The sequence below is a fragment of the Zea mays genome, chromosome 8 (assembly GCF_902167145.1).
Source record: "Zea mays cultivar B73 chromosome 8, Zm-B73-REFERENCE-NAM-5.0, whole genome shotgun sequence".
In the NCBI taxonomy this organism is placed as follows: Eukaryota; Viridiplantae; Streptophyta; class Magnoliopsida; order Poales; family Poaceae; genus Zea; species Zea mays.
The window spans coordinates 82,451,730-82,523,818 of record NC_050103.1 but is presented as its reverse complement, the minus strand read 5'-3'; the positions used below and the strand labels follow the sequence as shown (position 1 = coordinate 82,523,818).

At 46.0% G+C, this 72,089-nt stretch overlaps 1 protein-coding gene and 1 long non-coding RNA gene across 2 annotated transcripts; both read right to left on the bottom strand.

Moving 5' to 3' along the window:
* Positions 1-36,843: 36,843 nt before the first annotated feature.
* LOC100276060 (Core-2/I-branching beta-16-N-acetylglucosaminyltransferase family protein) lies at positions 36,844-58,024 on the bottom strand. The gene is made up of 11 exons (NM_001365913.1): positions 57,495-58,024; positions 57,249-57,365; positions 57,054-57,154; positions 55,117-55,188; positions 39,761-39,842; positions 39,584-39,664; positions 38,908-38,952; positions 38,031-38,096; positions 37,808-37,957; positions 37,285-37,413; positions 36,844-37,187 (listed from the first exon to the last, which is right to left on the bottom strand). The coding sequence occupies exons 1-11, from the start codon at positions 57,795-57,797 to the stop codon at positions 37,167-37,169; spliced, it is 1,167 nt and encodes a 388-aa protein (NP_001352842.1). The 5' UTR covers positions 57,798-58,024; the 3' UTR covers positions 36,844-37,166.
* Positions 49,639-54,691, bottom strand: LOC103635465 (uncharacterized). The gene is made up of 5 exons (XR_002264135.2): positions 54,197-54,691; positions 54,015-54,125; positions 51,438-51,581; positions 51,098-51,333; positions 49,639-51,013 (listed from the first exon to the last, which is right to left on the bottom strand). It is a non-coding gene; the product is annotated as an uncharacterized lncRNA (long non-coding RNA).
* Positions 58,025-72,089: the final 14,065 nt, after the last annotated feature.

The following is a 72,089-nucleotide window of genomic DNA, read 5'->3' as shown; positions in this document are numbered from 1 at the left end:
TCGTTGTTTCCGATCACTTGCACCGGCGATGAAAGGGAAATGTGCCCTTGGGCCATTTCTAAGTGTTTTGGTGATTTAGTGTCCAACACAAGTGCCTAAGTGTCAAATGGTGGACAAAGTACAAATCGAGTATAAAGGTATGTTTCTCAGACTTAGTACATTGTTTTAGAGACTAATGTATTGTGTCTAAGTGCTGGAAACAGGAGAAAACAAATTAGAGAGAGATAGCTTTGTTTCAGCCAAAGCCAGCTCTGTCTGGGTGCACCGGACTGTCCGGTGGTGCACCGGACAGTGTCCGGTGCGCCAGGCTGGCTCAGGCGAACTTGCTGCTCTCGGGAAGGAATTAACGGCGTACGGCTATAATTCACCGGACTGTCCGGTGAGCCAACGGTCGGCTGCGCGATCTGCGCGAGACACGTGGCCAAGCCAACGGTCGGGAGGGGGCACCGGACTGTACGGTGTGCACCGGACAGTGTACGGTGTGCACCGGACAGTGTCCGGTGCGCCAACGGCTCCAAGGCTGCCAACGGTCGGCTTCACCAAATAAGGAAGGAAATCCGCACCGAACAGTGTCCGGTGGTGCACCGGACTGTCCGGTGCGCCAGGCGACAGAAGGCAAGAATTGCCTTCCCGGATTGCTCTCAACGGCTCCTAGCTGCCTTGGGGCTATAAAAGGGACCCCTAGGCGCATGGAGGAGAATACCAAGCATTCCTTGAGCACTCTTGATCACTCACACTCCATTCTTGCGCACTTGTTCGACATTCTAGTGATTTGAGCTCCGTTCTAGTGTGCTAGTCTTTTGAGCTTAAGTCTGGGTCTTGTGTGTGCGTATTTGCTGTGATCTTTGTGTCTTGTGTGAGTTGCTAATCCCTCCCTTACTTCGTGCTTCTTTGTGAACATCTTTGTAAGGGCGAGAGACTCCAAGTTGTGGAGATTCCTCGTGAACGGGATATAGAAAAGAAAAGCAAACACCGTGGTATTCAAGTGGGTCTTTGGACCGCTTGAGAGGGGTTGATTGCAACCCTCGTCCGTTGGGACGCCACAACGTGGAAGTAGGCAAGTGTTGTACTTGGCCAAACCACGGGATAAACCACTGTGTCTACCTGTGTTGATTCTCTTGTGGTTATTGTGTTTCGCTTAGACTCTTCTCTAGCCACTTGGCAATATTGTGCTAACGCTTAACCAAGTTTTTGTGGCATTAAGTTCAAGTTTTACAGGATCACCTATTCACCCCCCCTCTAGGTGCTCTCAATTGGTATCAGAACCGTTCTCTTCTAGAAAAGGACTAACCGCCCGAAGAGATGGATCCTAAGGGGAAGGGAATCGTAATCAATGATAAGGAGAAGGAGTCCTTCGTCAATGAGCCGAAGGATGACAAGCCTACTGACTCGGGCTCGGGCCACAAACGAAAGGATGGGAAGAAGAAGAAAACAAGGCGCATCAAGGAGATCGTCTACTACGACGACAGCGACGAGTCCACTTCTTCCCAAAAGGACAACGACGACAACGACTACGAGAGAAGGAAACCGGTTAATTCGAACTTTTCTTTTGACTACTTTCATATTCTGCAAAGTACAAATGCTCATTTGCTCTCTATTCCACTTGGAAAACCTCCTCACTTTGATGGAGAGGACTACGGATTTTGGAGCCACAAAATGCGTAGTCACCTGTTCTCTCTCCATCCGAGCATATGGGAGATTGTGGAGAGTGGAATGAAATTTGATAGCTCGGATAGTCCTATGTTTATCAATGAACAGATTCATAGAAATGCACAAGCTACTACTGTGTTGTTAGCCTCTTTGTGCAGGGACGAGTATCATAAGGTGAGCGGCTTGGACAATGCCAAGCAGATCTGGGACACCCTCAGGATCTCACACGAGGGGAACGACGTCACCTTGCTCACCAAAATGGAGTTGGTGGAGAGCGAGCTTGGAAGATTCGCAATGATCAGGGGAGAGGAGCCAACCCAAACATACAATCGGCTCAAGACCCTCATCAACAAGATAAGGAGCTACGGAAGCACACGATGGACGGACCACGATGTCGTTCGTCTAATGCTAAGGTCCTTCATTGTACTTGATCCACATTTGGTGAACAATATCCGTGAAAATCCTAGGTACACCAAGATGTCGCCCGAAGAAGTTCTTGGGAAATTCGTAAGCGGGCGAATGATGATCAAGGAGGCGAGATATGTCGATGACGCGTTGAACGGTCCAATCCATGAGCCTCAACCCATTGCTCTCAAAGCTACGAGGAGCAAGGAGGCGCTACCTAGCAAAGTGGCGCAAGTTGAGGCGGCCAGGCTCAATGATGAAGAGATGGCCCTCATCATCAAGCGCTTCAAGACAGCGCTAAAGGGTCGCAAGGGGCAGCCAAGCAAGACCAAGACAAAAGGGAAGCGCTCATGCTTCAAATGTGGTAAGGTTGGTCATTTTATTGCTAATTGTCCTGACAATGATAGTGACCAGGAACAAGGGAACAAGAGGGAGAAGAAGAAGAACTATAAGAAGGCAAAAGGCGAGGCACATCTTGGCAAGGAGTGGGACTCGGATTGTTCGTCGTCCGACTCCGACAACGAAGGACTCGCCGCCACTGCCTTCAACAAGTCATCCCTCTTCCCCAACGAGCATCACACTTTCCTCATGGCAAGGGAAAAGAAGGTAAGCACTCGTAACACTAGTACTTATGCTTCTTCAAGTGAGGATGAGTCTAGTGATGATGATGAAATAGATTATTCATGTTTATTCAAGGGTCTAGATAGAACCAAGGTGGATAAAATAAATGAATTGATTGATGCTTTGAATGATAAGAATAGATTGCTAGAAAAGCAAGAGGATCTCTTATATGATGAACATGATAAGTTTGTAGAAGCTCAAAAATCCCTTGCTTTAGAAATAAAGAGGAATGAAATGCTTTCTTGTGAATTGTCTACATGCCATGACTCTATTTCTAGTTTAAAAAGCATAAACGATGACTTGAATGCTAAGTTAGAAATAGTTAATAAATCAACATCTTGTGTAGAACATGTTGCGGTTTGCACTAGGTGTAAAGATTTTAATGTAGATGCTTGTAGTGAACACCTAGTTTCAATTTCTAAATTGAATGATGAAGTAGCTAGTCTTAATGGCCAACTTAAGACTAGCAAAAGCGAATTTGATAAGTTAAAATTTGCAAGGGATGCCTACACGATTGGTAGACACCCCTCAATTAAGGATGGACTTGGTTTCAAGAGGGAAGCCAAGAACTTAACAAGCCATAAGGCTCCCATCCCCGCCAAGGTGAAAGGGAAGGCCCCTATGGCTAGTAGTGCTAAAAAGAACCATGCTTTTATGTATCATGATAGAAGACAGTCTTATAAGAGTTGTAATGATGCTTTTGACTCTCATGCCATGTTTGCTTCTAGTTCTTCCTATATGCATGGTAAAGATATATCTAGGAGATATTTTGCTCATATGCCTAGGAGAAATGTTGTTAATGTCCCTAGGAAAGTTAATGAACCTTCTACAATATACCATGCTTTAAATGCTTCATTTGCTATTTATAGAAAGAATAGGAAGATAGTTGCTAGAAAATTAGGGGCAAAATGCAAGGGAGACAAAACTTGCATTTGGGTCCCTAAGACAATTGTGACTAACCTTGTAGGACCCAACAAGAGTTGGGTACCTAAGACCCAAGCCTAAATTTGCCTTGCAGGTTTATGCATCCGGGGGTTCAAGCTGGATTATCGACAGCGGATGCACAAACCATATGACGGGGGAGAAGAAGATGTTCACCTCCTACGTCAAAAACAAGGATTCCCAAGATTCAATAATATTCGGTGATGGGAATCAAGGCAAGGTAAAAGGGTTAGGTAAAATTGCTATTTCATCCGAGCACTCTATATCTAATGTGTTTTTAGTTGAGTCTCTTGGATATAATTTATTATCTGTTAGTCAATTATGCAATATGGGATATAATTGTCTATTCACAAATGTAGATGTGTCTGTCTTTAGAAGAAGTGATGGTTCACTAGCTTTTAAGGGTGTATTAGACGGCAAACTTTACTTAGTTGATTTTGCAAAAGAGGAGGCCGGTCTAGATGCATGCTTAATTGCTAAGACTAGCATGGGCTGGCTGTGGCATCGCCGCTTAGCACATGTGGGGATGAAGAACCTTCACAAGCTTCTAAAGGGAGAACACGTGATAGGTTTAACCAATGTGCAATTCGAAAAAGATAGACCTTGTGCAGCTTGTCAAGCAGGCAAATAGGTGGGAAGCTCTCATCACACCAAAAATGTGATGACCACATCAAGACCTTTGGAGATGCTTCACATGGACCTCTTCGGACCCGTCGCCTATCTAAGTATAGGAGGAAGTAAGTATGGTCTTGTTATAGTTGATGACTTTTCCCGCTTCCCTTGGGTATTCTTTTTGCAGGATAAATCTGAAACCCAAGGGACCCTTAAGCGCTTCCTAAGGAGAGCTCAAAACGAGTTTGAGCTCAAGGTGAAAAAGATAAGGAGCGACAATGGGTTCGAGTTCAAGAACCTTCAAGTGGAGGAGTACCTTGAGGAGGAAGGGATCAAGCACAAGTTCTCCGCTCCCTACACACCACAGCAAAATGGTGTGGTAGAGAGGAAGAACAGGACGCTTATAGACATGGCGAGGACGATGCTTGGAGAGTTCAAGACCCCCGAGCGCTTTTGGTCGGAAGCCGTGAACACGGCTTGCCACGCCACCAACAGGGTCTACCTTCATCGCCTCCTCAAGAAGACGTCGTATGAGCTACTAACCGGTAACAAACCCAATGTTTCGTATTTTCGAGTTTTTGGGAGTAAATGCTACATTCTAGTGAAGAAGGGTAGGAATTCCAAATTTGCTCCCAAAGCCGTAGAAGGGTTTTTGTTAGGTTATGACTCAAATACAAAGGCGTATAGAGTCTTCAACAAATCATCGGGTTTGGTTGAAGTCTCTAGCGACGTTGTATTTGATGAGACTAATGGCTCTCCAAGAGAGCAAGTTGTTGATTTTGATGATGTAGATGAAGAAGAAGTTCCAATGACCGCAGTACGCACCATGGCGATTGGAGATGTGCGGCCACAGGAACAAGATGAGCAAGATCAACCTTCTTCCTCAACAATGGTGCAACCCCCAACTCAAGATGATGAACAGGAGGCGTGTGATCAAGGGGGAGCACAAGATGATCATGTAATGGAGGAAGAAGCACAACCGGCACCTCCAACCCAAGTTCGAGCAATGATTCAAAGGGATCATCCCGTCGACCAAATTTTGGGTGATATTAGCAAGGGAGTAACTACTCGATCTCGATTAGTTAATTTTTGTGAGCATTACTCCTTTGTCTCTTCTATTGAGCCTTTCAGGGTAGAATAGGCCTTGCTAGATCCGGACTGGGTGTTGGCCATGCAGGAGGAGCTCAACAACATCAAAAGAAATGAAGTTTGGACACTGGTGCCTCGTCCCAAGCAAAATGTTGTGGGAACCAAGTGGGTGTTCCGCAACAAACAAGATGAGCACGGGGTGGTGACAAGGAACAAGGCACGACTTGTGGCAAAAGGTTATGCCCAAGTCGCAGGTTTGGACTTTGAGGAGACTTTTGCTCCTGTGGCTAGGCTAGAGTCCATTCGTATCTTGCTAGCATATGCCGCTCACCATTCCTTCAGGTTGTTCCAAATGGATGTGAAAAGCGCTTTCCTCAACGGGCCAATCAAGGAGGAGGTGTACGTGGAGCAACCCCCTGGCTTCGAGGATGAACGGTACCCCGACCACGTGTGTAAGCTCTCTAAGGCGCTCTATGGACTTAAGCAAGCCCCAAGAGCATGGTATGAATACCTTAGAGACTTTTTAATTGCTAATGCTTTCAAGGTTGGGAAAGCCGATCCAACTCTTTTTACTAAGACTTGTGATGGTGATCTTTTTGTGTGCCAAATTTATGTCGATGACATAATATTTGGTTCTACTAACCAAAAGTCTTGTGAAGAGTTTAGCAGGGTGATGACTCAGAAATTCGAGATGTCGATGATGGGCGAGTTAAGCTACTTCCTTGGGTTCCAAGTGAGGCAACTCAAGGATGGAACCTTCAAGAGGTTTGGGATGAAGGACGCCAAGCCCGCAAAGACTCCGATGGGAACCGACGGACACACCGACCTCAACAAAGGAGGTAAGTCCGTTGATCAAAAAGCATACCGGTCTATGATAGGGTCTTTACTTTATTTATGTGCTAGTAGACCGGACATTATGCTTAGCGTATGCATGTGTGCTAGGTTTCAATCCGATCCTAAGGAGTGTCACTTAGTGGCTGTGAAGCGAATTCTTAGATATTTAGTCGCTACGCCTTGTTTCGGGATCTGGTATCCAAAGGGGTCTACCTTTGACTTGATTGGATATTCAGACTCTGACTATGCTGGATGTAAGGTCGATAGGAAGAGTACATCGGGGATGTGCCAATTCTTAGGAAGGTCCCTGGTGTCATGGAGTTCTAAGAAACAAACTTCCGTTGCCCTATCCACCGCTGAGGCCGAGTACGTTGCCGCAGGACAGTGTTGCGCGCAACTACTTTGGATGAGGCAAACCCTCAGGGACTTTGGCTACAATTTGAGCAAAGTCCCACTCCTATGTGATAATGAGAGTGCTATCCGCATAGCAGATAATCCTATTGAACACAGCCACACAAAGCACATTGACATCAGGCATCACTTTTTGAGAGACCACCAGCAAAAGGGAGATATCAAAGTGTTTCATGTTAGCTCCGAGAACCAGCTAGCCGATATCTTTACCAAGCCTTTAGATGAGCAGACCTTTTGCAAGTTGCGTAGTGAGCTCAATGTCTTAGATTCGTGGAACTTGGATTGATTTATAGCATACATGTGTTTATGCCTTTGATCATGTTTCTTTTGCATTGTGTTGTTTATTTATGGTGCTCAAGTTGTACATGCACTCCCCGGACCTCACAAGTCCTTTGCAAGTGATGCACAAATTTAGGGGGAGATGTGCTACAACTTGACCCTTTGAGACTAACTGTGTGCTTGAGTTTGCCTGATTTAGTCTCGAAGGTGGATTGAAAGGGAAAAGGTGGACTTGGACCATGCAAGACTTCCACTGCACTCCGATGAACGAGTAACTTCTTCCAAGTTCACCTTAGTACTCTTATTGCCTTTTACTCTTAGTTGAAGATTTTTGGTGAGGCAATGGGGTTAAAGGGCCAAAATTGATCTCGTTTTGGTGCTTGATGCCAAAGGGGGAGAAAATAAGGCCAAAGCAATACATGGATCAGCTACCACTTGTGAATTTTTGAAAATAGTAGAGTTAGAGTTTTTGTTTGTCAAAATACTCTTATTTGCCTTTGTTTGTCAAAATACTCTTATTTGCCTCTGTTTGTCAAAATACTCTTGTTTGTCTCTTATGGGGAGAAGGCTTAATTATGGGAAAAAGGGGGAGTTTTTGAATCCTTGATCAATTTCTCGTGAAATATCTCTCTTTATGTTTCAACATGTGTGTTTGACTTAGAGATAGGAAATTGAGTTTGATTTGCAAAAACAAACCAAGTGGTGGCAAAGAATGATCCATATATGCCAAATTTGATTCAAAACAAATTTGAGTTCTTACTTGAATTGATTTTGTACTTGTTCTACTTGCTTTATGTTATGTTGGCATTAATCACCAAAAAGGGGGAGATTGAAAGGGAAATGTGCCCTTGGGCCATTTCTAAGTGTTTTGGTGATTTAGTGTCCAACACAAGTGCCTAAGTGTCAAATGGTGGACAAAGTACAAATCAAGTATAAAGGTATGTTTCTCAGACTTAGTACATTGTTTTAGAGACTAATGTATTGTGTCTAAGTGCTAGAAACAGGAGAAAACAAATTGGAGAGAGATAGCTTTGTTTCAGCCAAAGCCAGCTCTGTCTGGGTGCACCGGACTGTCTGGTGGTGCACCGGACAGTGTCCGGTGCGCCAGGCTGGCTCAGGCGAACTTGCTGCTCTCGGGAAGGAATTAACGGCGTACGGCTATAATTCACCGGACTGTCCGGTGTGCACCGGACTGTCCGGTGAGCCAACGGTCGGCCGGGCCAACGGTCGGCTGCGCGATCTGCGCGAGACACGTGGCCGAGCCAACGGTCGGGAGGGGGCACCGGACTGTCCGGTGTGCACCGGACAGTGTCCGGTGCGCCAACGGCTCCAAGGCTGCCAACAGTCGGCTTCGCCAAATAAGGAAGGAAATCCGCACCGGACAGTGTCTGGTGGTGCACCGGACTGTCCGGTGCGCCAGGCGACAGAAGGCAAGAATTGTCTTCCCGGATTGCTCTCAACGGCTCCTAGCTGCCTTGGGGCTATAAAAGGGACCCCTAGACGCATGGAGGAGAATATCAAGCATTCCTTGAGCACTCTTGATCACTCACACTCCATTCTTGCGCACTTGTTCGACATTCTAGTGATTTGAGCTCCGTTCTAGTGTGCTAGTCTTTTGAGCTTAAGTCCGGGTCTTGTGTGTGCGTATTTGCTGTGATCTTTGTGTCTTGTGTGAGTTGCTAATCCGTCCCTTACTTCGTGCTTCTTTGTGAACATCTTTGTAAGGGCGAGAGACTCCAAGTTGTGGAGATTCCTCGCGAACGGGATATAGAAAAGAAAAGCAAACACCGTGGTATTCAAGTGGGTCTTTGGACCGCTTGAGAGGGGTTGATTGCAACCCTCGTCCGTTGGGACGCCACAACGTGGAAGTAGGCAAGTGTTGTACTTGGCCGAACCACGGGATAAACCATTGTGTCTACCTGTGTTGATTCTCTTGTGGTTATTGTGTTTCGCTTAGACTCTTCTCTAGCCACTTGGCAATATTGTGCTAACGCTTAACCAAGTTTTTGTGGCATTAAGTTCAAGTTTTACAGGATCACCTATTCACCCCCCCCTCTAGGTGCTCTCAGGCGACGTGGCCTTACGGCCATCACCGGAGTCTGCGTCGTTCACCGCAACTGTGCCACATCTCATGCCTTTAACCACGTCGTTATGACTCAGGAAATCGATATCCGGTGATCGCCGGTGCATCTGCCACCGTGAAAGACATTAAGCGTTTGCACCAGTACTCCTCTTCTTCTCCGACCGCCACCACGCCAGCTTCAATTCACACCCAATCGCCCCCGGAGCCTATAAATTGAGTGTGCCATCGGCTTCGCTATGTATTAAGACATCTAGAGCACCCATCGTACCTCAGATCCTCGACCAGAGAGCTCCAATTTGGGATTTCCCCCAAATCAACCAAGAACACCGTGCCTTGTGACCTCGCTGTGGCCAGCTCAATTCAGGTCTGATCCTGCCCTCTGCTTTCTTGTTTCAGCAACCTTGCTTGCTCTTGGTACTCGCTGACCCATCCGATTAAGCTGGGAAGTCCGAGATCACCGAGAACGTGTTTGACCATCCGTCTTGCCCACTGTCACCGTGGACAGAGCATGTTAAAGCCCCATTAGTCAAATTAGTTGAGGGGAAACACTCGTTAAGGCTGGAATTAGGTTTAGACCGAAGAAGAGCACCGGTCATTGAGTAATTCGACCGGTATGCGCTCGCCGGAGCTCGGCTCCCTGCCGTTCACCGTCGTGGACTAGGAATTGTGAAGAGAGGAAAGCGCAGGGGTGTTTTTGTAAGGTGTCAGTGAGACAGAGGAATAGCGATGTGACCTTTTTCCTGTTATTCAAATCATCAGGGACTTATTCGCAAAGCCGACAGCGCGGGCGCGCTTCTGCATGTTGTTGGGCCGGCTTGGGCCAATTCCGGCCCAGCACTGTAGAGTATTTTTATTTTTCCTTTTCTACAAGAGCTAAAGAAATTCTAGAAAATTGCAAAAAAAATGCTAAAAATACCAAACCAATTTTGCTAGGCTTCTAATTTCCTATAATATTTAATAAAAACAGTTTCATGATTTTTAGTTCCAATAAGGAATTTGGGACATTTAAAACAGCCAAAAACCATGCTTATGGATTTTTAGGGAATAAATAATAAATCCAAAATTCACTAAAATTTTAGGGTAAACTCTAAATAATATTGAGAAGCCTTGGGTAAAGTTTGGTATGATTTGGACCATGTTTGATACTTAGAACCCAAAACCCTAGCCCCCTGCCCTATGAACTTCACTATAGATTCCGAAAACACTAAGTTCTCGGAGATCCGTGAAGGAAAATTATATTCAAGACATTAGATAATAAACTTTTATTATCTTTGCATCTTCATGAGAATTACATGAGCATTCATTATTATATATGGCTATATTTAGAAAACGAGGAGGAAGTAGAAGTCGAAGAAGCAAGGACTTCACAACCACCACCTGAAGAACATCAGGCAGGCAACTGCTTTTATTTTGATAACTGCGGAGCAGAGCCTGATTCACCTGTAACACAAGGCAAGCCCTGGTGCATTTGCCACCTCCTTGTTCCTTTTAAAATCTTTCTCACTTGCTTGAAGCATTAGGTGATAGGAGTTGTGTGCTAAACCAATTCCTGCATTTCCTTCCTTGGATTTGATTACTTCTCCTTAAATTCCTGTTTTATAAAAGGTTTTTCTTATGCTTAGCCCTGCTCTAGAAAAACAAAATGTTTTGTTTTCACAAAAGATGATGTTGCAAAGTGGGTGAGATGTTTTCAAAAACAAAACTTGATGGTGGATCCATCATTGCCATGATGGGTTCAACATCGGAATATATGTACCTCTGCTAGGTACCAAACTTTGGGTTTGAAATGATTAAGCTGAGACCGGGCGGGTGACTTGCACGAGAAGAGAATCTCGGTGTAGTGTCTCCTTCTAAGTCGATTAAGGACCTTCTAAATGTAGGCCTGCTAACCGAGGACCCTTTAACTGGTCACATGCCTCGTCATGGTTAAGCTTTGCCTCGGCCAGACTAATACCAGAATAAGATAACACGCAATGGGAGTGGAGAGATGGCGAGAGTAGCGTGTACCCTCCGTGGCAAGAGGCTGGATGGTGGTGTATCTGTGCTCTCGGTTGGCGTGAACCTGATCTGGTCTTAAGAACCCCGGTGGCGAGTTGACATATGCAAGGGTTAAGTGCTACATATTGAAAGGGAAATGTGCCCTTGGGCCATTTCTAGTATATTTTGGTGATTAAGTGCCCAACACATATTGAGTGAGTAATTATGTGCCAAATGATGAATGAAGTGCAAATCAACAAGAAGCTATGATTCTAGACTTAGTACATTGGTTTTTGTATAATAATATATTTGTCTAAGTGCTAGAATCAGAGAAAAGTGAAAAAGGAAAAGACTTGGCTGGAGCAGCCAAGACTCAGCGCAGTCTGGCACACCGGACTGTCCGGTGGTGCACCGGACAGTGTCCGGTGCGCCAGGCTGGCTTCTGGAGAACTGGCCACTCTCGGGAATTCGTCGGCGGCGTATGGCTATAATTCACTGGACTGTCCGGTGGTGCACCGGACTGTCCGGTGAGCCAACGGTCACCAGCGCAACGGTCGACCGCCAAATCCGCGGGCGACGCGTGGCTTGCTCCAACGGTCGGCAGGAGGCACCGGACTGTCCGGTGTGCACCGGATAGTGTTCTGTGCGCCAACGGCTACAACTCTGCAACGGTCGGCTGTGCCATTTTAGGAAGGCGATCAGCACCGGACAATGAACAGTGCCTGTCCGGTGGTGCACCGGACTGTCCGGTGCGCCACCCGATAGAAGGCAAGAATTGCCTTCCCAGATTGCCTTCAACGGCTCCTAGCTGCCTAGAGGCTATAAAAGGGACCCCTAGGCGCATGGAGGAGTACACCAAGCATTCTTTGATCATCTCTAAGCACCAAGACTCCATTCTCGCGCATTCGATTCTTTGAGATAGTGACTTGAGCACCATTTGAGTAGAGCACTCCTCGAGTTGTGTTGTGAGCTCAAGTTGTGGCTTTGTGTGCGTGATTGTGTTCTTGCTTTGAGTCTTGAGTGTGTTGCTATCCCCTCCCTTACTTCCGTGCTTCTTTGTGATCATCAATTGTAAGGGCGAGAGGCTCCAAGTTGTGGAGATTCCTCGCAAACAGGAGAAAGTATAAGAAAGGAAAACACCATGGTATTCAAGTTGATCATTGGATCACTTGAAAGGGGTTGAGTGCAACCCTCGTCCATTGGGACGCCACAACATGGAGTAGGTAAGTGTTATACTTGGCCGAACCATAGGATAAACCACCGTGTCTTTTGTGTTGTCTTACTTTGTAATCATTGTGTTTCACAAAAGCTTGGTCCTTAGCCACTTGGTCCTATTGCACTAACTCTTAACCAAGTGTTGTGGCTACAAGTATTTGATTTTTACAGGATCACCTATTCACCCCCCTCTAGTTGCTCTCAATTGGTATCAGAGCCGTTCTCTTCACAAAAGGGACTAATCGCCCGAAGAGATGGATCCTAAGGGAAAGGGGATGGTGGTCAATGATAAGGAGAAGGAGTCCATTTTCAACGAGCCAAGAGACGATAAACCCACTAACTCTGGCTCGAGTCACAAGAAGGACGCGAAGAAGAAGAGGCGCATCAAGAAGATTGTCTACTACGACAGCGATGAGTCTTCTTCTTCCCCAAGAGATGATGACTACGACGAGAAAAAGAAACCGGTTAACTCAAACTTTTCTTTTGATTATTCTCGTATTCCGTATAATTCTAATGCCCATTTGCTCTCTATTCCTCTTGGTAAACCTCCACACTTTGATGGAGAGGACTATGCTTTTTGGAGTCACAAAATGCGTAGTCATCTTTTCTCTCTTCATCCTAGTATTTGGGAGGTAGTTGAAAACGGAATGCATTTTGATAGCACTGACAACCCCGTTTTCATTAATGAGCAAGTCCATAAAAACACACAAGCTGCCACTGTTTTGCTAGCATCCTTGTGCAGGGACAAGTACAATAAGGTGAGCAGCTTGGACAATGCCAAGCAAATCTGGGACACCCTCAAGATTTCTCATGAGGGGAACGACGCCACCATGATCACCAAGATGGAGTTGGTGGAAGGCGAGCTGGGGAGGTTCGCAATGATCAGGGGAGAAGAGCCAACACAAATGTACAACAGGCTCAAGACCCTGGTCAACAAGATCAGGAGCTATGGAAGCACGAGATGGACGGACCACGACGTCGTCTGACTTATGCTCAAGTCCTTCACTATTATTGATCCTCATCTTGTAAACCTTATCCGTGAAAATCCCAGGTACACAAAGATGACTCCCGAGGAGATTCTTGGGAAATTTGTGAGTGGGCGGATGATGGTGAAAGAAGCGCGATACATTGATGATGCTCTCAACGGCCCTCTACCCGTCTACGAGCCTCAATCGGTTGCTCTCAAAGCAACAAGCAGCAGGGAGGCGCTACCTAGCAAAGTGGCACAAGTTGAGGCAGCCGAGCTAAACGAGGATGAGATGGCCTTAATCATAAAGCTCTTCAAGACCGCATTGAAAGCATGCAAGGAGTACCCTAACAAGAACAAGGCAAAGGGAAAGCGCTCCTACTTCAAGTGCGGTAAGACTGGTCATTTTATAGCAAACTGTCCCGATAACTCTAGTGACCAGGAACAAGGAAAAGGCGGGAAGAAAGAGAAGAAAAAGAGCTATAGGAAGGCGAAAGGCGAGGCGTATCTGGGCAAAGAATGGGATTCAGATTGCTCTTCTTCCGACTCCGACGACGAAGGACTCGCCGACATGGCCTTCAACAAGTCATCTCTCTTCCCCAACGAACGCCATACTTGCCTCATGGCAAAGGAGAAAAAGGTAAGCGCTCGAGATACCCCTAAGTATACTACTTCAAGTGATGATGACTCTATTGATGACGAAGTAGATTACACAAGTCTATTCAAAGGTTTAGATAGAACTAAAGTAGATAAAATCAATGAATTGATAGATGCTTTAAATGAGAAGAATAGAGTTTTAGAAAAGCAAGAAGATATCTTATATGAAGAGCATGATAAGTTTGTAAATGTGCAAAAGTCTCTTACCTTAGAAGTTAAGAGGAATGAGATGCTTTCTTCGGAATTATCTGCTTGTCATGAAATTGTGTCTACTTTAAAGAGTATTAATGATGATTTAAATGCTAAGCTAGAAGTAGTTAATAAATCTAGTTCTTGTGTAGAGCATGTTGTCATTTGTAATAGGTGTAAGGATTTTGATGTTGATGCATGTGTTGAGCACCTTACTTCTATTACAAAATTAAATTGTGAAGTGGCAAGTCTTAATGCCCAACTTAAGACTTGCAAAAGTGACTTTGATAAGTTAAAATTTGCTAGGGATGCCTACACGGTTGGTAGACATCCCTCAATTAAGGATGGGCTTGGTTTTCGCAAGGAAGCCAAGAACTTAATAAGCCAAAGGGCTCCCATTCCCGACAAGGAGAAAGGGAAGGCCTCTATGGCTAGTAGCATTCAAAGGAATCATGCGTTCATTTATGGTAGATAATGTTCTAGGAATGCTCATTATAATAGGAGTTATGATGCTTATGATTCACATGCTATGATTGCTTCAAGTTCTACTTTTGTGCATGGTAGAAGTAGGCCTAGGAAGGGAAATGTTATTCATCATGTGCCTAAGAAAATGCATAATGAATCTGCTACTGTTTTTCATGCCTGCAACACTGATTTTGTACTTTCATGTAAAAATAAGAAAGTGGTTGCTAGGAAGTTGGGGGTCAAATGCAAGGGAGACAAGACCTGCATTTGGGTCCTAAAGGAAATTGTGACTAACCTTGTAGGACCCAACAAGAGTTGGGTACCTAAGACCCAAGCCTAATTTGCCTTGCAGGTTTATGCATCCGGGGGCTCAAGCTGGATTATCGACAGCGGATGCACAAACCACATGACGGGGGAGAAGAAGATGTTCACCTCCTACGTCAAGAGCAAAGATTCCCAAGACTCGATCATCTTTGGAGATGGGAACCAAGGCAAGGTTAAAGGTCTAGGAAAGATAGCTATTTCATCCGAGCATTCCATATCTAATGTGTTCTTAGTTGAATCGCTCGGATACAACTTATTGTCAGTTAGTCAACTATGTAATATGAGATATAATTGTCTGTTTACCAATATAGGTGTGTCTGTCTTTAGAAGGAGTGATGGTTCACTAGCTTTTAAGGGTGTACTAGACGGCAAACTCTATTTAGTTGATTTTTTGAAGGAGGAGGCCGATCTAGATGCATGCTTAATTGCTAAGACTAACATGGGCTGGCTGTGGCATCACCGTTTAGCACATCTTGGGATGAAGAACCTTCACAAACTTCTAAAAGGAGAACACGTGTTAGGTCTAACCAATGTATCTTTCGAAAAAGATAGACCTTGTGCAGCTTGTCAAGCAGGTAAACAGGTGGGAAGTACTCATCACAGCAAGAACGTGTTGACCACGTCAAGACCTCTGGAGCTACTTCATATGGACCTCTTCGGACCCGTCGCCTATCTCAGCATCAGGGGAAGTAACTATGGTCTTGTTATTGTTGATGATTTTTCCCGGTTCACTTGGGTATTCTTTTTGCAGGATAAATCAAAAACCCAAGGGACCCTAAAGCGCTTTCTAAAGAGAGCTCAAAATGAATTTGAGCTCAAGGTGAAAAAGATAAGAAGCGACAACGGGTCCGAGTTCAAGAATCTTCAAGTGGAGGAGTACCTTGAGGAGGAAGGAATCAAGCACGAGTTCTCCGCTCCCTACACACCACAGTAAAACGGTGTGGTAGAGAGGAAGAACAGGACGCTTATAGACATGGCGAGGATGATGCTTGGAGAATTCAAGACGCCCGAGCAGTTTTGGTCGGAAGCTGTGAACACAGCTTGCCACGCCATAAACCGGGTCTACCTTCATCGCCTTCTCAAGAAGACCTCGTATGAACTTCTAACCGGTAACAAACCCAACGTTTCATACTTTCATGTATTTGGGAGTAAATGTTATATTCTAGTGAAGAAAGGTAGAAATTCTAAATTTGCTCCCAAAGTTGTAGAAGGGTTTTTGCTAGGTTACGACTCAAATACAAAGGCGTATAGAGTCTTCAACAAATCATCGGGTTTGGTTGAAGTCTCTAGCGACGTTGTATTTGATGAGACTAATGGCTCTCCAAGAGAGCAAGTTGATCTTGATAATGTAGATGAAGATGATGTTCCAACGGCCGCAATACGCACCATGGCGATTGGAGATGTGCGACCACAGGAACAAAAAGAGCAAGATCAACCTTCTTCATCAACAATGGTGCACCCCCAACTCAAGATGATGAACAGGCTCATCAAGAAGAGGCGTGTGATCAAGGGGGAGCACAAGATGATCAAGTTATGGAGGAAGAAGCACCACGGGCCCCTCCAACTGAAGTCCGAGCGGCGATTCAAAGGAATCATCCCGTCGACCAGATTCTGAGTGATAAGCAAGGGAGTAACCACTCGCTCTAGATTAGCTAATTTTTGTGAGCATTACTCGTTCGTCTCTTCTATTGAGCCTTTTAGGGTAGAAGAGGCCTTGCTAGATCCGGACTGGGTGTTGGCCATGCAGGAAGAGCTCAACAACTTCAAGCGAAATGAAGTTTGGACCCTGGTGCCACGTCCAAAGCAAAACGTTGTGGGAACCAAGTGGGTGTTCCGCAACAAGCAAGACGAGCACGGAGTGGTGACAAGAAATAAGGCTCGACTTATGGCAAAAGGTTATGCCCAAGTCACAGGTTTGGATTTCGAGGAGACTTTTGCTCCTGTGGCTAGGCTAGAGTCTATTCGCATTCTGCTAGCCTATGCTGCTCATCACTCTTTCAGGTTGTTTCAAATGGATGTGAAGAGCGCTTTCCTCAATGGGCCAATCAAGGAGGAGGTGTATGTGGAACAACCCCCTGGCTTTGAGGATGACAAGTACCCCGACCATGTGTGTAAGCTCTCTAAGGCGCTCTATGGACTTAAGCAAGCCCCAAGAGCATGGTATGAATGCGTTAGAGATTTTCTAATTGTTAATGCTTTCAAGGTTAGGAAAGCCGATCCAACTCTTTTCACTGAGACTTGTGATGGTGACCTATTTGTGTGCCAAATTTATGTCGATGACTTAATATTTGGTTCTACTAACCAAAAGTCTTATGAAGAGTTTAGCAGGGTGATGACACAGAAATTCGAGATGCCTATGATGGGCGAGTTGAACTACTTCCTTGGGTTCCAAGTGAAGCAACTCAAGGATGGCACCTTCATCTCTCAAACGAAGTACATGCAAGACTTGCTCAAGCGGTTCGGGATGAAGGACGCCAAGCCCACAAAGACTCCAATGGGAACCGACGGACATGTCGACCTCAACAAAGGAGGTAAGTCCGTTGATCAAAAGGCATACCGGTCTATGATAGGGTCTTTACTTTATTTATGTGCTAGTAGACCGGATATTATGCTAAGCATATGCATGTGTGCTAGATTTCAATCCGATCCAAGGGAGTTCCACCTTGTGGCCATTAATCTGATTCTTAGATATTTAGTTGCTACGCCTTGCTTCGGGATTTGGTATCCAAAGGGGTCTACCTTTGACTTAATTGGATACTCAGACTCCGATTATGCTGGATGCAAGGTTGATAGGAAGAGTACATCAGGGACGTGCCAATTCTTAGGAAGGTCCCTGGTGTCCTAGAGTTCAAAGAAACAAACCTCCGTTACCCTATCCACCGCTGAGGCTGAGTACGTTGCCGCAGGACAGTGTTGCGCGCAACTACTTTGGATGAGGCAAACCCTCCGGGACTTTGGCTACAATCTGAGCAAAGTCCCACTCCTATGTGACAATGAGAGTGCAATCCGCATGGCGGATAATCCTGTTGAACACAGCCGCACTAAGCACATAGACATCCGGCATCACTTTTTGAGAGACCACCAGCAAAAGGGAGATATCGAAGTGTTTTATGTTAGCACCGAGAACCTGCTAGCCGATATCTTTACCAAGCCTTTAGATGAGAAGACCTTTTGCAGGCTGCGTAGTGAGCTAAATGTCTTAGATTCGTGTAACTTGGATTGATCTATAGCATACATGTGTTTTATGCCTTGATCATGTTACTTTATGCATTTATGAGAGTTATTGTTTATTCATGGTGCTCAAGTTGTGCAAGGGATCCCCGGACCTCACAAGTCCATATGTGCATAGTGCACATATTTAGGGGGAGAAGTGCTACAACTTGACCCCTTGAGACTAACATTTGTGCTTGAGTTTACTTGATGTAGTCTCAAAGGTGGATTGAAAGGGAAAGGTGAACTTAGACCATGCAAAACTTCCACTGCACTCCGATGAAAGGGCAATTTACTCCAAGTTCATCTCCATGCTCTTATTGCATTTTTACTCTTCATTGACGTTTTTGGTGAGGCAATGGGGTTTAAGGGCCAATAATGATCCCGTTTGGTGCTTAATGCCAAAGGGGGAGAAATTAAGGCCAAATCAAATGGATCAGCTACCACTTGAGAATTTTGAAAATAGTAGAGTTAGCACTTTTGATTTGTCAAAATACTTGTATGTGCAAAATTTGGTCTCTTGTGGGGAGAATATTTGATTATGGGAAAAAGGGGGAGTTTTTGGCTCTTGATCAATTTTTCTCTTGGAATACCTCTCTTTATGCCTAAACAAGTGTGTTTAACTTAGAGATAGAAAAATGAGTTTGATTTCAAAAACAAAACAAGTGGTGGCAAAGAATGATCCAAATATGCCAAATTTGAATCAAAAACAGTTTTTGTTCTCAAGTATATTGATGTTGCACTTCCTTTGGTTGTTTTTTGATGTGTTGGCATAAATCACCAAAAAGGGGGAGATTGAAAGGGAAATGTGCCCTTGGGCCATTTCTAGTATATTTTGGTGATTAAGTGCCCAACACATATTAAGTGAGTAATTATGTGCCAAATGATGAATGAAGTGCAAATCAACAAGAAGGTATGATTATAGACTTAGTACATTGGTTTTTGTATACTAATATATTTGTCTAAGTGCTAGAATCAAAGAAAAAAGAAAAAGGAAAAGACTTGGCTGGAGCAGCCAAGACTTAGCGCAGTCTGGCACACCGGACTGTCCGGTGGTGCACCGGACAGTGTCCGGTGGTGCACCAGACAGTGTCCGGTGTGCAAGGCTGGCTTCTGGCGAACTGACCACTCTCGGGAATTCGTCGGCGGCGTACGGCTATAATTCACCGGACTGTTCGGTGGTGCACTGGACTGTTCGGTGAGCCAATGGCTGCCAGCGCAACGGTCGGTCGCCAAATCCGCGAGCGACGCGTGGCTCGCTCCAACGGTCGGCAGGAGGCTTCGGACTGTCCGGTGTGCACCGGATAGTGTTCTGTGCGCCAACGACTACAACTCTGCAACGGTCGGCTGTGCCATTTTAGGAAGGCGATCTGCACCGGACCATGAACAGTGCCTGTCTGGTGGTGCACCGGACTGTCCGGTGCGCCACCCGACAGAAGGCAAGAATTGCCTTCCCAGATTGCCTTAAACGGCTCCTAGCTGCCTAGAGGCTATAAAAGGGACCCCTAGGCGCATGGAGGAGTACACCAAGCATTCTTTGATCATCTCTAAGCACCAAGACTGCATTCTCGCGCATTCGATTCTTTGAGATAGTGACTTGAGCACCATTTGAGTAGAGCACTCCTCGAGTTGTGTTGTGAGCTCAAGTTGTGGCTTTGTGTGCGTGATTGTGTTCTTGCTTTGAGTCTTGAGTGTGTTGCTCTCCCCTCCCTTACTTCTGTGCTTCTTTGTGATCATCAATTGTAAGGGCGAGAGGCTCCAAGTTGTGGAGATTCCTCGCAAACGGGAGAAAGTATAAGAAAGGAAAACACCGTGGTATTCAAGTTGATCATTGGATCACTTGAAAGTGGTTGAGTGCAACCCTCGTCCATTGGGACGCCACAACGTGGAGTAGGCAAGTGTTATACTTGGCCGAACCACGGGATAAACCACCGTGTCTTTTGTGTTGTCTTACTTTGTAATCATTGTGTTTCACAAAAGCTCGGTCCTTAGCCACTTGGTCCTATTGCACTAACTCTTAACCAAGTGTTGTGGCTACAAGTATTTGATTTTTACAGGATCACCTATTCACCCCCCCCCCCCCTCTAGGTGCTCTCACATATGTCGTGTGATTGGAGATCCTCAGCTGAGTATAATCGATTCGGATCGTCGTAACTTCGCGGACATGAAGACTTGGTCACTGACTTACACGTAGCATTCCAGTAAATAAGAAGGGTTGTTAAGAAATTGGCTAGTATAGGTCAAGTGATTGAATTAGGGTAGAAAGAACCCTAGCTGCAGGTAATTTTACTTAACCTGACAAACAAAACTGGATTTTTAAGGATCCACAGTTAGTAAGCATTTCTGCAAACAGAGTCTTTGATAATTGATAAGCCATACCTTGACTCTTAAAGGCCAGCATATCCTTGAGAGTCTTTTATTTTGACGAGTAAGACTTGCGAAAGTACACTTCGTACTCAGGGCTTTGTCCCATGTTGTTTTAGGTGAGGAAGCAGCAAACTTTTGTTGCTTCTGTTCCAAGGTGGTACCAAAACAAGAAAATCAAGACTAAAGCTGCGGGAGGAAAGGTCCTCCGTTAAGAAAAACTTTTACTGTTTATTTGGGAGGGGTTTTTGCCTCCCATGTTATGTAATAATAATACTCAGCACTCATATATTTTCTTCTAGTCTGTAACTATATAACTCTGTCTTACTTTTCAATAAAGTAAGTTACTGTAACTACTTTGGCATTTTCGTACATCCGATGTATTGTAATGTCTTCGTGACGGGTGAAACGCTCTTGGGAAAGGTAAGGAATTCAGATACCAAACTTGTCAAGTGATCAGGTGCACCTGCAGGGTTGTCTGAGGTCCGTTGGACATGGACAGCTGTAGGTGGGCCTAATGACTTGGAAGGTTCCGTCACATCAGGCGCGGGCGCGAATGACTCACCGGATAGTCTGGTGCATCACCGAACAGTCCGGTGAATTATAGCCGCGTCACTCCACCATTTCCCGAGAGCAGCTGGTTCACCGTCGGCCAGCATGGGGCACCGGACACTGTCCGGTGCACCACCGAACAGTCCGGTGTGCCAGACCCGAGCTAGTGTTGATTGTACTTTGCCAACTCTTCTCCAATTTAAATCTTCTTTTCTTGGCACTGTTTCTAACACTTAGATAACCATGTTAGTATTCAAAAACAATTCACTAAGTCTAGAACCATACCTTGTTCTTGATTTCACACTTCTCACTCATTTGGCACATAAGAACTCACTCAATATGTGTTGGACATCTAATCACCAAAATACTTATAGAAATGGCCCAAGGGCACATTTCCCTTTCAATCTCCCCCTTTTTGGTGATATATGCCAATACATCAATAAGCAACAAAAGAAGTGCAACATCAATCCAAATGAAGACCAATTCACTTTTTACTTAATATTTGGCATATTTGGATCACTCTTTGCCACCACTTGGTTTGTTTTTGCAAATCAAATTCTTTTTCCTATCTCTAAGTCAAACACCCTTGTTTGGGCAAATCGAGAGATATTCCAAGAGTAAAATTGATCAAGTGCCAAAAACTCCCCCTTTTCCCATAATCAAAATTCTCCCCCATAAGAGACCAATATTTGCAATAAGAGTATTTTGACAAAAACCAAATTCTAACTCCTCTATTTTCAAAATTCACAAGTGGTTGGCTGATCCATTTTGCTTTGGCCTTAATTTTCCCCCCTTTGGCATTAAGCACCAAAACGAGATCATTCTTGGCCCTTTAACCCCATTGCCTCACCAAAATGTCAATTAAGAGCAGAAAGGCAATGAGAGCATTAATATGAACTTGGAATTAAATACACTAATAATGGAGTGCAGTGGAAGTCTTTTCATCGTCCAAGTTCATTTTCCCTTTCAATGGTCCTTCGAGGCTACTTCAAGCGTACTCAAGCAAATAAGTTAGTCTCAAAGGAGTCAAGTTGTAGCACATCTCCCCTAAACATGTGCATCATTTGTATATGGACTTGTGAGGTCCGGGGATGACTTGTACAACTCGAGCACCACAAACAAACAATAATTGATTTCGTCGGTGGGAAAATCCTCCGGCCGGGAGGCGGAATGCACCCGCCCTAATCCTAAGATGAGGAGGGGGCCTAAGCGCTTGCCCGTTTGGTGAATTTTGGATGAACACAAGAACACTCGAGGGTTTATAGTGGTTCAGGCCGCTGGAGCGTAATACCCTACCTCCACTGTGTGTAAGTTGTATTGACCGTGTCCCTTGTAACGCTGTGTCCCCTCCCTTTTATAGTTTAAGGGAGGCACATACAAGGATGCTGAACCCCAACATGCGGGCCCAGGAGCATAATGGAAGGAATACATTATGTGAATAATTAATGCTGACAGCACACATGAGTAGAGGCGTATAGGCGGAGCCGTTCAGATTCCCGTCGCCTTAGTAACGCATGAGTAATCAGCGGGAGTCATGATGACTACAGTCCATGCAGTATTGATAGGCAGTGACCCTTTTCTTGGTAACACGTGAGTAATGGTGAGTCATTGTCCTTGCTATGGTAACATGTGAGTAACAGCACGGCCCACACAACGTGGACTGGGCGCGCCGCCTGTCACTGGAATGGACAGACGCACGTCTTATCCGTAATAAATGCAAAGACGCGCGTAGCCCAGAGGCTTTATGCCAGGCTCCGCCCGTTGGCTTACGCCGCGCGAAGTAGGCCACGTGGCAGCATCGGGCCTCCGCCTAGGCGGGGAGCAGGAGTGTATGTGATAAGGTCCGAATCCCACCAGATCAGGTCTGGACACGTGTCGGCACCGGACCCCCGCCTGGGTTTTGATTAAGGCTCGGGTATGCTCTGTCCTGGAACCCTGGGACCCCACTGTGGGCGGCCCGGATCCCATTCCAGGGGTCCGGTTTGCTCACGTGGAGGTCCTGGACCAAACTTGGAGGCTCAGACCGTATATACAGGGGTCCGACACCTTCCCATGGGGGTCCGGACTCACTGGTGATGCCCCAGAGTATGTCACTTTCTCTGGACACGTGGCGGCACCGGACCCGCCCATGTGGTGGGGTCAGGCGCTGTTGCTGGCCCAAAGTAGTCGCCCGAGGCTGGGGCGAGTCATGGCTTGGTCCCACATACAACTCTTTTACCACGCGACTAAAAATAGTCGCGTGGGTACTGCGTCTTTATACAGCAGTAAGGGGTACCCTAGTTTCAGGGTACCGACAATGGCCCCCGGGCCCACCTCAGAGGAGGATGCGAGCCTGCAAGTGGGGCCAAAGCTTGTACCTTGCCTCAACGTGGCCTGATTGGTGATTGGCGCGCTGTTTTAGCACGTCTGCTGACGCGCCCACTGTCAATCCACCTTCAGTCATGTCAACTGCCATATATGTCCCCATGGCTGACTGACCCACGGTCCCCACGCCTGGTGGTTTCGTCGGGCCACGCGCGGGGTGCCTCGTTGCTGCTGCATTGGTTTAAAATAAACTTTTGTCTTCTGCAGCGGCCCCAAGGAGGAGCGCTATCGTGTGTGGCGGTTCACACCCCGCTCTTTCCGCACCCGAAATCCGGCACACAAACTGTATGACTTGTGGACCCGGGCCCCGTGTCACAGATTGGGCTGCTTGGGTCCTAGGTGCCCGTCGAACGGGATTTCTTGCGGCGTTTCAGGGGCGCACGGGAGAGTTTCCCTGAAAAAGGATTCAGGTTTCCCTGAAAAAGGATTCACCCCACGTGCAGCAGTTACCCTTTCGCATTCTGTCCCAATCGGTTGTGCCCATTTCCCTTCGTGCTCCTCTGTTCCACGCCCGCGCTGCCGCACACGCCATGGCTTTGCTCGGTCATCCTGATCGCTTTCAGGCTGAGGAAGAGCTCAATCTAGTGCGCGGCCTGCTTGGGTGGAGCGCGCGAGGGCTCGCCGGAAGAATCCATGTCGGCGTTGTCCCCCTTGGCGATCTTGCCGCTGGGGAGTTTGTGTTGTTCACCTCCTACATCTCTTGCGGGTTGGCGCTGCCGATTTTTTCCTTCTTACCGCTACTACTGGAGGAGTTCCGGCTTCAGCTTCAACACCTCACGCCTCACTCCATCCTCTAGGCAGTTATCTTCGTCCACCTCTGTGAGATGTTTGTAGGTGTGGCCCCCTGCACTTCCCTCTTCCGCTACTTTTTCGTGTTGGTCAGGTCCGGGAAGACTAGGGACCACATCAGAGCTTACTACTTTCAGACGAGGCCAGATCCTGCCATAGTCTACATGCGAGGTGGGAAAACTGGCGTGGCGATTGGGTGATTGCCAGCACCGAGGCTAATGACCGCCTCATCCTGCCGAGCAATGGGCCAGCACTCGACCGCAAGCAATGGAGGACCAAGCCATCCCTCTCGCCAGAGTTCCTGCCCGTATTGGACAGGATCAAGGTCTTGGCCACGGGCGGCCTGACATCAATGCACGTGGTTGGCAATCTCCTGAAGCGCCGGATCGCGCCGCTGCAGAGGAGGCCACGCCTGTCCTGCTGGTTTACCGGCCCGAACGACATCTGTAGGATCCAGCGGGGGTCGGGTACCGATCTGTCCTAGGACGAGCTGGAACTCCTGGTGGGGGGATTACTGGGGATACTTTTCTCCTTGAATCCTTGATACTCCCCAGGACATCACGGCGCTCTGTGATGACCCAGGCCTGAAAACGGCGATCTTGGCCACGTTGCTGACCCTCGATGATAGCGACGTGGCGGTTCGCCAGACCGGCGACCGGGACACCCTCCACGGGATCCGGATTTCTGGTGCACCGGCTGGGGGTCCCCAGCCCGTTGGTGCGGCTCCCAGCGCCAATCCCGCTGTGGCCCCCAGCCCCTTGGACAAGGGCAAAGGGGCTGCAAGCAGTGCCTCCGCCCCAGGTATCTCCGGGGGGGGTCGGAGGAGGAGAGGCGACGCAGGTTGCATCGCGCTGACGGGTCGCTCGTTTCAGAGCCCGCCCAGAAGCGCTAGAGGGCTGCAAATGGGACCGAGAAGGCCAGCTCCCAGGCTCACGACGCGCAGAGGCGTGTCAGTCTCCCCCGATCCCGCCGTCACCACCACCATCCGGGGGTGATCACCCTAGGAGCACCAGCAGCAGCAACAGCAGCAGGAGCGGCGATCGCCTCGCTTCCAGGGTCACTGGAAAGTCCAGGGCCCCAAGTAAGTGTAGTCCCTTTTTCCTCGAGCCTAATCATCATGCCGACAAGTCTTAACCCATCATCTGTTTGCCAGGGCTTCTTCCTCCGCTGCTCCCAAGGCCATGCCTCCTCCGCCAGATACCAGGCCCACCGACGGGTCTGGCTCACAGCAGCAGGAATCCATTGAGGGTGGTGCTGGCGGTCCGCTCCCGGCTGCTGCCAGGACAACGCCAGCGGCTTTCCATGCCCCAGCCGGGGATCCGGCGGCAGCGGCACCAGCGTCAGGCGGCGTCGCAGTGGCGAAGGAGGTCCCAACTGGGGGATTCGCGCCACTCCCGACACTGGGGGTGACATAGGAGGCGCGTCCAGCTCCAACCCCCCGCCTGCTCCAGAGGAGATGGAGGTGGTGTTTGGGCGGCGACTTCGGTCGGGTGCCGAGCAAGAAGCGGCGCCAGTCCCCCTCCCTCGCATGCTGTCCCGCGCCCACCAGGTTCTTAGTGAAACTGAGGCAGCAATCTTGCGGGAGTGGGAGGCGCTTGCAGCTGAGCACCAGCGCCTTAGTGACTGGCGCACCCAACTGGAGGAGCGCACCAAGACCGCAAGGAGTACAAGAAAGGCCTCCAAAGGGTGTGTGCCAGGGAGCTAGAGGCAACCTGGAGGGAGAAGAAGGTGGCCAGGAGGGAGGAAGTCGTGACCCAGAGGGAGGCCCTCACGACGGAGTACCACGCCAAGTTGAGTGCTCTGGACCAGACTCTGGAAGCCCAGCGGGCCCAACAGGTGAAGGCTGTGGAAAGGCTGCAGAAATGGCAGCAAGAGCTCGAGGGCAAGGCCAGCGACGCCACCCTCGCCGAGGAAAACCTTAAGGAGAAGGAGCTATCCTTGGACAAGCGGGAGACGGATCTCGCCAGGCGAGAGACAGATCTCACCTTTAGGGAAGAAATGCTCACCCGGCGAGGCGAGTTGCTGGCCGAGCACGAGCTCAAAGCAGAGGAAAATGAGAGGAAGCTAGAGGAGCAGATCCGCCAGTTCAATGCGGCACAGGCTACGTCGGGCCCCCAGGCAATGGAGGACACCAGAAAGGCCCTCGAAGATCTCCAAGCAGAACATCGCGCTGGGGTCTAGCGCATCGCTGAGTGGGCCGGTGAGGCAAGCACGGCACTGGTGCCACTAGGGATGAGCCACATCCTAGTGTCGGGGCCGCCAGTGTCGATCTCTGATGCCCTCCCAGTGCTGGACTCCGCCGCCGATCGCCTCCAGCGCCTGGATCAGATCCTCGGTGCCCGCCTGGAGGCAGAGGGCAGCAAGCTCTGTCGGGCGGTACAAAAGCCGTTTCTAAGGGAGCAGAGTATGTTCCGAAGCTACAAAAGTCGTTCCTAAGGGAGCGCAGAGTAAGTTCTGAAGCTACAAAAGTCGTTCCAAATGGAGCGCAGAGTAAATTCCTAAGCTCGAAAGTCGTTCCTAAGGGAATGCAAAGCCAATATGCCAACAAAATAAAAGGTGAAGAAGCTCAAAAGTCGTCCCTAAGGGGATGCAGAGCTTAAATGCCACCGAAATAAAAGGTGAAGAAGCTCAAAAGTCGTCCCTAAGGGGATGCAGAGCTTAAATGCCGCCGAAATAGAAGGTGAAGAGACTCAAAAGACGTTCCTAAGGGGATGCAGAGTCTGGGTGTGTTTTTGTATGGGTATGTGTCTTCGGCATAAACATCATGCTGCATCATATCATCGCATCATTTCGCATAGCATTACATCATACATCATGTCGCATCTGCAGCAAGATTGTGCAGAAAGAAAGTTGCTTCTTTCAAAATATGCGATGAATGAAACAGTGTGCGGGAGCACAAAGTTCACCTTCGGCACTTATAATCTTATATGACAAGAAAATTCGTCGACAACAATATTATGCAACGGCTGTGCTATAGAAGGGCTCTTTCTTTACGAAGCATGAAAAGAAGGGAAGGTGTTTTTTCGCCGAAGGCTAAAAAATGGTATGTATGCAAATTTCATGCATCGCAAAGAAATAAATTACATTAATATACACATAGAGATACAATGTTTAACTCATGTACGGATATTACATTTCCCCAACACTACATTTCTTAAGTACACAAAAATTCAGTCTTATTTCAAGATTTTCTCGGCAGCCTCGTTCAGAAGTTTGTTGACAGCTTCATCAACAGCTTCTTCGGCAATCTTTATTGTTTCTAGTGCCGCTTTCATAGCTGGATCAGCCTCGGGATCATATGGCTTGGGTGGCGGTGAAAGTTTAGCTACAGTAGAGTAGCGAGTTGTTAATCCGAAGTCAGAAAAAATACCAAAGCTAAGATTCAATAAAAATACATATACGCCTTGCGCGCTTAGCAGCCTCTTCGGCTCGCTTGGCTTCTTCTCGGGCATCATGGGATTCTTTTTCATTTTTCTTTATAGCTTCGTCGGCTAATTCCCGGTCGCCCTTCATCCAAACGTTGGAATAGAATTTCCCGCCCATCAAAGTAGCCTCAGCCGAAGGATCCTTCGTGTTGTCTATGGAGAAGACGGTTTCCGTCTGGGTTGCAGCTTTAACATGTTCACAACCAGTTTTTTCTAAAATTGCTGCAACCCCTCGGGCACCAGCGAAGGCGCAAAAATCCTCGCGATCGCTAAGAATTTCTTCAAAAGCTTCAGCTTCTTCGCTGATCCATTCAATGATTCCTTCAGGATCGCCTCTAATAATTTTTTGCTCGGATGAGTATGAAATCACCTTTGCAAAACTATCTTTCAATTTCTTAGCACAATCCAAGGATTTCTCATAATATCTCTCCTTCGATTCGCGAAGCTCATCCACATTCTTTTGTAATATTGAACTAGTCCATTCGCTTATTTCTTGTTTGGCTTTCGCCACTTCGAAATCCTCATTCTTTTTGGCAAACTTCTTCTTTAGGTCTTCAACTTCGGCATTATGAGCTTCGGACTGTGTAGTCAGTTTGGCTTCGCTGGCCTTTATTCTGTCTATCAAGGAAAGCAGAATTTTATCCTTTTCTAGGGCTTCATTCCTCAGTCTAATAACCTCTGTCCGAAGGTTCCCAAGGGCTATTTGGAAGCTTTCGTCTTCAGTATTCTTTTGTGCCCTTAAAGCATTGCTCAGAATTAAGCCCTACAAAGAAAAGCGGTGGGATCAGCACAATCATCAAGGATGTAAAAAGTAATCTATTTATAAGTTGAAAAATCTTTACCTTAAGGCTATTGTAAGTGAGGCTGTCTACAAGGTCATCCTTTGACATTGTAGAGAGGCCAACTTCGAGCTTCGGAATCCCTATGTTCCTTGCCATCTCCCGGCAAATAGATATTTCCTTGTTGTCCGAAAGGCAGTACAGAAAGTCATCTTCATCAGTGCCATTATACACCAAGGATCCTTTTGGGTACTTTAATTCCCTAGCATAGTGTTTAGCTTTGGCAATCTCCTCTTCCGACAACTGTTTACCCGAAGCATGTCGTATGATAAAGTCTAGCTCTTCAGTAGACGCTTCGGGAGTAGGAGACTTAACCTTCTTCGGTGTGCTTTCTTTTTCCAAGACCGAAGCGGCATCCAAAGGTCTTTCTTCAGTATCCTTCCTAACAGTTTCAACGGACCCTGTTTCGGCGGGAACTGAGGGCCCAGCTTTGGCTTCAAAACAAGTTATAATAGCTTTGTTGGCCTCCTTTATATTTTCCTCTTCTGCAGAGGCAGGAGTTGATACCCTCGTCGACTCCATGACAGCGTCCAGCACGCTGGCCATTCTCCTCCTTTTGGGAGTTATTGCAGGAATTTTGGATACCTTCAGCAACTCCGGTTCTGGTGGTGGGCTCAGGATTTTTGGCAATCCTGCCGACTCCTCTAGCTCTGGCTCTTCGACCGTTTTTTCTTTGGCTTCGGCAGGACGCTTCGGCCAACTCGACTTTCTCCTGTCTCATTACTTTTGGCGCTTCATCCGATTCTCCCTTGGCACTGGTAGGACTGGGGTATTCGGGCTCAGCGGCGGGAGAAGCCCCATCAGCAAGCTTCGGCACCCTGGCCGTTTAATTGTACCTAGGCCGGTGTGTCTAAACCTTGATCTTTTTCCCTTCGGCGTAGCAGAGATGGTCGAAGTAGCAGCTTTTCTTTTCTTTCCCTGCTTTCGCGAGGGATAGCAATAGTCGGGATATACAAAACCAATTACATCGAAAACTATGTTTAATCTTTTCTTGACTCATCCTCCAAAGGCTAAGGCCATGGCATCATCTTCGGCCCTTGTGTAGGCTCCAAGCAACTCGTCGCTAGTTGCCTCAACACAACTCAGCCAGTCATCATTCGGCTCATCAAATTGATCTCTGTATCTGAAGGTGTATTTCAGATAAACCAAGCCGCCTTGACTAGACCCGGCAGCAGCTTCCTTCGGCATCTCCCAGTCACTCACAAGAGGCCATACTCTATACGCAATGTGCTCTTGGACCTTTCTCTTGTGCCAATAAAAGTGCACACAGTGTTAAAAGTCCTCTGGCATGTTTCAATTTCATTTCCAAGAGCAGTGGTTGGCCTTCTAATACCGAAGCGAGACCAAATAGGGCGTTGGATGATCCCCTTTATATCTTCTCTTTCAATTAAGTTGTTCTTTACATAAAACCATTCTTCCATCCAGGCTCCTGGCCACCTCTTCCGAAACGTTGGAACTGGATAGCTCACATCAGAGCAAGGCACGAAGCCTTAACAACCAAAATTATTATGATACTGCTCCTTGCTAGTAGCCTTCATCTCATAGGACAGCTCATGCATATTGCAGAAGCATTTTGCATTCGGCTCCAGTCCCTGGCTCCTCACGGCCCAAATAAAAATCCCCATCCTAATGATAGCCTCGGGGGTAATCTGATGAAGGAAAATATCAAAAGTCTTCAGAACTTCAACTAAAAATTTACTCAATGGAAACCGAAGCCCTGCCTTCATGAAGCTCCTATAAACAACAACTTCGTCTACTTCAGGCGCAGGGGCGGCGCTATCTCCTCCAGCCCTCACAATGGAAATATCGCGGAAATATCTCCCTTTCATAGCATCAATCTAACTTTGCTTGATGGATGACTTTACGAAGATGGTATGACTCGGCCGCTAGGGCCGATCTTCGGCATCTTCGTTTCCACTTTCCAAATCAAAACTTTCGCTATCACCAGAATCTTCAGACAACCCAGCCAGCATTTCATTGGTGATTTTCTTTATGTTCGTCTTCTCCATAGCCTCGTAAAACCTAGCTAGTGCAGGGTCAACAACCTTCTTCTCTTCAGCCATTTAGTCAGCACTTATGCAAATGCCGAAGCTCACAAATCAATCAAAATCTGGCAGAGCAAGAAAATCCAAGCTGGAAAAAATAGCGCAAGGAGTTGAAATGGCACATCAAACGCTATCAATGTGAGTCCCTATTTATATGCCTAGCGCACCACAGCTTGGTGGGCCCTATATGTCAGTGTCTTTCGCTATTCTAGCGAAGGGAAGGTGTTTTTTCGGACCTTCGGCTAAAGGCCTTCGTTCACGTCACAGTCTGAATTTGTTAATATAGAAACAAATTAATACTGTGAGGGGCTACTGTTGGGGGCCTTCCTCTTCCGAAGGTCCTCAAAAACGTGACTAACATGTTTTTCAGTATAACATAGACTGTTACAGAAGGCTTCGGCTTTGAGACGAAGGTATGCGTGATATGAAGGTACGATCTGAAGGAAGGATGAACGAGCGTTGAAGTTGTGGCTGAAGGAGCTTTGGCTTGGTATGATGATGAAGGTGGAAGATGAAACCGACCTAAAAGGGAAAAGACTACTCAGCCCTTGATAGCTTGCCTTATGATTAGCGGTAAATGTCAGGGATATGAATGTAATTTTGTCTGGGCTGCATCATGTGCCTATAAATAGATGAACAGTAACACCGTACTGGTCACGCTGTATTGTAATCGCTCTCGCATCACTCTCACATTTTCACCTTCTGATAAGCCGAATGTATCAATGTAATGTAAATATTGTGAATATTTACTCACATTTATGAAATGAGAATGTAACTAATTTGTCGATATATCATCATTATTTACATTCTTTCGTATTTCATATACCTTCGTTTATATTTGTTTACTGAGATGATGAAGGTACGCCCTTCATGACCTTCGTCTGAAGATCATTATACCCGAAAGGAGATAATGCTTCAAAGGACGAAGGTCTTTTATCATTAACAATTGTGTTGCTTTGTTCTTGATGTATAGCATCTGAGAATAAGGACCAACATGAACACTGGCTAGGAACTGGGCTGCACTAAGCCCGACACTTTTTGGGCTTCTTCATGAATCTAGTTTTCAGGTAAGATCAGACTTATTGAATATATATCTGAAATAAAGCAAAGGAATGAATCATTTTTTCAATTACCTTCTCTCGAAAACCATAGATCTTCTGGTTACCATTGACTATCCGGCACTTTCAAATGTAGAGCGAAGAAGAAATTGCATGGAAGGGCTTGCCCTGCTAATATCAGCCTTGTTTGGAACAATAGATGCAATCCATTTCAGTGTATGTCACTGAGTTCACCATTGTAGTTGAGACGTCAGGCAATTGAGCGTTCCCTAGAGTTCGGTTCAAAGGCTAAGGACTCCTCGCCGCCTTTGTAAGGGCACTAAGGCGGAGCACAGAAAAGAAAATGGGGCACCCATGTTTTACCAGTCCCGGATCTCAGGGTCGTTTTGCCAACCGCTGACATGAACGAAATCGAATTTCATTGCGGAAAATTTGGATTTCATGAGGGAGGAAAAGGCAAGGCGGAGGGTGGAGAGTCGTACAATGCATTGGTGGGATGAAGGTGCTAGCTTGGCTGAGATAGGAAGTTTCGATGTGTATGTAGATTTGGTTCTAGTGCCCCCACCCTTTTCGAGATCTGTTAGGATTTTAAAGATGTTATAGTGTAAACTATAGAGAAATGGAATGAATGAAATGTATCTAAGAAGAAAGGAAGCCATGCTCCATCCTATTTATAAAAAGAACATCACCTCCCTTTTTGGTTAGATACCGCTCTGTTAGGTACTAATGCTTCTACCTATCACCCTCCGGGTGAGTTTGAGAGCTGTGTTTTTTCCAACGTTAATAGCATTCCGCGAGAAAAGAGAAAATTCATCTACTGATGTTGTCAGCGGAGTCCCTCATCCATCCATGTATGAATAGCGGTATCCCCCATTTTGGACAGCGATGAGGTAGTCGACGCAATTTGCATGTGTATTTGCGTTCGGCTTTGCTACTTTCCTTCTAGACTATAAAATAATGTTCGTGAAAGGGAATAGTCTACGTGGCCCGGGGTAGTCTTTCAATTCCTTTATCGGGTGGGAGAGTTTAGAGCCTGTTAAGCCAATAGCTGCAGCTTTAGTCACACTAGCTACATCAGTGGATCATGGATTTAGCATACCACCTTAGAATAGTCTACGTGGCCCCTACTTTTGTTTTACTACTTTTTTCCAGTAATGCAGATAGCCCTTTTTAAAGCGCTAGGCCAGGCAGTTGGTACGAAAACAGAACCATTAGTGGAGTAAGATCCCGATCAAAGCAGAGCGGTCTAATCGAAATAATCATATCTAAGAGCAGGCAGGCACACGACTGGATATCAAAGGTGGGGCTCCCCTCCTCTACTCTACTCTACTCTACTAAATGAAATGAAATAGTATTTGTATTTGGGTTGTCTTTGTGTTGGATTCGAATAGAAGCGCCATTGTCATCCGCTGCAGTTCTTCATAGTCTGTCCTAGTAAGATGGTAGGATAAACTCCTCATATTTCCTACTGTTGCTTCTTGTATAAAGGAAGAGTTGTCAGACAATGATACTCTTTCCAAATCTGCAATCTTCATCGTTGTAATGCCTCAATCATCAATAGTAGATAGTTGCTCAACTATGCAATAAGGATTTTCCTCTCCTCACAGATTGGAGGACTTTCACTTGACTCACTAGTGGGTTTTGCCTCGGGAAACAAGAATATGGATTTGAGCAAGTCTGTTTTCCCATGGGCCTACTACCAGCTATTTTCAAAGCGTAGAGGACCCGCCTTTCTGATCAAAGTATGCTTCCCTTATGGGCGAAACCACTGAATCGGACTGATCCTTCTTTCTTGGATTGACCAGGCCAGCTTCTCCACCCAATTCTTTTCTTATGAGACGAGATAGGCATAGTGTCAGGGTCATGTGATGGGAATGGTTTGTTTGATCTGTTTCTTGTCCCTATGGGTTCGATTGGCAATCAGGATATCGGTCGCTTGGCACTAGTCGAATAGGCGATTTAGTCGTGATAGTGCCATCCCTTGCCCCTTGGAGTGAGTTGAAAGCACTCTTCCAGCTCTTGATTCGCGGAATTCATTACGAAGCAAGATTTCATTTCATTTCCATTTACGTCATTAGCAAAACAAGCAAGATTCACCTCAGGATACGACGAATTCTGGAACACTTCCTTGATTGATATATGAATTTTCTAGAGCAGGCACCATTGACTGCTTCTTCAACGTCTAAACTATACGAGACGAGTTATTGTACGAGTCAAGCTTGCTCCAGACCAAGCTCACTTTACACGGGCTTAGAACTCAACCTGACCCAACAAGAAAACGGATAGACGCAGCGCAACGGCTTGATAGCCTGACTCAGCAAGAGGCGAGGATGCACATGACTAACTAAAACAACTTTCGCGCTATCAACTTCTTTGATTGAACCTGGCCAGGCGATTGAAGCATTCGAGATATAGAAGAAATTGCCCAAGTCAACCGGATATTCCAAAGCAAGGGTTATGAATCAAAAGAGAAGTGCCAGCTAGATCTCTGGTTCAAAGTTCAGGGCATGGAATTGATTCGTATGCTCGTTCTCTCCCTGAGTAGAACCATCTCTGTCATATAAGACCCAGTCTCCCAATGTTTCTACAAAAGGAAATCCCATTCGTCAACCTAAATGGAAGGGCAGGTAAGGGAAGGCCAGCAGGAAATTCAGTAAGTAAGGTATCTCAGTGCCAGTGCTCTCCGGTTTCAAGTTGATGCGGGCAGTCGTGGGGACAGACAAAGCTGGGATGGCGGGTTGAGATGGATCCATCCTGGCCTTTCTGAGACCGATCTTTTTCTATTTGTTTAACTGGCTAGGAGCTGGGTCTTGGTGCAGGGAAGCAGTCTATACTCCTCGTAGTTGCAGATAGACCATGATGCCTTTCTGGCTTAAAGGCGACTCCCACCCTTTGGGGTTGTCAAGAGGCGTAGATGTGATGACCAAGGGCCCTATTGTTCACAACCCAACTCTATTATCTGATTATTATGGCGAATCGACGAGCAGCCGAGGAAATGGAAGAGAGAGCAACCCCAAAATGACAGTTCCACCATCACAGCATGCAACAAAATTCTGTGGAGAGGCTGCACAGCAAAGCGCCTTGTGCCATCCGGCGCTAATCTTCTACATCACTAGGTTAGCAGGACCTAAAGAAAGACTAAGTCCATCTGTCAAAAGCTCAGTTGTTGGTTTGGTGATACTAGTGCTTTCTAGTGTTTGAGTTGTTTAGGAGTCGTTATAAGTCAGATTACCTTATTGTAACGCAGGTGTCCCCTGCTTTCCTTATTTCCTTTTTTATTGTATGAACTTTGGCTTTCTTAATAAAGTTGGGTGTCTATCCTGAGTGTGAGCATTCATAGTTGTGAACTTGTGATACTATTGTTTAACTTGCTGCAAAGACTACTTTTACTTGCAATTGGTTCATAAAATGGTCTGGTGCTTTAGGAGGTCTGCTCCCATAATTACTTATACTTAAGATCTAGTGTTGTTCTAAAGTCTAAACCAAGGAGCAAATGAAGAATTATATGTAGTTAGCAGTTCGTGCGACTCATTCACCTTGGATGGATCGGCTGGTCCTGGCATTCTTTTGACACTGGACACTCAAGGAGGTGCTTGCCTACTAAGAACTATTCCCATTGTCTATTACTTGGGTGCTGAGGCAACTAATAAGAAATAAGCTTTGGGAGGAATCCATTAGCTATCTTCACTAGACGAACACAGATGGCGTAGATTTAGGCAAGGATTTTTGAGATAGAATAGAAAGGATCAAAAGGGCTCTCTCATCTCCTATTTGTTTGAGCCATTCATTATAGTGGTGGTGCCGCGAAGGCAGCTTAGCACTCTAATCCTTTTGAGTAAGGAATTGTAGCACGGGCAGGCAAGAGACAACCTAGCGAACTAAAACATCTTATTATAGTATAGTATAGTATAGTAGAGTAGAGAATTTGGCGTTGCCACATAAACATATAAGGTTGTGGACCAACTATCTGGCATAGAGGGAGAAAAAAGCAGTGTGCCTTCTACTCATCGCCCAATGGGTACTCGACCGACTTCAATTGGTTCACGATGTGGTTGAACTCGCTTATCGACGAGGTACTTTAGGCCATTTTGAGGAGCCGGCGGAGGAGATGAAGTTTGTGTGAACTAACGGGCGAAAGCTATATATAAATATACTGAAATGCAAGAACTGTTGTTTTTAGCAATTGGAAGTTGGGGAAATCGCTCAGTTGGTTAGAGTGCTGGCTCTGGGAATCCACGGATCACACCACACTCGGACAGTTCACCCGTTGTCTTAGGGTCGACATGCCACTAAGATGCCTCTAAACGACGTTGAGACGAAGATAAGTGAAGAAATAGGTCGAGAGGGCTAAACCAAGGCTAGATTACTCCTACTCCTAATAAATGGAAAACAATACAATTAAGGTAAATATAATAAATAGGTTTGATTGGATCGATTGTAGGGGTTTTAATCAGTCATACCCCTTCGTTTATATAAGGGGGGTTACAAGTCGGTTCCCAAACAAATCATGTAGAGTTGGCTAACAAATCCCGCAAGAAATCAGAAACTCTAATTGATTCTGTTCACGCGCGAACTGTTCGCGCCATCACGGCGAACCATACAGACCGTGAACTGTCCGAGACCTAGGGTCAGACCGTTTGTCTGTCAATTTTGGTGCTCAACACTCAGTTTTTGTAAAATGAGGCCCTCGTTAGAGTGATTTTGTTTTGGCCATGGAGCCCTATATTTTAAGATGCATCTTTCAAGACTCACATTGGAGCTGCTCTTAAGAGAAAATAAATAGTTAAAGATTAAGAGGAAACGGGGATAATAGTTAGACCATGAATAATATTATTTAGAAAACAAATCATGTTAAGAGAAAATAAATAGTTAGAGATTAAGAGGAAATATGGATAGAGCTAGGACCCGAGAATACTATAATTGCTTGATAATTTTTTATAATATAAAGCTGTTATTGAAGGTTGTTTTATTTACAACCATATTGGAGTTCCTCTTGAACATGCACTAATGGTACAATCAGAACATATCTCCTGGACCCTGACTCCCTGAGTTCAATTGTACGTAGTCAATTAAACCGGTACCACAAGACCAACTTTTTTGCATTTTAGCCTCTTTTGAAGTTTTTTTTGCACAACTATGCCATTTGCAGTTTCATTTTAAAAAATGGACCCCAACCTCGGCGCCATCATCATTGGCGCCGAGGTAACGCACAACGATGCCAGTACCATTGGCGCCAACTTTTCCTACGTGCGTCATCGTCATTGGCACCGAGGTAACGCACAGCGACGCCAGTACCATTAGCGCTAACTTTTCCTACATGTCAGACGATGTGGCAAGTCCCAAAGGGTCAGCATCATAGATCTTGGCGCCGACCCCCCTTGAGGGCGAGGTCCGGCGCTATCCAGAAGACACTCGATTCGCAGCTGTGCCACCAGAAGACACTGCGATGCGTACAGTAAAATGAATATGGGCAGTATGAGAGAACATTTCTTCATAATTTTGCCGACAAGTTTTCTCAGGACTCCACGACCAACTGGTCGACTGATGTTATAATGCTGAGTCATGTGTTAATGGACGTGCTATCCTAGGAAATAAAAGGAACGAAGATAATTCTTTACAACATGTATCGTGCCTTTCTATGAAGCAACAAAATAATATATGATAATCACACACTGAATAAAAAGAAAGTCCTGTTATTTTGTGTCTTTTCCGTGGTCCCGTACCTTTACATTTGTGTGAACTGAAATATTCTCGAAAGGTGAAACAATCAAAAGGCACTTGCATCTGTCACTAATATTCATCACTTTGAAGCTATCAGTGACTGCACAAAACAAAATTAAAATTACTGTAAGCAAAGGACTTTGCTTTTTACTAGGCCAACGCACACAAGAAGTGAAAAAGAAATGACATGGACTTACTGAATCAAGAAGCTTCAGACCAGCTCCACGTGTAAACTTCCTGGCAAAAAGGAAGCAGGGGGCTGGCTTTCCATTACTTGTACACCACTCCCTTCTATTTTCGGTCTCGTAATATATATTATCAATATCCTAAAAGTGAGAAGAATAGATCCTCAGCAAACAGCAAGAATCGATGTTGATAACCCTGTTACAAAAGCATCAGCCTTCGAAAAAGACATGTTTGAGACATTTGTTTAAGACATTGGTTCTTCGATTGATGAAGTATTTACCACCACAGGTGTTACGGGTTTAAGACACCCCACCTCCTTTTCCTATAAAAGGTGCTTGTTGCTTTATTCATTATAGCAAGTGATGTGACTGCATTACTTGTCAAATTAAGGCAAAACAAACCTAAATACAAAGGGTGATGGACCCTTTAGTTTCCCCTTTAATTGAGCATAAAACAACCCTAGCCATTGTTTTAGCAAATATATATAAGTCCTAAACAAAAATAGTGTCCAGATTTGGAAAAAAAACTATATACCTTTATAGATTTTATAAGTCTTGTAGTAGCATCAGAGACTTTATATGTTACAGGATGCCACCCGCGTCTTTCACGATCTTTAGAAGCTGAAAGATCCCATGCACTATGTGTTACTGATCGCCGCGTAAGTTCTTCTTCTAGACCACTTTGCTGCATTGCAGAAGAGCTGAATGATCAGAGAACTATGCAAAGAATATTGTTATGATCAAGATCATTGACTTACTGCAAGCAACGTCTGAACATAGTGCTCATCTGGTATGCAGTTATGGGCTTTCCATGCCTCCGCAGGCTGCAAAAAAAGAGAAGATAAATGACATTTAAATAAAAATAATTATCAACTGATTTTCCCTTGTAAAATACTATAATGTAGACACAAATAAATGCAAATATAGAGTTTGGAAAGTATTTTGATGTACAAGCATAATACTGTCACTATTTTATTTTGGAACATCAAAAACTAAATTATATAATTCTTAGGAAGTTTGAATTTACTGTAGTCCAGAAATGTAACCATATTAAAAAAAACTAAAAAAAATAATGCAATTATTTTGGACTAGGTTGTTTCAACATAGCCAGTCCAAGTTGCTGGTAATTTAGTTTTTTAACATAATCATCGCACATGCCCCTCAAGCAGATGACAATGAGTCTATGAGCCAATTCTGGAGGAGGCCTAGATGACATGGTTAGAAGTGTACCTACCAGGGGCACCTCTTTTCATAGGAAATCTCAGTGGTAAGGTAAGCACATCTAATGTAGGGTTTGAGGTGGCACATGGGGGTTTGGGTAAAAGTACCTGAAACATAAACTAGAGTTAAGATTCCCTACTCCCTAGAATTACTATTACTGTCATTAATGCCCTTTTGTATTTTTATTATGTTTGATGGAGATGTTTTTTCCATGTTGGTGGCTCATGCTAGGTTCCATCCCAAGCTCACTAAAACTTGTTTGGGACTAACAGGCTGTCAGGCTCTGCTGTTGATGATTATGGGATTTGAGATATACATTTTTATAAGTAAAAACTGCTAAAATGGCAATCCATAAATCATGCCATGAATAAGAAAGGGGATTGTTCAGTAATGTACAGAAATGTTTTTACTTACAATAGGACGATCCCAATCCCGCCAGAACTCTGGCAAGGGTCTCCTCTGCAGTATACAGAAATATATAATTGGTCAATATTAGAAATTCAATAGATAAAAGAGGTTAATGTAAATAAGACGAGGACTCAAAATTTGAGAACTGATGCTCTAATAAAAGTGGATTGATTGTCACCATAAAAGGAGAGCTACGAATATTTTTTCTATAATAGACGTTTTTAAGTGCTGATGGTGCCAGATACAGCAGTTGCCACACTTAACTTTTCTAGTTCTTTTGAGATTGTTGGAAATATAATAGCAGCTCAAGCCCTGTGAATTATGCATGCTTAGTTGCTTACATAACATGCAAAAACCTATCAACACTAATAGAAAGTTTTCAATATCTAATATCTGCTCTCTTTTTTTTCTCGAATGACGCAAGAGATCTGCGTGCCATTTCATTAAGAAAAGTAGAAACAGGATTGTCCAGCAAGGCCGGACAGAGTATACAACACCCACAAACACCCTTACATACCAACCTGAAAAACTAGATAAAATAGGAAGAATAACCTGAAACAAGACCAACAGCAAGCTCTAAAGAAAAATATCTGCTCTCTTGATTGCAAATTAAGTATTAGTAAACAATGTAACCTTACTATTGTTCTCAAACTTATCGGCATACAAATATTGAGATATATACCCTGCAATGCTTCTGGAATTCTGGTAACACCACTTCATCATCAACCACAACCTCAGCATGCTTTTTAATTAGCACAGCCCACTGGAAACAGTGTATGAATAAAAGTTCAGTGGTAAAGGCATCAGAATTAATTATCAAGCAATGTTCAGTCTTTATTTATAATGGTGGAAGGACCACCTGTGAGCCTTTTCTCCAATTCTCCACTGGGATAACTGGGTCCATTCTTGGGTTGTATCTCCCTGCCTTTGTATCAGCAAAACTGCAACCAGCATAATACAGGGCGAAATAAATAGACAACAAAAATTACCCTTCAGTTCAGCTGTCACGTCCAGACATTACGGCCAGACTGCGACGCGCACAGCAGGCGCGCGTGAACAGGAAGGCAGGGAAAGTGGCTAACTAGGAAAGAGAGATAGCTTCCTATTATTAGCTCCTAAATTAGTGGGCTGATTCCTTCCATTATTAGCTCCTAAATTAGTGGACTGATTCCTTCCTATTATTAGCTCCTAGATTGGGGGGCTGTTCCTTCCTTTTTATTAGTTACCAAAGTAGTGGGTCTTTCCTATTATCAGCTCCTAAATCAGTGGGCTGAGGGCTATATATATCCTTGTAAACCACAGCGAGGAGCCAAGCAATAAACTATCTCCTACCCTACTACTATTCTCTCAAGCATGCGGTTGAGGTGCTGATCCTCACCGGAGAAAACGGATGGCGGCTACGAGCTACGTAGTCGTGGTCCGGCCAGTCAGGGGTTTGACGCCCTTGACAACCTGGTATCACGATCCCGGCGATCCTCGCCTGCGCCACCCATTTCGCCATCATCAGTCGTCGACCCTTCTTCACCAGGCTCTACCAATTCCTACGCCGCGCCGACCATGGGGGATGACCTCAAGACCACCGTCGAGAACCTCGCCAAGGCCGAACAAACCCTCCAAACCACCGCCGAGGCCAACGCCAGGGCAATCCTAGCCCTGACCGCCGAGCCGTCGGCGTCCACAGGCCATCGCTAACCGCCCGACGAGCACCAAAATGATCGCCCGCCCAGGTTCCAGAATCTGGATTTCCCGCGCTACGATGGCAAGTCTGACCCGTTGATCTTCATCAACCGTTGTGAGTCATATTTCCATCAACAGCGAACCATGTCGGAGGAGAAGGTATGGATGGCTTCCTACAACCTCGAGGACGTGGCCTAGCTGTGGTACATCCAGTTGCAGGAGGACGAAGGAACACCGCGCTGGGGCCGCTTCAAGGACCTCCTCAACTTGCGGATCAGGTCACCCCTCCGCTCGGCGCCGCTGTTTGAGCTAGCCGAGTGCCAGCTCCGGGACCATGGAGGAGTACTTGAACCGCTTCCAGGCCCTCCTTCCTCACGCGGGTCGGCTAGATGAGATCCAGCGCGTCTAGTTGTACACTGGCGGTCTGCTGCCGCCGCTGAGCCACACGGTCCGCATCCACAACCCGGAGTCACTCGCGGTGGCGATGAGCCTGGCGCGCTAGATTGAATTGATGGAGATCACCATGCAGGCGCCGGCTCCATCTCGCCCAGCCCCGCGCAGTCTTCTCCCGGACCCGGTGCCGCGCCTAGCACTCGTCGCGCCCCCTCAGCCGCTTGCACTCCCAGTGCCACCGATCGACGCCCCCCCCCCCCCCCCCCCCCGGCCCTCGGCGGGCAACCAGTGGCGACTGACCCCAGAGGAACAGACAGAGCGGTGGCGTCTTGGGCTTTGTTTTAACCGTTACGAGAAATACTCCCGTGGCCACAACAGATTTTGCAGGCGCATTTTCTGCGTTGACTGGGTGGAGATCGACGACGCTGAAGACGTCACAGCAGGGGCTGACAAAGAGGCACCTTGCTTCTCCCTACAGGCCCTAGCAGGGGTGCCCATGGCGGACACCATGTAGCTCGGAGCCACGTCCCTCGTCGCTCCTCGATTCCGGCAGCACGCACAACTTCATCTTCGAAGAAGCAGCGTTAAGCTCCGGCTTGCCGCTACGACAGCGGCCACGTCTCACGGCCATGGTCGCCAATGGTGAGCGGGTCACCTGCGAGGACGTCACCCGCGACGCACCCCTCCTCATCGTTGGTGCCTGTTCCCGACGAACCTCTTCGTCATGCCACTAGTCGGGTACAACGTCGTCCTCGGCACCAAGTGGCTCGACGCGCGGGGACCCATCATCTAGGACCTCGCTCGCCGGCGCATGTCGTTCCAACACGAGGGCCACACCGTTTGCTGGCAGGGCATGGCACCGCCGACTACGCCGCGCATCCAAGCAACTGTGGCCATGGCCACGAACCGCCTTCTCGACGGGTTGTTGGGCGCCTTCGCCGAGCCAACCGGTCTACCACCAGCCCGGGGTCACGACCACCGCATTATCCTCAAGCCCGATGCTTCACCGGTGGCGGTGCGCCCATACAGGTACCCGGTCGCCCACAAGAACAAACTCGAGCGACAGTGCGCTGCCATGACAAAACAGGGCATCGTCCGCCGCAGTGACTCACCGTTCTCCTCGTCGGTCCTCCTCGTCAAGAAACCGGACGGGTCATGGCGATTCTGCGTGGATTACCGCGCCTTGAATGTGCTCACCGTCAAGGACGATTTTCCCATTCCGGTGGTGGACGAGCTTCACGGCGCGTGCTTCTTCACCAAGCTCGACTTACGTTCGGGTTACCATCAAGTGAGGATGCGGCCCGAGAATGTGCACAAGACCGCGTTCCGTATTCATGATGGCCTGTACGAGTTCCTAGTGATGGCGTTCGGCCTCTGCAATGCGCCGGCCACATTCCAGGTGCTCATGAACGATGTTCTCCGACCGTTCCTCTGTCAGTTTGTCCATGTCTTCTTTGATGACATTTTAATCTACAGCAAGACATGGGCCGACCACCTGCGCCATCTTCGTGCCATCTTATCTAAGCTTCGGCAACAACAACTCTTCGTCAAGCGCACCAAGTGTGCTTTCGACGCCACCTCGGTCGCGTACCTTGGCCATGTCATCTCCGAGGCGGGCGTTGCCATGGATCCGGCCAAGGTGCAGGCCATCCATGAGTGGCTGGCTCCTCGGTCAGCTCGAGCGGTCCGCGGCTTCCTAGGCTTAGCGGGACACTATCGCAAATTCGTGCACAACTTCGGGACCATCGCCACGCCCTTGACTGCCCTCCTTACGAAGGAAGGTTTCGAGTGGTCCGACGCGGCAGCAGCGGCCTTCGATGCCCTCAAGGCGGCTGTCTCCTCCGCTCCGAACCTCGCCATTCCAGACTTCACCAAGTCGTTCATCGTCGAATGCGATGCTTCCTCGCACGGCTTCGTCGCGGTCCTCGTCCAGGAGGGCCACCTGGTGGCATTTTTCAGCAGGCCAGTAGCGCCACGACACCGCGCCCTCGACGCCTATGAGCGCGAGCTCATCGGCCTTGTCCAAGTCGTCCGCAACTGGCGGTCGTACCTCTGGGGTCGTCGCTTCCTCGTCAAGACCGATCACTATAGCTTGAAGTACCTGCTCGATCAGCGCCTCGCGACGATCCCTCAACATCATTGGGTGGGCAAGCTTCTGGCTTCTGGGCTTCGACTTCACTGTCGAATACAAGACCGGAGCGGTGAACATGGTGGCTGACGCCCTCTCCCGCCGCGACACACCTGAGGAAGGGACTGTATTAGTCCTGTTGGGGCCACATTTCGACTTCATCACGCGTCTTCGGCAAGCACAGCTCACCAAACCGGCCCTTACCGTCATCCACGATGAAGTGCGTGCGGGCTCCCGTGGAGCGCCATGGGCGGTGATCGACGGCATGGTGCAGTACGCAGGCCACCTCTACATCGCGCCTGCATCTCCCCTCCTGCAAGAGGTTTTGCGCGCGATGCATGAAGATGGACATGAATGGGTGCGGCGAACTCTCCACCGGCTCCGACGCAATTTTAATTTCCCTAACATGAAACAGGTGGTACAAGACTTTGTTCGCGAGTGTGTCACATGCCAACGCTACAAGTCGGAGCACCTGCATGGCTGCATCCTGCCGACCTACTCTGTAACAACCTGAATTTGGGGTATAAAAATTCTTTTCTAATATCCCTCAAATTCAGGTGTTACTTTCTTGTTACTCTTTCTTTTCGCTCCTTTATTCATCTCTTTCTAAGTAATAGGGAATTTTTTTATTCCGATTATAGCTGTTAATAAAACCCTAAGGGAATAATGATTGATACATCATGCTGGAAATATTTGTTTTTGTCTGATGTGTTGCTTTGATGTGTTTCCATATAATATGTTGCTCGTTATTGTAAATAAATTTGATAGCATGAAATAGAACAAGAAAAGGAAAAACATAAAAAAAGGGAAAGCCTCCCTCGGCCCCCCTACCCGGCCTTTTTTGTGGCCCAGCGCGCCCTTCCCGTGGCCTGCCTCGCGCCCGCGGCCCAGCAGGCCCAACTCACACCTTCCCCTCCCCCTCTGCGCGCCAGCCCAGCGACCAGACCCGGCCAGCCCACGCGCGTGCGCGGCCCGCCCGGCGCAGTGCGGCCCACCCCCCCCCCACCCCCAAACCCTAGCGCGCGGGCGCGCCCCAGCCGCCGCCGCCATCGCCCGTGGGGCCCGCTTGTCAGGGCGGTCTTCCCCAACCCTCTCATGCGGTCATGCCTGACGCCCACGTCGCCCCAAAGCCGCGCCCCCATTGCCCCTCTCCCTTGCGCTCTCTCTCCCTCCCCAAAAACCGTCACCACCACTGGATTCGTGCTCCCGCCGAGGTGTCGTTGTCGTTGTCGTGCTAAGGTTCATCGCCGTGGTGAGCCCTCCTTCTCCCTTCCCCTCCCTTCCTCTGCGTTAGTCGCGCGGCCTGGCGTGCTCACCGCGCGGTCTGGCGCGCAGTCCGGCGTGCTCGCGGTGCGGCCTGGCATGCTCGCCGCGCGGCCTGGCAGCCACGGCCTGGCATGCTTCCGGCGAGCCTGCAGCGCGGTGCGGCCAGCATGTGGCCGTCGTGGCCAGCCCCAGTGCGGCTCGCGGCCCGCGGCGCGCAGCCAGCGAGGCTCGCGGCTAGCCCGACGTGTCCCGCGCGTGCGGCCTGGAGTCCCCTGCTAGCACGGCTCGCTGCCGGCGCGACTACAGCGTGATCGGTTCCCGTCCCCGCCCGTGTTCAACTCGCCGAGCCCGTTGATATACCCTTTGACGTAGTAGCCTACCACCCCTGCGCGTGCACGTTCGTGTCGCTCACCTCATCGTTGCTCGCGCGTTGCACTTTCAAAGTCATCGCGTGCCGTTCGCGCATTTTGCGCATGCCGTTCGCACATGTTGACGCGCGTCATCGCATGCACTGCGCACCCCGCTTTAGTGTGTCGTGCGTAGAATCACTCACGTCAATTAAGTTACATAATTAAACGATGATTAACCGAGTATTAAACCAATCGGAACTAAGTGTTAGTTCTATCGATGCATGCGATAAATACCTATTATAGTGATTTTGCCATTTTAAGTGTTGCATTTAATATTTGTTTAGTATAAATACGACATAGTTTAGTAATATTCACACGTCGCACCGTTTTCGCATGTCGCGCGTTGTTTGCGTGTCACCGTTATTCGTTCGCGCGCGTGCTGTCCACGCGCGACATTAAACGGTTCACTTATAATGGCTCAGGTCAGTTAATTAGCTGTTTGGGTAATCGTTCGCTATTAAAATAGTAATTCAGTCGAAACTAAGTAGTAGTTTTAATCTACATTTAATAAAGGTAGATTAATATAATCATGTCGAACTAAATGTTATAGTTAATACCTGTTTGGCGTAAACGTTATAACTTCTAGACCGTAGCTTCGACCATCGCGTTCCTTATCCCCGCGTAACCGTAGAAGTGCTCTCTTATTTTTATAATGCTTGTTTTGGTAATATTTTATCTTGTATGGTGTAATGTTCTTATGCAAGTATATGTTTGCTTGTGTCTGTTTGTATTCGTTGCGCGTCGCGAATAGATCGTGAGTTGTTTCCAAGCTTCGAGGAATCGACAATCAAGCTTCAGCGACCAAGAGATTGAACTCTTCGAGTTCTACGAGGCTAAAGACCCTGAGCATATGTTTGGTGAAGGCAAGTGTCCCCTGACCTATTGTGTCATATTTACTTTATAATTCATCAACCCGCATACCATGATCAACCTAAGGATTGACTAGTATTCTGTTTTCCTGTCCTTGTTTACCCTTTGGGAATTGATTATTATGATTAGTTCTATGCTAGCACTTTACTTTAATCAATGAACATGATGAGATACAATGATGATACTATGGTTTTATTCTGGATATGATGATATACTTGTGGCATTTTAGGGGACTCGAGCGGTTTCTCAAGTGCCTCTCCGTAAGGACCTGTTCGTTGGATGACCGCCCGGGAAAAACAGTGCAACCATGAGGGTGGTATGGGACGCCCTTAGCTAATTAATTAGAGGAACTGAGGTGTAATTCGCTTTGTCGTCGTGCCGTCAATGGGGCTCGGTGTATGCGGCTCACTCTGTCGAGGGTGGTTTGCCCCATGGGGAGGAGTGCAGTACATTTAGGAAACCTAACGGGCGGCTACAGCCTCAGGGAATCTTTGTAAAGGCTTCGTAGTGAATCCCTGGCCATTCACCTCGGAAGTGAATAAGGGTCTTGCAAGCCCGGGCTACAGAGGGAATCATGGCTCGTGGGTAAAGTGCGCAACCTCTGCAGAGTGTTATGAAACTGATATATCAGTCGTGCTCGCGGTTATGAGCGGCCAAGGGAGCTCCATTGATTAGAGACACAATGATCAGAGATGCTTTGGTTATAGATGATGATGATGAGGATAATGATGGTTTTGATTAGGATTATGATTATGGTTTCTGGTATTCTTTCTGTTTGGAAAGAGTACTTTTGGGTTAACAACTTGGGTTAAATGCTAAAACCTGGCTCTCTACTAGTAATAATTACCTGACCAACTAAAAGCAACTGCTTTCAGCCTAGCTCCACATAAAGCTAGTCCACCTCAGCCAAACAGGACATTTGCTGAGTACGTTGATGTGTACTCACCCTTGCTTTCACAAAACACCAGATTGCCTTTGGTGCAATCTATGCTCAAGTAAAGAAGGTGTCGAGGTGGATCTCCAGGAGTTCCAGGACTTCGTCGAGTTCGAGGATTAGGCTAGCGACCTCCCCCAGTCAGCTGCTTGTGGTGGGTTGTTTACGTTGGCTACGTTTCGATTCTGTGTACTTTGATTTATATTATGTAAATGGCTCTAGTTTGTAATATTATTACTTACTCTTTATTGTTATTCGAAGCATTGTGCTAGTGAGTCATTTATGTAATCGCTGTGTTACGTGAATTTCTGATCCTGGCACGTACATGGTTCGCATTCGGTTTACCTTCTAAAATCGTGTAATGATCTCGACTTCTGAGGTTGTATGAGTGGGTAGTAGGGCGAGGCCTTGAGGATTGAGGGCGAGAGGGAGCCGTGCTGGCGCACGGCTGAGACAGAATGTGGCAAGGAGCAATACTCTTCTTAGATTGATCTTTGCTAATCCTCCTAGGTACAAACTAAGGACTTTATATAGTCCAGTACAGACGCACATAAACTGCTGCCGCCCCTATTTATTCTCTAACAAACTCCTACTATTTCTCCTTTGATATCTAATCTAAACAAACTTATCCTTATCCCTCTTATCTTGATCTCTTGGCGTGGCCTGGCCTATGGGCTGCTTGGGCCGCCTTTCATATGTTTTACCCACCATAACAAACCGGGTGTGACATCCTCCCTCTGCCAGTGTCACAGGGCGTGTGGTCGGACATCGCCATCGACTTCATCGAGGTGCTCCCTCGCGTGCGGGGCAAGTCGGTCATCCTCACCGTGGTCGACCGGTTCAGCAAGTATTCCCACTTCATCACGCTTGCTCACCCGTACTCCACCGAGTCCAAGCTATCTTCGTCGACATTGTCCGCCTTCATGGAGTGTCGCAATCCATTGTGTCAGACCGCGAGCCGATCTTCACGTCGACATTCTGGCGCGAGCTCATGCGTTTGGTGGCCACCAAGTTACACATGACGACTGCCTTCCACCCACAGTCGGATGGGCAGTCCGAGGCGGCTAACAGAGTCATCATCATGTACCTTCGCTGCCTCACGGGCGATCAACCACGTCATTGGCTGCAATGGCTCCCATGGGCGGAGTTCATCTTCAATATTGTGTACCAAAGCTCGCTTCGGGACACCCCGTTCCGGGTCGTCTATGGGCGCGACCCACCGACCATCCAGTCCTATGAGCCGGGAGACACACGGGTGGCGGCCGTTGCCAAGAACATGGAAGAACGCCAGGAATTTCTCGCCGATATCCGTGCTCGTCTCGAGCAAGCTCATGCGTTTTAGAAGCTTCACTTTGACAAGACCCATCGTGTTGTTGCGTACAAGGTCGATGATTGGGTGCTGCTACGACTTCATCAACGCCCGGTTGCGTCGCTGCCCCCGGCCACCTCCGACAAGCTCAAGCCACGCTACTTAGGGCCCTACCGCATCACTGAGATGATCAACGAGGTGGTCGTCCGCCTCGCTCTCCCGCCTCAGGCTCGCCTACACGACGTGTTCCATGTGGGCCTCCTGAAAAAGTTCCATGGCGCTCCGCCAGAGGCTCCCCCGCCACCTCCACCGGTCCACAACAGCGCCATTACTCCAGAGCCGGAACGCGTTGTCCGTCGGCACGTCGCTCGTGGCGTCGAGCAGGTCCTGGTCCATTGGAAGGGCCACTCCGCTGCATCAGCCACCTGGGAAGATGTTGAGTCGTTCCACGCCAAGTATCCAACAATTCAGCTCGGGGACGAGCTGCCTCTCGGGAGGGGAGAGATGTCACGTCCAGGTGTTACAGCCAGACGTACAGGAGGCGTCGGACACGGGATGTGCGACGCGCAGCGGAGCGCGCAGCGCACACAGCAGGCGCGCGTGAATAGGAAGGCAGGGAAAGTGGCTAACTAGGAAAGAGAGATAGCTTCCTATTACTAGCTCCTAAATTAGTGGGTTGATTCCTTCTTATTATTAGCTCCTAGATTGGGGGTTGTTCCTTCCTTTTTATTAGTTACCAAAGTAGTGGGTCTTTCCTATTATCAGCTCATAAACTAGTGGGCTGAGGGCTATATATATATATATATAGGGACGAACTAATGGAAGCCCAGGGCTTCCATTAGTATCGGGAAGCCCCAGCCAATTAGACGGAATCAGTCAGAGCGCAGGTTTGTTCGGCGGTTTATGGTCTGGTCGAACCACAGCGTAAATCATAAGACAAGAGATCGTAAACCCTTGTGTATTTTAGCGTAAAATGATATACGCGATAAAATCGCGAACGATAACTGAAGCCTCCCGAAAATATCGCCCAGCATGCACGTAAGCAGAAACGCGAGGCATAAATATGTACATACAATTGCGTAACTGGTTGCATATACTTCAGTAAATATAAATCTGTTTCAACAAACCGCGATAAATTCTCTCGAGTTGTTATCACCAATCCGACAATATCTCCTGGCATGCAGGAACAAACTTTATAGTACGTAAATCATAAGACAAGAGATCGTAAACCCTTGTGTATTTTAGCGTAAAATGATATACGCGATAAAATCGCGAACGATAACCGAAGCCTCCCGAAAATATCGCCCAGCATGCACGTAAGCAGAAACGTGAGGCATAAATATGTACATACAATTGCGTAACTGGTTGCATATATTTCAGTAAATATAAATCTGTTTCAACAAACCGCGATAAATTCTCTCGAGTTGTTATCACCAGTCCGACAATATCTCCTGGCATGCATGCTAAGATCGGTTTATGATTGTTGAGTGATTAGTTTGGTTTGCTAGAACCGCCTCTATGTTGAAAAAAATGCAGAACAGAGGATAAAGTATATGCAACCAGTTACGCAATTGTATGTACATATTTATGCCTCGCGTTTCTGCTTACGTGCATGCTGGGCGATATTTTCGGGAGGCTTCGGTTATCGTTCGCGATTTTATCGCGTATATCATTTTACGCTAAAATACACAAGGGTTTACGGTCTCTTGTCTTATGATTTACGCTGTGGTTCGACCAGACCATAAACCGCCGAACAAACCTGCGCTCTGACCGATTCCGTCTAATTGGCTGGGGCTTCCCGATACTAATGGAAGCCCTGGGCTTCCATTATTTCGTCCCGCTCTAGGGCTTATTTTATAGACGCCCGAACTGGCTTAACCAGATGGCACGTCTAGCAATGGCTTCCCGAGTTATTAGAAGGGCATATATATATATATATATATATATATATAGTTTATCTATTAAGAGCCCTGGGCTCTATATAACTGTAGAGAGCCCCAGCCCACGTCCGATCACTTTTTACGCAAGCGAACAGATTTATCGTAAACGGAAACCCATTTTAGCGTAAACAGAGTAACAACCACGAGCCCTACATGTTTACGCTATTCCATTCTTCCGTTTATACATAATAGTGATTTAGCATAACTACTCCAGCCGACCCACGTTCCAGAAATAAAGGAATGGGCCCACTACCCCACTTCCCACGCGGTCAAACACTTCTATACCCTAACCCCCGCGCGGTCAACCATCCTGGCCGACTCGCCGCGTTTCTTCAGCGGTCGCCTGGGCGATTCTTGTTCATCCGCCGCCGCCAGCCCGTTTCGCCGTCCTCCATCGCCGCACGCCCTCAACATTAATCGCCGCCGCCGTTGACAGCATCGTCGAGCCGCTGCCGTTGTCAATCTTGCGCGCCCCGCGTCACATTGGCTCGCGTCCGCGGTCGCTATGTCGTCCGGATTCCAAGGTGCTCGAGTTGATTTTTTAATTTTATGCTTTACAATGCAACTTCCTAATCTCTTTCCCCACTCCGGCAGTGTGAATCGCTTTCATTTGTCTCCGCGCGAACTCAACCCTAATAGGCGCCGCCGTTGACAGTGTCGTCGAGCCGGCCGCTGCTGTCAATCCTCCGCCACCGCGTCCTATAGGTATTTCACATGCCCACCAACGGTCTTCATTGATCTTACTGTTCTTGTGCGATTATGGTTCAGTTATTTATCATAGAGCTTTAGGTTTGATAAAGGTTCACGGACCTGTTCTTTTAGACTCATTGTATGCTCAAATTGTGTGGGTGAAGATATATGCAATGATGTGAATTATACATACCTTTATGAAGTAGGGGTTGATATTTTGATGTGGAAACAAGTGTAGTGGGGAGGTTGAATTATGTACCGTGATAGACCGGACAGGCCCTTGGGCTTCCTTGTATGGGTAACTTTCTGCATTGATAATTCTACTGTTTCTCATAATGTAGTCTAGGGCCTCGGAGCATGATCCATGTTTGCATCCAAAGTTCCTGAGGTTGTTTCCATCTATTATGTGTTGCTCAGAAAGTTTTATTAACTCCTTGTTTCGTATGAAGTGAGCTGCCTATATGAGACCGGTGACACCAAATGCCCAGCATGAACCTAAAGAACAAATTACAAGCTCAGGTCTAATAGTGTGCGCTCAGCAACTATGCATATAAGTTACAGTAGCGAATTGCTATGTACCGTGATAGACCGGACAGGCTCTTGGGCTTCCTTGTATGGGTAACTTTCTGCATTGATAATTCCACCGTTTCTCATAATGTAGTCTAGGGCCTCGGAGCATGATCCATGTTTGCATCCAAAGTTCCTGAGGTTGTTTCCATCTATCAGGTGTTGCTCAGAAAGTTTTATTAACTCCTTGTTTCGTATGAAGTGAGCTGCCTCTATGAGACCGGTGACACCAAATGCCCAGCACGAACCTAAAGAACAAATTACAAGCTCAGGTCTAATAGTGTGCGCTCAGCAACTATGCATATAAGTTACAGTAGCGAATTGCTAATAGGTAGTGACATTGCATGCTTACCACAGTCTCCCTGATCTTGTATTGGTGTCACAGCTCCATAGGTACTCCAATTGACAAATGTCGGGAGCATGTCAGGACCTGGTGGTCCAAATGGGACATCTATACCAAAAGGAGCACCGCCGCCACGAAAAGGGGCGCTAGGTCCTATAAGATGATAACATAGATATCTTTAGAATAAAGTAACAAAAGTATGGACAAATTAAGTCCCAGCCTCAGAATGAAGCAGTGACAAACCTAGCATAGACTTATAATGGGGAGGACACCGATAAGACGATTAGTTGCAATTAGTAGTTTATAACCGATTGGCACCAAGGAAGTAATAAGCTTGACTAACAGATGACTAGATAACATTGTCCAGGCAGATTCCATTCCCTTTTGTTTTTTCCTTTTTGAAGGCTATAGTCCTACAGAAATGGACAAGTTGTGAGGTAAGGGTTTCTAGTGGCTCACACAGCTGTGCAACCCAGTACCACGCTGCCAACAACAAAACAAAAGTTGGACCAGCAGGATTTCCTCCCCTAAATCGACCATAAACCACAGAGAAAGAGAGAAACCTGCCATCTATCCACAGAGAAAGAAAAGGCAGGGATGAGAATGGCGTGTTTGCCCTCTTTAGTGGCTCTGAACAACAAGATACAATCCCTTTTTTATCCTCTGTTCTGCATTTTTTTTCAACATAGAGGCGGTTCTAGCAAACCAAACTAATCACTCAACAATCATAAACCGATCTTAGCACATAGCTAACAGCCACAAATCAAACCAATCCAAACTAGCTGAAAGCAAATGATTAGCTCGGGGTGACTTGGCCATATGTGCTTACGGCGCTGCGAATTTTTGCGAACACCTGTTTTTTGCTCACATAGGTCTTGCTGACAGAATCATTTACAAAAAATACCGAGTTTTTTCTATTATAACACTTGTTTTAACAGGTTTCTCCCTTATAGTATTTTTAATGTGACCTTCTCTATAGTAGTATTTACAAGTGCTATTACTCTTTAAAATAGTATTCTCACCTCTTTTTATTATTTCATTTTCCTTTATTTTTCCCTTCTCCTAAACTTACTGTATTGCCCCCAATCCCCATCACATCTGTTCGTTCGTTTCTTGATAGCATTCGGGGTTCGTGCTGGGCATTTGGTGTCACCGGTCTCATAGAGGCAGCTCACTTCATACGAAACAAGGAGTTAATAAAACTTTCTGAGCAACACCTGATAGATGGAAACAACCTCAGGAACTTTGGATGCAAACATGGATCATGCTCCGAGGCCCTAGATTACATTATGAGAAACGGTGGAATTATCAATGCAGAAAGTTACCCATACAAGGAAGCCTAAGGGCCTGTCCGGTCTATCACGGTACATAGCAATTCGCTACTGTAACTTATATGCATAATTGCTGAGCGCACACTATTAGACCTGAGCTTGTAATTTGTTCTTTAGGTTTGTGCTGGGCATTTGGTGTCACCGGTCTCATAGAGGCAGCTCACTTCATACGAAACAAGGAGTTAATAAAACTTTCTGAGCAACACCTGATAGATGGAAACAACCTCAGGAAGAAACCCTTACTTCACAACTTGTCCATTTCTGTAGGACTATAGCCTTCAAAAAGGAAAAAACAAAAGGGAATGGAATCTGCCTGGGCAATGTTATCTAGTCATCTGTTAGTCAAGCTTATTGCTTCCTTGGTGCCAATCGGTTATAAACTACTAATTGCAACTAATCGTCTTATCGGTGTCCTCCCCATTATAAGTCTAGGCTAGGTTTGTCACTGCTTCATTCTGAGGCTGTGACTCAATTTGTCCATACTTTTGTTACTTTATTCTAAAGATATCTATGTTATCATCTTATAGGACCTAGCGCCCCTTTTCGTGGCGGTGGTGCTCCTTTTGGTACAGATGTCCCATTTGTACCACCAGGTCCTGACATGCTCCCGACATTTGTCAATTGGAGTACCTATGGAGCTGTGACACCAATACAAGATCAGGGAGGCTGTGGTAAGCATGCAATGTCACTACCTATTAGCAATTCGCTACTATAACTTATATGCATAGTTGTTGAGCACACACTATTAGACCTGAGCTTGTAATTTGTTCTTTAGGTTCATGCTGGGCATTTGGTGTCACCGGTCTCATAGAGGCAACTCACTTCATACGAAACAAGGAGTTAATAAAACTTTCTGAGCAACACCTGATAGATGGAAACAACCTCAGGAACTTTGGATGCAAACATGGATCATGCTCCGAGGCCCTAGACTACATTATGAGAAACGGTGGAATTATCAATGCAGAAAGTTACCCATACAAGGAAGCCCAAGGGCCTGTCCGGTCTATCACGGTACATAATTCAACCTCCCACCACACTTGTTTCCACATCAAAATATCAACCCCTACTTCATAAAGGTATGTATAATTCACATCATTGCATATATCTTCACCCACACAATTTGAGCATACAATGAGTCCAAAAGAACAGGTCCGTGAATCTTTATCAAACCTAAAGGCTCTATGATAAATAACTGAACCATAATCGCACAAGAACAGTAAGATCAATGAAGACCGTTGGTGGGCATGTGAAATACCTATAGGACGCGGTGGCGGAGGATTGACAGCAGCGGCCGGCTCGACGACACTGTCAACGGCGGCGCCGATTAGGGTTGAGTTCGTGCGGAGACAAATGAAGGCGATTCACACTGCCGGAGTGGGGAAGGAGATTAGGAAGTTGCATTGTAAAGCATAAAATTAAAAAAATCAACTCGAGCACCTTGGAATCCGGACGACATAGCGACCGCGGACGTGAGCCAATGTGACGCGGGGCGCGCAAGATTGACAACGACAGCGGCTCGACGATGCTGTCAACGGCGGCGGCGATTAATGTTGAGGGCGTGCGGCGGTGGAGGACGGCGAAACGGGCTGGCGGCGGCGGATGAACAAGAATCGCCCAGGCGACCGCTGAAGAAACGCGGCGAGTCGGCCAGGATGGTTGACCGCGCGGGGGTTAGGGTATAGAAGTGTTTGACCGCGTGGGAAGTGGGGTAGTGGGCCCATTCCTTTATTTCTGGAACGTGGGTCGGCTAGAGTAGTTATGCTAAATCACTATTATGTATAAACGGAAGAATGGAATAGCGTAAACATGTAGGGCTCGCGGTTGTTACTCTGTTTACGCTAAAATGGGTTTCCGTTTACGATAAATCTGTTCGCTTGCGTAAAAAGTGATCGGACGTGGGCTGGGGCTCTCTACAGTTATATAGAGCCCAGAGCTCTTAATAGATAAACTATATATATATATATATATATATATATATATATATATATATATATATATATATATATATATCCTTGTAAACCACAGGGAGGAGGCAAGCAATAAACTATCTCCTACACTACTCCTATTCTCTCAAACCTGCGGTTGAGGTGCTGATCCTCACCGGAGAAGACGGAACGGCGGCTACGAGCTACGTAGCCATGGTCTGGCCAGTCAGGGGTTTGACGCCCTTGACATCAGCTGCAAGCCTGTAGCTTGCTGTGCAATTCATCTACGGGATTGAGGTACAACCAAAGCAAAGATATACCATAATTCATAAAGGGGAAAGGGCTAAAATGAATTTACAATGACATCATACAAGACTGGTATAAACAAGATCAAGAAATGTACCACAGTATTTGGATATTGATTCATGATACCTGTCTACAAAGCTGGTCGATGACGACATTATGTAGTCGTAAGTATAGCTGAAATTGTATAGTGGTACACAGCTGCCACAGAGAGAAGATCCTAGTAAGCATGAATCAAAATTAAGATCCAAAATTTATCAGCGACGAATGAAGAAAAGAAGGTCAAAATAAGATTAAAAAAGGTGTGCAGCTGTTGGCAGCAGCATACATAGGAATCAGAAAATGAATATTAGCATAAATGAATTGTTTTTCTACTTTCTGCAGATCCAATACAAAGCAGTAGTACAATATGTAATAATGCAACTGACATCCAATGGTCAAGCAATCAGTTATAGGTGTAGCTTATTTCACATAATCTTTGTGATTGTAAGATAATATTTTGAGATAATGGCATAAACACTCAAATAACTCTGGTACACAAGTGTAAAGCTAATTACCATGAACCTTCCACAATAATTTGTACTCCCTCCATTTCAAATTATAAGACGTTTTGGCTTTTATAGGTACATTGTTTTTATATGCACTTAAACATACACTATGTCTATATACATAATAAAAGCAATGTATCTAGAAAAGCCGAAATTTCTTATAATTTGGAGCAGATGAAGTACTTGCAAAGCACCACCAGTTTATCAGTAATATTATGGTTCTCCTTTGTACAGTAAGACATATTGTTCCCAGAAAATATATTCAATATGATCTTGAATGACAAATGTTGATATTTGCCACTTGACCTGATACATTGACTTCCTTATTTGCAAATGCAAAAAAAAGCTTGAGATACTTGAAACAAATCAAATCCTCAACCGCCACCGGAACAAATAGAAATAGAATTTGGAAGAAAATGTAAATGTTGTATCCAGGTCCATTGGTGTTTTATCTTATAATTCAGTAGTAGTTAAACGGTGGGCTCTTGTGAAAAAAGAAGATAAATGGTGGGCTGTCAGGCAACAAGAAAAGGTTTTTTCCCACTTGCTCCCAGTGTTAGTGTTGAAATATAATATAAGTGAATTGCACACCTCTTCCCATCAGCTTAAGCTTTTGGGTTGAATTGATTGGTGCATGCAACTTAATATGGTATTAGAGCTAGAGGTCATGAGTTCGAATCCTGGCTAGCGTAATTAAATAAAATAATTGTTGTTCGCTCCTATTCCACGTCTGAGACCCGAGAGAGGCTCGACGTGAGGGGGAGTGTTAGAATATAATATAAGTGAATTGCACACCTCTTCCTATCAATTTAAGCTTTTGGGTTGAATTGGTTGTTGCATGCAACTTAATAGTTAGTATCAAAACTAAATACTTCTCCAAGATGGTTCAAACTGCTTTGCCAACTTTATTGCCTTTCATGTTACTGAAAACTGAATACGAGGTTGACACTGATTCAATGAGCGCATGCACATAACAAAGTGAACACGGCCTAGATGCAAAAACGTAGACACTGCTTTAAATCAGAATTTTTTACTGTACAACCCAAACAGATTTTGATCTACTCTTATAAGAAGATGAAGTCATTTTACTACATTAATGTTTTTCATCTCATGTATGGATTGTTTCCTTTATGCTTGTTTCTGGCCTCCATAAGGAGGTCCTGTATTCGGGTCCTTTTCCGACCCTATTTCTTCTTACTTAATAAAATGAGGCGCAGTTCTCCTGTGTTTTTCGAGAAAAAAAATGTTTTTCATCCCATGTTCATCACCATAGCATACAACAAAATTGCAGGCTAAAAAAGGCTAGTTATAATGCTTGTCTAAAAGACTTAATTACTTCCTAGAACCAACTGAACAACCCAAGATTACAGTTACACATGCTTGATTATATAATTATAGATCCAAAAGAGCACTACAACTTGAAAAGTTATTGCCTTCAACCCCAGATAATATTCTATACACAAATCATATGACACAATTTGGACATGGCATTCTCAGAAATGTGTTTGAAGAATGTACCTGTCAGATACAAAAACAAAGCGGTCATTGAGTGGATCCTTGAGAGCATGGCTGAGCAAAATGCGCTCAGCCGTGATCATGCTCGCCTCCCCCCAATCCACCTACAGCAAAGCACGCAAGCCACGTCAGCAAGGGCACACGTAGTGATGACACAATTACGTTCCACCATTCATCATATGGTGCAAATGTCCCAACCTGGATGCTATCGTTGACCTGACGGTTGTAGAAGAATCGGGATCGAGTGGTGGCTCGTGTGAGCACGAAGCCCGGCCGCGAGTGCACGAGGATGGAGAACCTCCCCTCCTTGTCACCCTGATCAGGACACAAAACATCAGTCGTCTGCGATTAGGATCCGCACAAGCATTCAGCGGCAGTGGGCAGCAATGGCAGAGCAATGGTGATAGAAACAAGAGTGCATTTGAGTGGGATTCCGATCCGTACGCGGAAGAAGGCATCCCAGACGAGTTCGAGCGGGAGGCGGTTGCGCGCGATGAAGAGGAAGGCGACCTTGGAGTTCCCCGGCGGCAGCGGCGCCTCCTCGACCTCCGCCTGCGCCTCGGCAACTCTTGCTTCCGCCGCCGCCGCCGCCGCCGCGGGCTCCAGCGGCGTGGAGGAGCCATGGAGAAGCAGGAGGAACAGGCTGCTGAGGCAGAGGCAGAGCAGCAGCAGCAGCAGCAGCGCCGCCGCGCGCCTGACCCGGCCGTAGCCGTAGCCGTAGCCGTAGCCGAACCTCCGCGGCTTCATCCCGACGGCCGAGGAGGCTGGCCGTGGCCACCGCCGGCCCGCGGACTCTACCTCCGCGGCATGAACAGAGCGGAGTCAGGTCAGGTGAGCGCAGTGTGACTGCGTAGCGTAGCCGCGCAGATCTATCGGCTCCCGTCAATCTCGCGGGTGGCGTCGCCTCGTGATCCCGGGAGGGGAGAGGAAGAGGAGGTGGGTGAGAGCGGAATCGCAGTGAGAGTGTGGTGCGGTGGCGGGGGTGGATCGATCGAATCTTGGGCTTGCTTGCCGAGGGGACGAAGCGCGCGGCACGCGCCCACAGTGGCGAGTCTGTACTCTATACTAGTGTGGTGCGGATTGCCGACGTGCCAACTAACCACCAGCCACCGGTGAACACACTTTTGCGGCCGCGGTTCCGTCAGTCAGAAAAAAAAACTTCCTTCGAGATTTGCCAACTCATCTTATTTAAAAAAATAGAGAAAAAAAACAAAATTATACTTAGAATATATTATATGCTAAACAATATCACATTAAAAATTAACAAAATTAAGAAAAAAAATTAATAAGACGAGCCTGTCAGTCAAAATTAGTATAAAAAGTTAAACAAATTATAAATTTGATTGAAGGGAGTAATAAAATGTATCAGAATTTGACATGTGTTATTTGGATCCCTACCTCTCGAAACGAGATAAATAGGTTGTTTAACGGTTTGCTCAAATCAAATGTTAGTGCGCCAGGAATCAACATCCTGGTAGCATGGATGTCGCTATCGTTAGTGTCTAAGAATGTTTGTGGCGTACAACATCGACTTAGGCATCCTACTCTCACCAAAATGAATTGTGTGGAATGGGACTCACACGAGGTGCTTGTAGTAGGGATTACAAGCTGAGCGGGAGAGGGGAAGTCCCCAAGTCCTTGGAACTGATTGAAGCAAGTGCCAATACCGAAAGACAAGAGAAACTACCAAGTGTTCGCCTGCCTCCCCTTGGAGGAGTCATGACTGCCCTATTTATACACCTAGAAGATGTACGTTGTTGAGCCGGGAGCCGTTACGCTACCAAGGGAGATGTCTTGGCGTCCTGTGGGCGACACGACCTTGTACTGTGTTGTTGACTTGAATCTGCCATTTTCACACTGAGAGCCGAGGCCGAACCCGAGGGGTTGGCCATACGCCCGAGCCCCCATGGGAGGGGTCATCCATACCGAAGTGGTTGCAACAGAGCCTCGGTATGGGAAAAAGCCTACTTACGGGATGTGTCAGCTCTTCTGTGTTGGATGACGTTGGGTGTCCTTTGTTGCAGATATCGATGTCAGAGCCAAGCTCGGGCGAGGCGGAAGTCTTCCCGAGGCGATGGTCGAGTTCTCCCTGACGTGCGCCATAGTTAACGGAGTGGTCGTCTGCGGGATTCGTGGTGGAGCAGGTAGCCGAGGCCTAGCTCGGGCAAGGCGAAGATGGTGCCTGAGGGCGAGCTCCGCGTCGGGCGAGGCGGAGATGGCGCCCGAGGGCAAGCCCAGCGTCGGGTGAGGCGAAGTTTTGTGCCTAAGGGTCTGTCTACTCTTCCGTCGTATTAGGTGTCCCATCCAGGGATGGCAGGCGACATGCACGCACAGTGGTGCATGCATAATCATGTTGTTGCGCCCGAACGTGAACATTGTCTTGTTGCCACTGTGCTCCTATGTCACTGTGCAGGGTAGGTATGCGCATTAAATGCGGGTGTCCCCCATTGGCCTTCGAGTGTGCTTTATCCCCCTTGTCTAAGACGGGCTCGGGCGAGACGGATATGGTGGTTCTAGGGCAAGGTGTCCTTAGGTGAGGCGGATACAGGGGACCTGAGTTGTGAGAGGCTCGGGCAAGGCAGAGACTTGCCCGAGGCGGAGGTTTCGAAGGTGTCACACCCGGATTTAAGGGATAAAGTCGGGTGCGTCTCATATGCGCGCCAAAGAAGAACATCACATATAATGACAAAGTGTATAGAGATAAATGTCACAAATATCATTATTACATAGCGGAAGTCTTACAATAATAAATGATAACAATAAAGTGAACTAAGTATTATCCCTTGGCGCCATAAGCTGACTAGGAGACGCCACCTAGATAAGCTCGTACTCTTCGTTGTAAGGCTCCTCTTGGATCACCTGTTCTTCTCCTGTAGGAGGTTTATATATCACAAGGGTGAGCTCACAAAAGATCATAGTTCAACAAGTTGTGGGAAATAATCTGCATGAACTCACCAAAGGTGGTAGTTCATGTTAAGTGTAAGGCTGATCAACAAATAAGGGTTAAAGCTGAGCATTGCTTTTAATAAGTTGGTCAAATTTTATTAACAGTTACTAAATGTAAGTATATACCAAACCAGAGTAATAATAGATCAAAATTAATAATAAAACCACAATGAGATGCAAATTACAAATTGAGTTTAATTCCATAGATTAATCATGCGAGAGTCCTTAGCTGCTCATGACCGCGAGCACGACTAGTATACCAGTTTTACACTCTGCAGAGGTTGTACCCTTTACCCACAAGTCATGTTACCCATTTGCCACGGGGTTGTACGGGCCCAATACACCTCTACCAAGGAAGCGAGACAGGGTAACACTACCGAATTTTTTGCATTTTAGTCCTTTTTTAGAAAAAAAATTCACGTTTAGACCCTAAAAATTTTTAATAGCAATTTTGGACCCTTTGCTCGTCGCCATAAGCTGTGGCGCCGAGGTAACACAGCTCGGCGCCATAGCCTATGGCGGCGAGGTACGTGCTACGCTGGCACACCCGAACGCCGTGGCACCGAGCTCGGCGCCACAGATCTTGGCGCCGAGCTCGGTTGTGTTTTAACAGTTTTGTTGGAAAGCTCTAAGCACAAAGCATGTCTAGCCTAGTTGGTGGAGCTCAAGGCTCCTCGCCTTATGGTCCTAGGTTCCAAGCCCCATAGTTTGCGTTTCAATATTTTTGTCTTTATCATTGATTTGTTTTTTTATATCGCTGGTGTGTCCATACAAATTTATTTCTCATCTATATTTTTTTATCTTTGTCATCTAGATTTTTTTGTGATTTTTTTCTAATATGATTTTTTCTAAAAAAGGGCTAAAATGTAAAATATTCGGACGTACACACGCTGCCGTGCTACTTCCCCTGTTCCGATCCGATGCACCGGCCGTCGTACCGGTACGTACGCGGTGTGGTCTTCAGTCAAACGGGAGAGAGCTGGCCGGGCGAAGCAGGCACTGCACTGGCTCCGACCCGGCCCGGCCGCACAGCGAACGGACCGCGCGCCAGACCATACGGCGCAGGAGCAGGACCAAGGGCCTGTTTGGTTTGATGACTAACTTGCCACACTTTGCCACACTTTTCTGCCTAAGGTTAGGGCCTGTTTGGTTTCCTACCTAAGGCGCCACAGTCTGCCTAACCTTAGGCGCTCGAATTGAAGAACTAAGGTTAGGCAGAAAAGTTTGGCACATTGTGGCGTCTTAGGCACCAAACCAAACAACCCCTTAGTTCTTCAATTCGAACGACTAACCTTAGGCAAAGTGTGGCACGTTTAGCCACAAACCAAACAGCCCCCAAGAGCCGCGGGACCGTTTGCTGCGCGCAGTGCCGACGAATCACAGCGCGCGGCGGCTGACTACCTGCCGTGGCTGTGTGGTGCAATGATTAGAGGAAATGTTTAGCAAATAGCATGAATATTTTACATTTTAGCCTTTTTTTAGAAAAAAATCACATTAAAAAAACACAAAAAAATCTAGGTAACAAAGATAAAAAACTAGATGAGAAATAAGTTTGTATGGACACATCAGCGATATAAAAAAACAAATCAATGATAAAGACAAAAATATTGAAACACAAAATATGGGGTTTGAACTCAGGACCACAAGGTGAGGAGCCTCATGCTCTACCAACTAGGCTAGATAACCTTTGTGCTTATAGCTTTCCAACGAAACTGTTAAAACACAACCGAGCTCGGGCCAAAATCTGTGGCGCCGAGCTCGGTGCCACGTCGGCGCCACGACGTTCGGGTGTGCCAGCGTAGCACGTACCTCGGCGCCATAGGCTATGGCGCCGAGCTGTGTTACCTCGGCGCCACAACTTATGGCGCCGAGCAAAGGGTCCAAAATTGCTATTAAAATTTTTTAGGGTCTAAACGTGATTTTTTTTCTAAAAAAGGGCTAAAATGTAAAATATTCGGGTAACACTATGAGGCCTTTACAAAGTTCCACTAGCTTCAGAAAAAACTCGCTACAGTTTCTAGGGAGCGCAAATGCGGGAATCCCCCGTCTGACCGCAATCACAGCAAAATCAACCCGAGAACCTCCATACACCGCCAACTCTCCTACTGCCCTTGCCCCTTTCGAGTAAGGTAGACCTCCACTAGCTTTTCTAATTAGTCAGCCAAGGGCGTCCCATTCCACCCTTGTGGTGGCACATGTTTCTCAAGTTAAGCTCCATGTTCCAATTAACATAATAGTCTTATCATGAACAAATAGAACAATAATAATAAATAATGACCATGTGGAATAGTTATCTCAACACCCAAAACCATATATAGCAATAGCAAAGACTACCTAAAAGTTCAGGGGTAAACAAGGTGTAAAGATGATCAAACTAGGGTGACCTATTGGGTCCCATCAAAATTAAGCCTATGCATGCCAAAATGGCTATAGAAAACATTATTAGGTAAATAAAAGTGGTCAAGGGCACAACTTGCCTTCAATGAGCTCCTGCTCAGCAACTTCCACCCGCTGAACACCTGGGTCCTCAATCACTGGTTTGTCTACTCGAAGCAATACAAACAGACATGGTATAGGAGAAATTAACATCACACCAAACATAAATACAGAATACATAATAATAATCTACGCATCTAAATAAGATCATAGGTTCAAGAATCACTAAATTCGGGGTTACGGATTACAAGTTATGATTTTCCGAAGGTTTTATGTGTTTGGTACAAAAATAACCAAGTGATAAATTGTAATATAGATTTCATGCTAAACCAGAGTTACTAAGTGATAAACAATATTAATAAAAAATTAATGCAACTGGAATGATTAAAAAATGAGTTAAAATGAATTTTCTAGGATTAAACAAGATTCTGGAATTATTTCTACACTAAAAATCATTTTCTAACTTAATTTCTATGATTTTCCAATTCTCTGTGCTGTGTGCACGAATAACAGGAAGTTCAGGGGTCAGCTTACAAATTCACAAGGCACGTGTGTAATTCTTTTGTATAAGCAGTGGACCGTGGGTTCATTTACTAAAATCCCAGGGACCTGATTGCAAGATGTCCCGGCCGAAACAGTATGAAGAGCTCTTGGCCGCCCAATCTGTACCGAAGGGCTAAGATTAAATCTACCCATACATCTAACCGGTACACGTAGATAACCGTCTGATCGACGATCAACGCACTAAATTTAAAAATGTCGTGATCTAACTCTGTCCACACGATCACCTATCGACAGTGTGATTCTTGCCTCTGAACCGAATCGTAGTCGATCAATGGATCCAGATCCAACGACTCCCGTTGCACCTGAGCGAATCGGTACGCCCATCTATTCCAGACCGCTCGAACTAGATCGAACAGTAGGCAACTCCTCTCCCCTACCCGAGACCAGGTGACAGCGGCGGCCGCGCCCACATGGCGGCGCCATCACCGGCGATCGTCCCGAGCCCGATTCCTGGTTCCAAACTCTAATCCGAAAGCAGTGGCGCGAAGCCAACGCGATACGATTACTGAGGATGATTCTTACCGAGACTCAGAGAGGCGCCCAATGCTTTCCACATGCGCGGTGGAAAACGATGTCCGGCGACAAATTCCGGACGACTCCATGGTCGATTCTTCCCCAATCGGTCGCGAACGCTTCACCAGCAACCCCACAAGCCTCCAGACTCGACCCAAGCCCCCAGCTTCCAGGCGAAGACGGGAATGGCGTTGGTGGTGGCTATGTCCCTGGTTCTCTCTTCCGCTCACGATCTCTACTCGACCCCTAGGTGTCTTCGGTTGGCTGAGGCACACAGAAGGGCGAGGCGACATGCAGCTCTGGCTTTATGGACAGCGCGGCAGCAACGACCCAGCTAGATCGACGGGCGGCAACCACCAGCGCCAAGGTTTATGGGGTTGAGGGGAAGAATTGGTTGCCCGGGCCCACGCGCAGGCGAGCGGAGGAGCGGGGCACTGACTGCGGGGCCCGCCAGGCGGTGATTGAAACAGATTCACGCGCGCGTGGTGAGATGGCTGGGCCTGCGATGTGAGATGGTTGGGCCGGCCTGGCGCTTTCAGCTGAGCCGCAGGTGAGTATTCTTTGATTATCAGCATAGCTCTTTTGTCGGGTCTGTGTTATCCTCAAGTTCTCCCGGATCATCCGAACTTGTTCTTCTGCCTCTTGAATAATACCAGGCCCAAAGAACTGTCTTTCTCTAGTCTGATCCCAATACAGAGGAGTTCTGCACTTTTTGCCATATAAAGCTTCAAATGGTGACATTTTCAGACTGGTCTAGTAACTATTATTATAAGAGAACTCAGCATATGGTAGACTCTTGTCCAACTGCCTCCATGCTTAAGGGCACAAGCTCTCAACATGTCTTCAAGTACTTGGTTAGTTCTCTCAGTCTGGCCATCAGTTTGGGGATGATAGGCCAAGCTAAAGTTCAACTTCGTATCCATATTCTCATGGAGTCTCTTCCAAAATCTTGAGGTGAATTGTGATCCTCGATCAGAAACAATCTTCTTGGGTACTCCATGTAGGCACACAATTCGATCCATATATAACTCTGTCAACTGAGAACCTTTATAAGTAGTCTTGACCGGAATGAAGTGAGCCACTTTGGTTAGTCTATCCACGATCACCCATATAGAATAGTAACCCTTCGGGGTGCGAGGCAACCCGACGATGAAATTCATACCAATTTCTTCCCATTTCCATTCGGGCACTTTTAATGGGTGTAGTAGTCCAGCTGGTCTTTGATGTTCAGCTTTGACTCTTTGACATACATCACACACAACCACGTGTGCAGCTACATCTCTTTTCAGCCCATACCACCAGTACTTTTGCTTCAGATCTTGGTACATCTTAATGCTACCAGGATGAATAGAGTAATCAGAGTCATGGGCTTCCTTCAGTATGGTCTCACGGAGGCTATCAATTTCAAGAACACATATCCGGTTCTTGAACCATATTGTGTCTTGCTCATCCTCCGTGAAGTCTGGACCTCTACCTTCAGCCATCAGATCTTTGATTTCTTGGATTTTAGCATCACCGATCTGACCCTTGCGTATTTCTTGCTCCAAGGTAGGTTCTACTTCAATAGTGATCCCTTCGATGTGTGCAACTATTCCCAGATTGAGTCTTCTAAAATCTTCTACTAACTCATCAGGTAGCTGGGCGATAATAGCTGCATGAACATGCTCCTTCCGACTCAAGGCATCCATAACTAGATTCGCCTTGCCCGGGTGATAGTGAATCTCCAAGTCATAGTCTTTGATGAGCTCCAACCAACGGCGTTGCCTAAGGTTGAGATCATTCTGAGTGAAGATATACTTTAAGCTCTTATGATTATTGTAGACTTGGCACTTAGTTCCCATTATATAATGCCTCCAAATCTTGAGAGCATGCACTATGGCTGCCAGTTCAAAGTCATGTGTGGGGTAGTTCAACTCATGTTTCCGCAACTAGCGAGACGCGTAGGCGATGACATGTCCCTCTTGCATAAGAACACATCCCAAGCCCTGGTGGCACACATCACAATATATATCAAATCCCTTTTGTAGATCTAGATAATCAACATTGGGGGTGACATCAATCTTAACTTCAGTTAATTGAAACTATCTTGACATTCACGAGACCAATTAAACTCCTTTCCCTTCTCTAGTAGTGAGGTCATAGGCTTAGCAATCTTGGAGAATCCTTCAATAAATCATCGATAATACCCTGCGAGTCTCAAGAAACTCCGGATTTCAGTAACTGAACTCGGTATCTTCCATCCTACTATCTCTCTCACTTTTGTACGGTCCAATGATATTCCTCCATTAGAGATGATGTGTTCAAGGAATGGCACTTCGTCAATCCAGAACTCACACTTGCTGAACTTGGCATATAGTTGATTATCCCGTAGCTTCTGTAGCACCATCCACAGATGTTCCTCATGATCACTATCATTCTTGGAATAAATGAGAATGTCATCTATGAATACCACAATGAATCTATCAAGATACTCCATGAACACCTTGTTCATCATATTCATGAAGTAGGCTGGAGTTGCATATTTTCTCTTCTTCGAGGTTGTCACCTTCGGCTCAGGGCTGGATTTCTTATTTTTCAAAGTTTTTTCATCTTCTTTTATCATCCTAGCATCTTGTCTGTTCATAACACTGACAATCCTTTTTCTCTTTTGCCCTTCGGCACCCTTGCTTAATCGTTCATAGTCAGGGTATTCAAAGTTCAAGGCATCCATTACCCGATTCAACCTTTGTTTTGGTCGGGTGCCGAAGGCCGCAGTCATCAGTTGATCTTCTTTTTTAGTATAATTACCCAAAATTTCGTTGCACATAGTTTCAATCATCTCTAGCCACTCTTGGCAAGGTTATTTAAATTGTTTCTCAAATTTGAAGTGGTAAGGCAGTCGAACAAGTTCATTCTTTTTCTTTGTTCCCTTTAGTTTCGGCATTTTCCATTCACTCAACGTCGGGGACACCCTATTGGCCAGGTACTCTTGCACCAAATCTCTAGTGCTGATCTGTTCGGCCACCACCCAGAATTCTGCCACAGCTTGTTGGCAGGGTGACCCCGACGACATGCGGCACAGGTGTGAGACCCTGTTTGGTTTTGGTAATTGATTGACAACTTATGTGGACTAATAAGTGTTTATGTTGAGATACACAGGTGATTAGTCCACAGGTACACTAGTGTGAGTTATTTTAGCCATGGTGATGATGTGGATTGGTGATATTGAGATGCTCAACTAGTGTGATAAAGGAGCTCATTGCATATGAAGACATGACATGGTGTCATGTGGCTATATGGAGAAGATCAAGAGATATGGCTTGGCTTCGATGGACCAAGTGGCTAGTGTGAAGGGCAAGTCAAAGGCTCATGTGTGAGGGACCGCGTGGCGGTGAAGCAAGAGCAAGGACTTAGCACCGATGGACATAAAGCAATGGTGAAGAGCAAGCTATGTTGAGATTGATGAACCAAGAAGGCCATGTGATAACATGGAGTGGATCATATCATTATAGAATTATCAAGACATGTGTTGATCTGGGCTTTTGATCAAGTGGCTTGATGATGATGGTGGAGGAACTTCATGCTATGGACAAATGGTAAAAGGTATCATGGTTGGCTACACTTATGGATGCGCATTGTTCATCATTTAAGGAGATGGAATTGAATGCTCAAGGCAAAGGTATAACAATAGGTTTTTGTTTTACCGGTCAAAAGGTGCTTAGAGGTTGATAATTGACCGGGTTAGTAGGCTAGATAGCCGTACTATCAAGAGGGGTCAATTATCTTACTTGACATGTCTTTAGTGCCTCATTGCTCATATAGTTGGTGCATTTGCATGAGGGCTAACAACGCTTTGGTTCGTGAAAGAAACTTATTCAAAAGCGATTTCTTGAATGTGGGCTGAATTGAGGTACCGCGGACCGTCCGGGCCAGCATGGCGGACTGTCCGCAGGTCTAACTTGAGATGATGGGCAGAAACGCGGAGTTTCTGTGTTTCGTGAAGTTTTTGTACTGCGGACCGTCTGGTCCCAGGTGGCGGACCGTCCGTAGTTGAAGGACTGGTGTTTGGACAGAATTCAAGTAGTTCTGTTTTGGTTTTATTTTTTGAACTGCGGACCGTCCGGGGCCTGAGTGCGGACCGTCCATAGTACAAATATTTTGTATTGCGGACCGTCCAGGGTCCAGGTGCGGACCGTCCATAGTACAAATATTTTGTATTGTGGACCGTTCGGGGTCCAGGTGCGGACCGTCCACAGTACAAATTTCAGCAAATGAGCAGAGTCAGCAAAACATCGTTTTGGCTCAGTTTTATGTATCGCGGACCGTCCGACCTTGAGGGGCAGACCGTCCGCAAGTCATTTTTGAATGCTCTGACATTTTTATAACCGTTTATAGCCGTTGGGATTCTTGTGCGGACGGTCCGGGCTTGTTTTGCAGACCGTCCGCATGTGCGCAGAAAAGAGGCAATTGGCCCATAACGGCTAGTTTTGGAGAGGGGGCTTTATATACTTGTGTTGCCTGAGTTGAAAGTGTGAAGGAGGCCATTTGGAACACTTGTGAGCATATTGGAGCCTTTCCTCTCCCTCTCTCTCACTCATATTGGTTGGGATTGCATTCTAGTGAGATTGAGAGCCATCTAGTGCATTGCATCAAGTTGTTGATCTTTGAGGCACTAGGGAGATCATCAAGTGAGGTCGTTGGCTTGTTACTCTTGGAGGTTGCCGCCTCCTAGACGGCTTGGTGGTAGTTCCCCGTGAGCTCTTCAACGGAGATTGTGAAGAGGCCACGGTGGTGATTGTGAGAGGCGTTGTGCTTGCCTCGCCGGAGCGGTGAAAAGCAACTCTAGTGGAATCGAGGTTTGAGGGTTCATTAACCAATCCAGCTCAAGAGATCAAGTGGAGACTTGATAGAGGAGCGGTTGGGTGCTTTGAATCTACCTCAACGTGGACTAGGGGTGACCGGCAAGTCATCGACACCACGGGAAAAATCATTGTGCCAAGTGTCATCATCTTCCCGTTGGTTTGCAGCTTTCCTCACTAGCTTGTATTTACTTGTTCATATACTTATGCTAGTGAGTATTTGTTGCTCTTGTATGCTCTTGTATATCTAGTCATAACTATTATAAAATAATTGCTCACCTGTTGTTAGCCTGTGTAGCCAATCTGTTTTACTTAGCTTGTGTAGCTAAGTAGTTGTTTCTCTCTAGTAGTGCTTGTGCTTTGTGCTCTTTGCTTACTAGTATGTTTAGGAGCTATCGGTGCGCTTAGAATTACTTTTGCATAATTTGTATGACGTTGCTAACTAGAGTTGTATGGGATAAGTTCTTTCACTATCTTGGCACCTTAGTTACTTCAATTAGAATCTTTTGTCAGGTGTTTGTTATAGTTATAGGAGTGTAATCTTGGCTAAACCAAAATAGTATTAATTCAATATTTATTTGTGTTAGCCATCATAATTAGTTTTAGAAAGGACTATTCACCCCCCTCTAGTCCGCCATCTCGACCCTACAAGTGGTACCAGAGCCTGGTTCTCTCATTTGGTGGTCTTAACCGACCCGAGAGTAAGCTGGATGGCGACTAAAGGGCTAGAGGTTACTTGTGAACCACATATTTTTGATGGCACACATTTTGCACAGTGGAAAATTTGCATGAGTCATTATTTTCATACAATTGATGCAAAATTGTGGTGGATCATAAGTGTAGGCTTTTATAAACCCTTTGATGAGAACACAAAAGATCTCACCCAAGAAAAAGAGAAATGCTTACATCTTGAACACCAAGCTACTAACATTTTATATCAATGGATAAGTGATAAGGTGTTTAAGGAAATTATGTATATGGAGACCGCCCATGATATTTGGACATATCTTGATGGCATATATGGGAGGATCTCTAGCGAGAATGTGGAGCACATCCTCAACACTGTGGTTGTGGAAGATTGCTCCACCTCATGGTCAAGTGATAAAGATGAAAAACATACCACAAGTTCACTTGATAATCATGATTGTGTTGCCTCAAACTCAAGTAATGCAAATGATTGTTCTATCTCAAGCATACTTGATGATTATGGTGATTGTTCATGCTCGGATGATGATATTGCTACTACAAGCCCATCCATTACACCACATTGCTTGATGTCACAAGGTAATACGAAGGTATATAATGCTAATGTGACTAATCATTCATATTCATATGATGAGCTTGTTGTTAGACTTGCTAGCATGAACATTGACTTAGAAAATGAGAAAGATAAAACAAGAAATTTGGAAAGCGAAAACTTATTTCTAATGAATTCATGTGAACAACAAAAACATCTACTTTATGTTATTACTTGTTCACATGAGGAACTAAAATTGAGTCATGAGGAACTTAGTGTTGCTCATGAAAATTTGGTACAAGATCATGTTTTTCTCACTAACAAGATTTATAGTGAAGAAATTAAAACTAGTGAGAACTCATCACATGATTTATATGATCAATTGCAAAATGCTGCTAATCCATGTGATGAAAATAAGAAGAATGTATCCACCTCTTGTGATGATTTATTAGCTATGTCATGTTCTTCAACTATAGATTATTATTATTCTTCCTTGTCTTGTGGAACTAACCTTTTGAAGGAAAATAATAAGCTCAAAAACAAAGTGAAGAATTCAAGCAACATGTTTGAGAGGTGGCATAAATCAAAAGTTAGTCATGATCTTATAATGAAAAATCAAATAAGATATGATGACAAGAGTGGCCTTGGTTTCAACAAGAGCAATATCAAAGGCAGGCAATTGAAATTAAAAGGAAATAAGATATTTCACTTCATGTGCTATAAATGCCATGAGATGGGTCATCTTGCAAAGGCATGCCCCAATAAAAGGAAGCTCAAGTTGAAGAAGGAAGAATGGAGGCTAAAGCATGACAAGTGCTTCAAGTGCCACACTTGGGGTCACCTCACCTCAATGTGCCCAACCAAGAAACTAGTGAATCCACAAGTGAAGCCTCAACCAAAGTCACGAGTTGAGCAAAAGAAGAATCCCCAAAAGCAAATCAAGATTAACCATGAATATAATGGTGATGTGGGGAAAACAAGAAGAGAAAGAAGAAGGCATTCAATATATAATCAATATGACATGATGATCACAAATCAAAAGAAGAAGGATGATTTGGCTCAAATCAAGTGCTACATGTGTGATGATATGGGTCACTTTGCCTCAAGGTGTCCCAACAATCATGAGAAGAAGGCTCAAGCAAATGAGAAGAGGCAAGACAATGTGAAGCAAAATTTGAGAAAGAAAGAGAAGGCTCAAACAATGAGAACTTGCTACACATGTCGGGAAAGGGGACACATGGCAAATTCATGTCCCTTAGGTAACAATTCGAAGCCTATTTTAATTCATAAGAATATTATGCTTAGAAAGGATGGCAATGGCACCTCATTTGTTGCAATTGCAAAACATCCCGCTATTCATACTAAGGCAATGCCTAAGTATGTTGCTCCTAACTTAAGAGGACCCAACTTAGTTTGGGTACCATCAAAACGTGGATGATCATGAACAGGTACCTTGGGCGTTGGAGGCTTGATTCGATAGTATTCATTTAATCATCATATGTTGAATTAAGTGTTGAAGACTAATAAAATTCTATCCCAATGCCAAGTCAATAATAAGTGAAGTCCAAATTCTACCAAATACAAGTGTTTTATTCAAGTTGGTTAAATTATGAATGGATTGCAAATAAGTTAAGTTCAAACTTGCTATTGGATGATCATGAGGTATATAAAGTATAATATTTGTTGATCAAATTCATTTGAATGCATATGAGTTGATTGAATTGGATATATATGCATATGTTGCTTGTTATAAGATGATTGAATGGACAACTTGCTAAATAATCAAGTTTGGATTGATTTGTGTTGAATAAATTCAAGAGACTTCATTTAGTAAGTGGTTTGAATGGATACTTGTCTTTTGAAAGTAGTTCATTTCAGATTTGATTCAACTTGAAGAAGAATAACTCAATATACTGAAATCTGGCCAATATTGAAAATCTGACAAAGCTGTGCTCATAACCATGTTTGAGTGATCAAATCTATTTGGATTGGCTTGAAATTCAGTTTACTTGCTCTATGCATATGATAGCAAAGTCTGTGCAAATTTCATAATCATTGGATAAGTGAAACTTCTTGATTAAGTCAATCTTGTCAGCACAAACACAGCAGTTTTCAGCATGTACCTACCGTGGGAGATGTTATGGCTGGCAGCACATATGAAGTCAAATGAGTCTCAACTTTTTACAGCTGTTAGCAGACTTATTAAAGCACATCTCCACCAATTGTCGTGGTCATAGGATCTGTACATCAAAATTTATGAATGTTTCTTTGGAGTATACAGAATCTGTCATAAGTGACAAGTATTTGAAATATTGAAAGTCACTTTGATTGGAAGGCTCTCATATAGGATAAATCACATAAGTTGTCTGAGAGACCATAGTTTGGTTTTTAATTGATCTATAATCATGGAAAGTGAAGGGGTACAAGGATATTTGTTGAGAAATATTTTGGCACTTATCTTGGTACTCCAAGTTGAAGATCAAGACCAAAGATGATCAAAGTTGA

Bases quoted from the DNA above. Each gene is read 5' to 3' on its own strand.
- LOC100276060 (NM_001365913.1), bottom strand. From the start codon at position 57,797: ATGAAGCCGCGGAGGTTCGGCTACGGCTACGGCTACGGCTACGGCCGG. The intron at 57,155-57,248 runs GTTGGGACATTT...GCTTTGCTGTAG, and splicing joins AGGTCAACGATAGCATCCAG to GTGGATTGGGGGGAGGCGAG. The intron at 39,665-39,760 runs GTGGTCCTTCCA...CACTGTTTCCAG, and splicing joins ATTGGAGAAAAGGCTCACAG to TGGGCTGTGCTAATTAAAAA.